The following is a 66,473-nucleotide window of genomic DNA, read 5'->3' as shown; positions in this document are numbered from 1 at the left end:
AAAATATTAAAACTTCTTTTTTGTTCTCCGTACCTTGGAAAATTGTTCAAGGTATCTTCATGGAACATAGTATATACATGTACTGACTGGAAGTGATTATCTAGAGAATGTAGGGTTCATGGGGTCAAAGGTCAGGGGTCAAAGGTCAAGCGCAACACTTCAAAATTTTACTATTTCCCTCATATTTATGCATTGCCAGCAGGGTTATTTTTTTTTTACACATGGTGTATGCATGTGTAACCTAATAGAAATTCTCTGGAAAGTTTTTTTTTCCTTCTTTTTTTGCATCAAAGGTCAAAAGGTCAAAGATCAATTGAAAGTGCTGAACTAACTTTTTCCTCCATATCTCGGAAGTGGCTCAAGTCATCTTGAGGGCAATTCGACGGTAACTCGCGTTACAAATAATGGGTACATTTTGGGGATAATGTGCCAATATCTTTGTAATTGGTAGGATCTACAAGTTACTTTTTTCATCATGGGTTAAGTAGACATACACCAACTAAATGAATCCAAAAAGAAAAATAAAGGACAAACATGTTGGGATTCTTGAATCATTTAATTTCGGTAACTCGCGTTACACAAAAAGGACATGGTCAATTCTATGAAGACCTCTTTTTGGAAAGTCTCCTCATACTAGACAATCTTGATAAAAGTTTTCCTACCTTGAATTGATAGTGGGTTAGGACTCATAAATTAACAATATCAAAGTTGAGTAACAATGACCTGGAAAAATGTAGGGAGCCTTTATGTCGGTAACTCGCGTTACGGTAACTCGCGTTACATTATGTCCACTAACACAGGGTGACACAAATTGATGACATACAATTGTTCTGATGGCACTGAATCTTGTGTTGAATAATCTGAGAGATGCTTATTTGTGTAGATAGTAAAACGAATATGTTAAACAAATGTTTTACTAATAAACCCAATAGAAGAGTGTGTTTAAGACTAATAAGAGCTTCACTCCTCATAGAGACCTTGAATATGTTTGAATATATACTAGATGATATAGGTGTATTATCACATTGTAAGTTTCAGAGTGTAAAGATGAAAAATGTTGAAAGTCTTTTTAAAACAAAACATAAAAGTATCAAACCCTATATACAAGTTTACGAAACAGCTTACAATCTTTCAAAAATTCAAATCCTATCTTTGTGAGGAGTGAAAACTAGTACATTTCTTTGCAACTGATTGACAAAAAGACCAGTTCGTAATTCCACTTTGTGCATGAACAAAAAAAGATCATTTGTACGAACAGGCATTATGGTTTGTAAATTCACTGACATAAGCATCTGTGATGCGATGATTATTCATGCGATCCTTATCTAAATGATGCTTGCCAGCACATCCACCTGACAGCAAGAATGGTATTTTGCAATATAAACGGAAATAAGCTGTTACTGCATTCAATACAAAACAATGAAATGGATGCCTGCTAAATTATAAACTGATGGGAGTATTCTGATCCCCTGATCTACAAAATGCAAGTTCATTCTTTTTTTGAACAGAAGTTCCATGAATTGTTATGTCATGCAAGCTTATGCATTATGCTGCTTTGAAAACAAGTGAAGTGCCGAACCAACTGAGAAAAAAGAAAGGTCATTTGTACCAATGTGTACATGAGCTACAGTGTATACGAACTGGCTTATTACCCTACATCGACGTAAATAAGCACTGAATTGATCAGTGTTTTAGTAGTAGCCATGATAAAAAAGTCATGGGCGTACATACATACTCAAGCAGTATTCAAACTTACGACCTCCTGATCACCGGACAGGTGTCATCTCCACTAGACCACCGTGCTTTCGCCCGACAGCAAGTGCTGGTTCTAATCCTTATAACATGCAGTGGGTACTGCGTAATTATTCAAATTCATGAAATTCTTCCGTTGAGATGTTTTCATTGCAACTGATTGACAAATTGCCCTACATCAACGTTAATAAGCTCACTGAATTGATCAGTGTTTTATTAGTAGCCATGATAAAAAAATCATGGGCATACATACTTGAGCAGGATTCGAACCCACAACCTCCTGATCTCCGGACAGGTGTCATCTTCAGTAGACCACCGAACAAGGATTAGAACCAACACTTGCTGTGCTTTATAGCATTCTGTAATAAAAATTCTGTAATACTGATGCAGGCAATTCAAAAGATAAATCTAATGGTCTCATTCACTGCTGGATACATGTACAGTATGCAGTGAAAGCCAGGCTAGACTCTTCAATGTGGCATGTGATCAGTGGCCTTGATGCTAATCACAGTTTATTAGGCTGCCCTCCTTTGTTTCAGTCCAGCATAGTGTGTATAGCACTGCATTTGATTGTTTTCACCACAATCTAGCTCAATTAAGTGCTAAAATTTGCTTATGTTGGGGGAAACTTGTGTTTATAGTTGGTAACTCGCGTTACATGCCGGTAACTCGCGTTACATGGTAACTCGCGTTACACTTTTCATTGACATTTTTTAATGTGATAACAGTGTTTATTCAAGTCAACATCCTGTGTACAGTATCAGGGTGTGATGAATTTAGAAAATTATGATTCCCAACAAATTACCTCCACTGCTTCCTTCAGAATGAATAATATTTCTTGTTTCGGTAACTCGCGTTACATGGCTCAAGGGCTGAACTTTCACATGTGGTGATTAGAATTTTCTGAAGGTGGCATAAAAATTTCCTCATGGGAGACTGAAGTAGAACCAATTTGCTTCTTTAAAATAAATTAATTGAAGTGCTAGTAGAATTTTTCTATTAAAAAAAAATTATATCAAGTTAAGCATGCATTTTAGCAATTCGGATGACTGAAAAATTGTCTTCAACATTTGTAGCTGTTTCTCGGGAAATATTTGACCGATTGATATAATTCTTTGAGTTTCTTTAACTTCAATATATGGGTAATACATAATGAGTAATTCTTTTGCAATATGATAAAGTTGAAATTTCAGTGCCATGTCCACATTCCCATGGAATTGCCCTTGAAACTTCGTACATATTATGCATGTTCTACCTGAAAGTGATTATCTTATGAATTTTAGGGTCAAGGGCCAGATGAAAATGGTAACAATTTACTATTCAATTCAGAAATTGCACTTTTTCTCCACACCTGTACCTTGAAAATTACTCAATGCCTAAATGTATGAATGGGTCAAAGTCAAGTTAAAGTCCTTAAATCCCTAGATACATGCTCTCCTATTCATCCAATTAAACCTAGGTCAAGGAAGGTGAACATTCAACACATTTGTGACAAACTTGTCATTTCAATATTTTGCCAATTTTGTGAAAATGTAATCACACATTGTCCACATGTGGGCAAGTCCAAGCTATTTTGCACCAGCAACGCGTGGGACATCACAAGAAGATTTAGCCCTATATTACACTGTTAAGATTGTAATTTCATATGTTGGGTTGCTTTTGATAGCTAGTAGGTATCTTCATTCAAAACAATAGAAATAATGAGAATCACACGTTCAGTATTTAATTTATGCAAATTTATTCTCCAGTAACGCGTGGGACCACAAAAATTGTCTTTTTTTTCTTCTTTTACTTTTATCTCAATTATTGTGAAAATACTTGGTATACTATAAAATCATTACAAACATCTTTTTCTACAATAATAACTGTACCTGAAATAAAACATTTCAGAAAAAATCATAAAACTGTTTTCTCTCAAGGTCAATTATAGAAAGATAGGTATAGTAACGCGTGGGACAAGTAACGCGTGGGACATTTTTGTCACTATGAATATTGTGATGTGAATTGCACATTTGCTCAGAGAAACTTTAATATGGGGCACTAATAATCTAAATAGATGTATTTCTAATAAATTCTTGCAAATTCAAATGATTTAGACCCACCAGAACAATAGATATAATGAAAAATATGAAATGCCTGTGTTATCCTTTATTTTTTGACATTTGACTTTGAATGTGACCTTGAAAATAGCATGCAATGATCTTTTGTGAATTATTTATCCAAAGTGGAACTTTTCACCAAATTTCAAGTCAGAATTCACAAAATTACAAAAAATCCCTCAATAATGTACACATTTCCCATAGAAGACTAAGATTTAGTACACTTCCATTGACTTGTACACAAATCGTCCCACGCGTTACTAAAATGTCCCACGCATTACTAAATTTAATTGAAAATTGCAAGTATGAGATTTATCAGACTAACTTTTTATCTCTTGGATATGATTAGGTCCATTGTGAATTTGGTCTTTTGAAAGTTTCAGGTCAATCAAATCATTAAATTTTATGTAAATGAGAAATAATGACCTAAAAAAGTAACGCGTGGGACATGCTACTTTTGGCCCATCCCTCATTTGCATATTTAATCAGCTGAGAAACTGAAAATCACAGTCATGATAACTTGTTAGTCAGACTTAAGGTCACCATACTTATTTTCATAAAAACTTGTGAAAATTAAAAGATACATTTTAAAATGCAGAATTTTTGAATGTCCCACGCATTACTCTAAATTTTAATTTATGCAGATTAATTTATTGCTGGTTATGCGGAAGGATCTTTACTTTTTCTTTTTGAAATTCATGTATTTTAACTTCTTAGCTTTCAAATGATACTAAGTTTGTGTAGATTGACCCATTTTAAATTTTCAGTCTTGTGTGATCAAATAGCTTGGACTTGCCCATGTACTATCCAGACCTATTGGGAAAATCATGCATTATGGCGGAGGCATACCAGTCGCCAAAGCGACATTTATAGTTACTGTTTAGATTAATTGTACAATGTAACTAAAATTTGCATTTCGATTCTTATAAATGGATGAGGATTTCAACCAGAAAGCTTTTAAACGTGACACTTGTTACCATAAACCTTTATAAACCTACAATGTAAATAAAAGTATTAATAATCTTGATAGTAATAATAATGTTAATAATATTTTATAACCCTAAATTGTTCCATTTACTGGGTTATCATCCACCCTCTCACTCCCTCTCTCTCTTTCTCTCCCTGTCATTTTTATGCCCCCGAATGAAGATCTCGGGGGCATATTGTTTTCATCCTGTCTGTCTGACTGTTTGTCTGTCTGTTGTCAACTTTAACCTTCACTATAACTTCGCTATAAGAGATAGAGACTTCATATTTGGCATGCATATTACTCTTATGAAACTCTTGCGATTATACCAAGGTCAATGACCTTGTGACCTTCACCGTGACCTTTGATCTCAATTTACTAAATCTTTTAATTTTCACCATAACTTTTCAACCGTGAGAGATAAAATATTCATATTGCATGTGAAATACTCTTATGAAGCTCTTACAATGTACGACTAACCAATGCCAATGACCTTGTGACCTTCACCGTGACTTTTGACCTCAATTTGCTAAATCTTGTTAATTTTCACCATAACTTTTGAACCATGAGAGATAGAGACTTCACATTTGTCACATATATTACTCTTATGAAGCTCTTATGACGAACACCAAGGCCAATGACCTTGTGACCTTCACCGTGACCTTTGACCTCAATTTACTAAATCGTTTAATTTTCACCATCGCTGCCCTGGGGGCATAGTGTTTCACAAACGCATCTTGTTTCTCCTTTTTTTTTTCTTTCTTGAATGAGGTTTTCTTTACTGCAATGTAAGAATGTGATGTGAAAGGGGTGAACCTACACCTTATTGTCCCCGCCGAACGAGTTCGAGCAGGGGACTATGAAACGGGCTCCGTACGTGTGTGTGTCCGTCCGTGTGTCCGTGTGTCCGTGTGTCCGTCCGTGTGTGCGTCCGTGTGTGATCAAAATGTTCAAAATGCTACTCCTTCGCCATTTCTAACCCAATTTTGATTCTGTTTGCTTTATATGATAGCACTACATGGGAGCTTTGAAACTTCTATACAGAATTTCAATTGTGACCTTTGACCTTGACCTTTGACCTATATTGTACATTTTGCTTCAAAATGCTACTCCTTCGCCATTTCTAACCCGATTTTGATTCCTTTTGCTTTATATGATGGCACTAGGTGAGGGCTTCAAAACTTCTACACAGAATTTTGACCTTTGACTTCTTTGACCTTTGACCTTGATTTTTGACCTATATTGTACATTTTGCTACAAAATGCTACTCCTTCGCCATTTGTAACCCGATTTCAATTCCGTTTGCTTTAAGTGATGGCACTAGGTGAGGGCTTCAAAACTTCTACACAGAATTTTGACCTTTGACTTCTTTGACCTTTGACCTTGATTTTTGACCTATATTGTACATTGGCTACAAAATGCTACTCCTTCGCCATTTCTAACCCGATTTTGATTCCGTTTGCTTTATGTGATGGCACTAGGTGAGGGCTTCAAAAACTTCTACACAGAATTTTGACCTTTGACTTCTTTGACCTTTGACCTTGATTTTTGACCTATATTGTACATTTTGCTACAAAATGCTACTCCTTTGCCATTTGTAACCCGATTTCAATTCCGTTTGCTTTAAGTGATGGCACTAGGTGAGGGCTTCAAAACTTCTACACAGAATTTTGACCTTTGACTTCTTTGACCTTTGACCTTGATTTTTTTACCTATATTGTACATTGGCTACAAGATGCTACTCCTTCGCCATTTCTAACCCGATTTCGATTCCGTTTGCTTTATGTGATGGCACTAGGTGAGGGCTTCAAAACTTCTACATAGAATTTTGACCTTTGACTTCTTTGACCTTTGACCTTCATCTTTTTACCTATATTGTACATTTTGCTACTAAATGCTACTTCCGGCGGGGACATATATTACGCACCGCGTAATTTCTACTTTTCCTTGTTTTTTGTAAATAACAGGAAGGATTCTATAGAATAAACCTACACTGAAAGACCATTGAATTTCTCTCTTGATCAATGTTTTCAACACTATTGTTTAATCAGGTCGATCTACGATGTCACCACAACACCAGGTACACCTCAACACTTGGGAAAGTGACTAAAAATACGTCTTGCCCTGCCTCAGCATTCATCGTACTCAAAAGATTCATGAAGCATTCCAGGTATGAATTGATTGATGCATAAAGGTGGCACGATTTTCTTTTCTACTTGACAATACATTACATGGGTTTGTTAATCGGATGATAGTAACTTTAGACGGCTCATTAGTCAGACATTTCAGATCCTTTGTTCGAAATCTTATGCTCGCCCTCTGCAGTTTGGATAAATTAATGATACCATATCAGTTGTAGAGCTGTAGTGTGAACAGGTCACTGTTATTGTTTGTACACATGTAACTGTAGTGTAAACAGGTCATTATATTTAGTGTGAAAAGGGTACTTAATCATTTTCCCATTCATTCTGTTTACTTACATTCATCTCTTAGTCATCACACTCCATCTCTTTCTTCCATCACCTTCATTACATTCTTTCTACATGCCAGATTCACTCTTCTATCCTTATCCTTTGTTCCTGCTCATGTTCACTCATACTTTAGTATAGCTATGTTCATTTTTCTATGATTGGTTAATCTTTGGAGCTAAGTTTATTAATATTCAGTAGAAATATATTTACATTCACAGAATCTTATCGTCGCTGGGACGACAAGACCTCATATTGTGTGCGAAATGTCAAATGTTCAGGAAGAGCAAAAAAAACATGGCGGCCAAAGCACTATAGCGAATGAGATAGCCTTTCCTGTGACATGCCATGGTGGCTTCATTTTTTGAGTAAGACTGTTTGGATTTGGACAGGACATCACTTAACCCATTATTTGTCTATTAATCCAAAAAAGTCATTTTCACCAAACTTGCAGATAGGCCTAAAAGGTCTTGTCACTCCAGCGACGTTATGTATCCATATTCATTTATTTCTTATGTACAATCTATATCATTTGAATGTCTATTATTTACCTGTGTTGTACGATGAATATGTAAATATGTATATGCAAAATAATAAACCCCTTAGAGATTTAAAGTGAGTGATCCCAGGGCAGTTCAACTCAGGAAATCATCAAGTGAGGGTGTAAGTCCTTGTATTCTCAGCAAGTTTTGAACCATGCCCTTTGGCTTTGCCTACCTGCTCAGGCCCCCCGACACCATGGTAGCAGACTGCCTTTAATATTTTGATTACACAGATCATGTAATTTTTTCTTTATATTTCATCTTTTAGGTCTAAGGATTCCCACCTTGAGGAAGGACTCTTGTTCATTGTGACTTTGAACTATGCACACAACCATCCCCTGTCTTGTGCAGATGCGTTGAGGAGGAACGATGTATCGGAAGCCACGAAGGAGAAGCTGAGAAGTCTCTTCGAGCATGGGCACTCACCAAGCTCCGCTCTGGACTTGTTGAAATATGATCTCCAGGAGGAACATGGAGACAATTACATCTACGCCTCTGCCGATAGGTCCATCTGCCCTGATATTCAGTTTTGTTACAGGTAAAATTACAATGGTTTTTAGGGTATATTGCCAATTCGTCTACTGCCAACTCATCCACTCATCATATTGTCTACCTTCATTTAGTCTAATGCCATTCTGTCCATCAACATTTCGCCTAACAACCGTTTGGTCCAATAACCACTTTGTCTCGTCTATGACCAGTTCGTCTATAAATAGTTCGTCTAATACCCATTTTCTTTTCATTCATTTCGCCCAATTAACACTTATTCCAATTAGACCAAACGACATATGGACTAAATGACTATTGGACCAACTGGTTATTAGACGAAATGGTGAAATGGCAGTTAGACCATGTGGATAGTGGACGAATTGATGATAGACGTAATGATAGTAGACGAGTCGGTAATTGGACGAATTTGCATTAGACCAATTGAAAACTGTTTTTAGCCGGAGGCATTATATTTTCGGGTCGTCCTTCCGTCCGTCTGTCCTGTCTTCGTTCTCACTCAAAAACTGTGCAACAGATCAACTTCAAACTTGATTCATGTATGCATATCGGAGTGACAATGAAGTGATAAGATTTTGGGGTCTCAAAGGTCAATTGTTAAGGTCATAGAGATCAATAAAATGCATTAAATTGATTTGTTCTCGCAATAACTGAAAAGTAATTTAAACAGATCAACTTCAAACTTGACTGCTGTATGCCTACATGAGTGATGATGAATTGACTGTATTTTGGGGTCTCAAGGTCAATGGTCAAGGTCACTGAGTTCAATACAATACATAAAAATAGCATTTTCTTGGAATAACTTGAGAACAGTTTGTTGGAAAAACTTCAGACTTTGCTCATATTTGCTATTAGGAGAGACAATGATCTGACTATATTTTGGAGTCAACAAGATCAAAGGTCAAGGTAAAATATGTAATGCTGTATATGGAAATAGAAAACTAGGCCATATATTTCTGGTCTGCCAATGGAGGAAAAATATTCGCATGAAGGAGGCATAGATTTCGACCGCATGTCGTCAAAGATTCATCATATTTTTTTTTTCCAAATCTAAATTCAAAATCTTCAATTTTAAGACTTGAAACCACTAACACAAAAAGCTTGAGAAATAGTTGATTTGTTAGATTAAATGACATTATTTTCTCTTTTTAAACAGCAATTAAAGAAATGCAATCTGTGCTCAACAGGCAGGGAATTTTTTGCCAAGAAAAATATACTGCTAAACATCATTAAAAAAAAAACAGGCAGACTGATAGGAGAAATTTCCAAGACACAGATTATTATACTTTTAGAACCTCAAACTTGTTTGTTACAGTTTTAAAGTCAAGAGTATATTGTAGTTTGTGCACTTGAAGTTACAGTATTTATTGTATCGTATTTGTTGCATTTCCTTACAGGTTGTATGCCAAAATCTTCAGGAAACAATATGGAGCAGCATCTGGCGATGAGATGTATGTTGACCTTGAAAGAAAGATACACGAATTCAACGAAGAACAGGGCCAGATATGCGCAAAACTTGAAGTGACACCCGAAAGTCAAACCATTGTTGCCATTTGTACCCCCCTTATGAAGAGGGTACATGAAAACTTCAAAAATAGTGGCGAGATGATTTTCGTTGATTCAAGTGGGAACTGTGACCATCACAACAGCCGCATCTTTGTAGTATTAACTCACTCATCTGCTGGAGGCTTGCCACTCGGAATGATCATAATGACGTCTGAATCAATGCCCACGATCCAAGCAGGATTCAGTCTCCTCCAATCTATCCTACCAGAGAGGGCATTCTTTGGAAGAGGTGCAATGGGGCCGCAAGTTGTCATGACGGATGACTTCAAAGCTCTTCGTCAAGGACTACATGCGGTCTATCCCCAGTCATCGTTGATCCTGTGCGTTTTTCACCTGATGCAGGCCCTCCGGAGATGGTTATGGGATGCACATAACCAAATCCGCAAGCAGGATCGCCCATACCTCCTCGACATCTTGAAGAGGCTCATTTATGCCGACAGCTCCTTGGAACTAGAAACCCGGTTTCAACAGATTCTGGAAGACGAAGTCGCTTCAAGGTATCAGAAATTCAAGGAGCACGTAGCAGATATCTTTGCGAGGCACGACGCTTGGGCACTATGTCTCCACCAAACTGCCAACTTGCCGCTGAGAGGAAACGTCACTAACAACTTTGTTGAGAGTGCGATGAAGGTGATCATGGAGGAGGAGTTCAACAGACTCAAACTTAAAGCCTTCAATGTTACCCAGTTGTTCCACTTCCTTGTCACCCGTTTTACTGCGTACTACAAGCGCAGGTTGGTAGATGTGTCAAACAATCGGTTGACGAACCCAGCTCAGTCAAAATACACAGGGAATGTCAGAGACGTCAACGTAGATGCCATTAAAAAGGTATGTTAAAAAGATAATTCACATTTTGTTGATCAAAAAATCATTAAAGGAAATAGAATAAACCCAGTTTTATCTGTTCTTGCCAAACGTGATGCAGGGCAACACAAGATTGATAAAATTACGTGACAGATGAAATACTAAAAAAAAGTAAGACAAGAGACATGCATGCACAAACTATCAGTTTCAAAGTACAGTGCACTCCCGTTATAACGAAATGCTCGGGACCGGCAGTTTTCTTTCGTTATAACCGAACAAATACAATATATAACAAAAACAAGGAAACCACGCATATATCATATTCTGTTTGTTGAATACTCATCTTACACTGTGCAGATATGTGAAACGGAATGGTACACTGTACATTTTAAATTTCGTTTGGATATTACATTAAAGAGAGCTTAAAATTGACAGAAACTGTGCGTGACACACGGAGCGAACACACCGTGATGTAAAGCGTTCACCCATGCTTGTTCCGCTACAAATTTTCGAAAACGATCCGCATTTCATTATAACGGAGCACATTTCTTTTGTTTTTCTTTGTCCGTGGGGCTTGGAAAAGACTTCGTTGTAACGAAAATTTCACTATAACCGTGTTCGTTATAAGCGAATTTTGTACCATAGATATTAATGTCGATAATTTTGGGACCAGAAGTTTTACTTCGTTATAACGAAATTTTGTTATAACCGAGTTCGTTAGTAACGGGAGTGCACTGTAATAAATCAGATTGAGAAGAAAAAATGGAGGGAGAATATTGTGGTACATGTGTCTTAAGTTTTTCTTACTTGCAAAATATCCAGTATTGCAATATCCAGTATTCCATTTCTTTTGGTATACACCTCATAAATAGTGTAAATATGAAGAAAAAAAAGGATTGGATTTTCGATGTTAATATAAACATAATCTAAACCTTTAAACTATGTTTTTTTACATGGCAATTTTTATACAATGACTGTTTCCATAGCATTCTAATATATTTTACATAAAAAGAAATATATACATCATAAGAGGGTACTATATCAAGTGGACTAAAAAAAAAATTGATTGAATACTTATGATATCTTAGATTATGATAGGTAAGCTATCAAACGTAAATGCATACATAAGGAAACAAATAGATACATTTTAATGAATAAATAAATAGACTGATTTATGACTCCATGTGAATTTGATATACACGTGCAAGCCAAAGAGACGCAACTTCCTTTGGCATTTGATGCATTAAATATGTTGATTACCAAAGTGATCGATGCGAATTTCACAGTAATCAGTTTGTAAGCATCAGGTGTGAGATTTGTTTTCAATTAACATATTTTCACAAAGTCTCACATCATAAAAAATTCAGGTAATAAATCATCTTGATTTTATTGGTATTAATATTACACTTTCTCCTTTTCTTATCTTTTCTGACTCCTTCATCTTCTTTATTCCTCTGCGCCTCAAAATTGTTACACTAGATCAATAATATGCATTACAAATGTTATATTTATTATTTTATTATTACTATTATTGTTGTTGTTATTATCATCATTATTGTTATTATTACCTTCATTATCAATGCTATCTTACATAGGAAACTGATTCAACTTACACTGTACCCAGTGCGCATTCAGAAGATGTATACCATGTCAACACCAACCTGCAGACCTGTACCTGTCCTAAGGGAGAGAGCGGTGGGCCCTGCAAGCATCAGTATGCAGTGGTGAAGAAGTTCAATGTGACTAACACGAACTTTCTGCCAACTACAACGCCGCATCTCAGGAAATTTTTGTATACAATCGCAACAGGTAATTATAATTTTGGAAAACAATCATTTTGAATAAAAGACACCCCTCAAAGGCTCAGTTTTTAAAAGAAATAATAAGTACTGCTTATTGAACAGCAAAATGCATACTAATGTATGTATATCATGATGATAATGATGATGATAATGATAATAATTAGAATAATGATAATGATGATGATGATAATAACAATGATAAAAGTAATAGTAATGATAATAATAATAATGCTGATAATGATAAAAATGATAATAATAAATAACATCATAATTTGTATGCCTCCGCCCACCAAAGGTGGTTGCCAGAGGCATTATGTTTTCATGTCGTCCGTCCATCCTTCCATCTGTCTGTCCTGTTTTTGTTCTTGTGATAACTCAAAAACCATTCAACGGATCAACTTCAAACTTGGCTCGAGGATACATATCAGGGTGACAATGACTGGATAAGTTTTGGGGTTCTCAAGGTCAAAGTTCAAGGTCTCAGAATTCAATAAAATACATAAAAATGGACCGTTCTCGTGATAACTCCAAATTCCTTCAACGGATCAACCTCAAACCTGGCTCATGTGTGCATATTATATACAAGTGACAATGATCTGATTAGATTTGGGGGTCTCAAGGTCAAAGGTCAAGTTTGCAGAATTCAATAAAATACATACAAATAGACCGTTCTTGTTCTAACTCCAAAACTCTGACAGATCAACCTCACATTACGCTTTGCACTCGTTTGATCCCAAACCCCACTTTTTATACAGCAAAGTGGGGTAAGTAACCCTATGTTTCCCTTTTCTCGTTTGAAAATTGGAGATGTCAGTTCCAAGCACTTCTCCCTTGTGAGATAAGATTTTATCCACGCTTGGCAAGCCTCAGGGTCAGTCCATGGCTTAATGACATCAACAGCTGTCATATTACGTAAGAAGCAGATCATTCAAAATGAACTAAATTACCTCATGTTTTTATTCAGTTGCTTTATGTATATTCTTTTTAAGAAATTAAATGGTCATCCGTTTTAAATTTCGAACGAAAAAAATCGACCCCAAAATAAGGAAAATACAGGGCTAATCAAGTGCTGGAAAGAGAGAGAGAGAGAGAGAGTGGAGAATAGTTCCGGTCACTGCAATCGGAGCGAGCCATATAGCTCTCAGTCTGTTGCACACATTTCGCACCAACACTGAATGTCTATACAGACACAGCAAGGAGGTAGTGGTACCTCTTTACACACACACACACACACACAGACATGCACAGTGCATGTGTACACTACACATTATGAGGAACCAAAACAATACCACCCCCTCTCATGTTCTCCCCTGCTGTGGTCATGGCTAGCTGTTTAGATTAGACCAGGGTCAATTAAAAGGGGTTTTGTATCTTGGCTTGAATAGCTACGATCCATTGTTCTCTGCGGGTTCACCTGCATCAAACGAGAGTCTTTCGTCATGAAATTTGGGTCATGTGTGCATGTTCAAGTGACAATGACTGACTTAGACTTTGAGATCACGAGATCAAAGTTCAAGGTAAAATGAAAATAGAAAACTAGGCCATATACATCTGGTCTGGCAATAGCGGAGGCATACATTTCGACCGCGCGCAGTCGAAGATTCATCTAGTTTGATATCACAGTGATAATTTCAATTCAAGATGTCCTTAACTTGATATCTGCAATAGAACATGCATAGAAATAGAATGATATTATGCATGATTATAAGACATTATTTGTTCCTCTTTTTCAGGTAGAGATGATGTACCCAATGAATGGTTTGCTAACCTTCACCCTGCCGAGCAAGCCAAGTTTCCTCCTGATGCTGACGAGATGATGGTTGCCTCTACATCACGTGATCCTCAGATCGAAAGGCTTGACTCTCTTTCTTTTCAGAGGGATCCTGATAATGATTTCCTTCACAGAGGAAAGAACACGCAGTCTAAGAGCCTTTCAATCAAGCTTGAGGATATGTTTCAAACCTTACGTTTCAAACTTCAAGAGGACGAGGAATCCTTCCACACTCCACTCACTAAGTTCGTTGAGCGGTTTGAACAAATCACTACAGACAGTGCTCTTGTATCTGCCTTGTCGACATTTGGCAAGTATAGCGGAGATTCCTTGTCGAAGAAAGCTAGACATTTCAGCCAGCAAGCGATGCTCACCTCAACAAAAATTGGTATCCACCCCACTGCAGTCAGCAGGAGAAAGACTGCAGTGGGTGGAAGACGGGCTCTGATTACTGGGCGCCCAGTAAAAGGAACCCAAAATGAACATGGTTATGCGAGACATAAGGGCTCCATCAAGAGGGGTGTACTTCCAAGGAGTCAGCGCCCAGCGCCACATTCCCTATCACAATGTGTAGAGTAGGAATGTGGCGCGTAAAAAATGCGCTTCATCCTAACAGGATAAAGTGTGTTTTTTTCCCTAATACACTCTAAAAAATGAAGTGCTGTTTTAGCACTTTCAAGGGCACGTATTGTAGGGCCTGCCCTTTTGATGCTGAATTTTTAGCACTTGAGGTGCTAACTGTAGCATGCCAATTGCTGTTTTAGCACCTCCAGTGCTAACTAAAAGTGCAGTCCCTGTACGTGCCCTTGAAAGTGCTAAAATAGCACTTCATTTTTTAGAATGTACCTCCTTGAATTTTGTCTTGTTCTGCTAAGCAGGCGAGACACATGCGCCTCTTCTCCGCAGCGGCGGCGGCGTTAACACAAATCTTAACCTGGAGGTTAAATCTTTGAAATGTCATCAGAATTTCAAAAGTATTTGGTTCCATTACATGAAACTTGGTCATAAGGATAATCAAGTATCTCTGATCATTCTATATGAATTTCAGATCACATCATTAAGGTCAAAGCTCACTCGAGGTCAATAAACTTAGAGTGTCTTGGGGCATCAACGTCAAAAACTTAACCAAAGGTTAAGAATTTTTTTTTTTCATTTTGATTTTTTTTGCAATAAGTTTCAAAGCATCGGTTCTTTTTCCTTATAACTTGGACATAATGGTTATGAGGTATTTCCAATCATGTGATGATAACTTCAGGTCACATGACCAAGGTCAAAGGTCATTTCAGGTCAATAAAATTTTAGAAAATTTGATAATTTGTCTTCATTGCAAAATTATTTTCAAAGTATTGCTTTTTTTTTCCATGTAACAAGCACATAATGGTTATGAGGTATTCCAATCATGTGACAAGACTGGGGTCACATGATCAAGGTCAAAGGTTATTAAGGTCTATAAACTTACAGAAAATTATATATTTTAGTCTTGATTATAAAATCATTTCATCAAATCCTAAGAAACTTGTCCAAGATAGTATTGAACTTGGACATAATTTATATGAGTAATAACCGATAATGTAATGAGAATTACAGTTCACATGATGAAGGTCAAAGGTCATTTGAGGTTATAAACTTACAGTTAATTATATTAGTCATAATTTTAAAGTTATTTGATAAATTCCTATGAAAGAAGATGGTTATCAGATATCACAATTGTGATGACATAATTTGCAGCATACCAAGTAAAGAACAAAGGCTAATTGCATATATTCTATGCACATGTTTATAAAGAAAGAATTCTGTGACATTTCAACTGTTTCTAAGTCAAGACAACTACTATTATATGAATTGTATAATGAAGGCGAGACTGCCAGAGGCCTTTCACTTGTTTTACTTCCACATTCAATTCCATAGCAATCATTCAGTAAATTAATACTTTTTCTAATTTCCAATAACAACAAAATTTACGAAGATGAAAAAACACATTTTTAACCCATAGAGGTACAGTGTTTCCTAAAGCACTTTTTCAGTTTCTATCAATCCTGTCTGGAAGCAAGTATAAATGATATATGATCAGAATCAGAAAAATGTACTGATCAATTTCATACCACTTTCAAATATGTTGTACCGTTTTCAAGTGAAAACGTTTAAATTCAGCTAATCATTATGTTCTATAAATTGGCAAGACCAATGAAAACATGTAATCACTATTATAAAATAAAAGTTGGCAATATTTTCTTGAAATTTCAAAAGAATAATGTGTTATAACTGGTGTAATATTCAACATTTATTTTTCAGACCATGTATGAGGGTAGAAAATTCTTGATTGTTGCTAGTTTGAGGTGTGAAAGCTGATTAAATTAAACCCATGAAAAGTCGTGTACTCTTATGGGTTAAAAGAGAACCGGTTGTGGATGACTTTTTCAAATTACGTAATTAAACAATGCCAAACAGACCTTTGCCAAGTAGTGCACTTAGTGACTGTGTAGTACAATTGCATTGTAAACAATATCTCACAAACAATAGTTACAGTTTATTGAAATACTGATAGAAATCTACACTCAGCATTTTTTAAAACTAATATACTGGAGTTAATGAATGAACTCATTACTGTTTGCTCGACAACTCCCCATTTGTGTGCCATTCGTGTGCTTTCCATGCAATTATACTTTAACCAAGAGTTGGTAACCTATTTTAACCGACAAAGTTTTTTTTATTCTCTGAGAGTGAATGAACTCCTCAGATATTAGTGGTAATTCTTACCCCTTTGACTTATAAGAGCTTATAATTCAATAATATCTAATTTCATGCATGCATTTTTTTTTTTTCAACAGAGTGTTCCTACCCTCTACTGGAGAGAGGTGTTAAAACGTACTGTACACAATGTAATTCTCAAAAGTTTATCCTCTGTATTATGTTCTATTGTTGATGTTGTTGCTCTTACATAATAATGTTAATCTGTGAATTTTCTTTTGCATCATGATTTATTGTGACTTGTTACCGTGCATGTAATTCATTACTTTGATGATCTGGGCTTATTTTTTCTGTTATGTATGTACTTGCCTGATTACCGTTTGCTTACAGAGTGATGATTGAATAAGATACATGTAAATAAGAGATGAAAGTGAAAAGGGGACGACATTAGTCCCGAGCAGTATGAATGCAGTTTACTTACAATCCATCACTCCATGTAAGATTTTCATACTGCCAACTTTAAAAAGTTCTCAGTTGAGATAAACAATTACAAACAGGGCATGTTGGCTCAGTGGTAGAGCGCTTGCCTCATGAACAGGAGGTCATGGTTCAATCCCCGGCTGAGTCATACCAAAGACTTACAAAAATGGGACCTTCTGCCATCTAGCTATATAGCACTCAGCATTTTAGATTTGAGAAGGGTAATAATAACATATCATGTTATGCAAGGCCCGCTGGGAGAGCTGAAGTGGCTACCCTTGGTAAATAAGACATTATTATCATTATTATTAAGTGATGTGAAGGGTCTCACTTTAAGATTTCTTTTTTCTTTCTTTTTGTTCATTTTTTTCCAATTGAGATTAGTGAGGAAAACAGATTAGGCCTATAGTGTAAATACCAACTACATGGATTATTTAAAAACATTGGCGGCTATGTTATGAGCATTTTGACATTACTTAACTTTTTACTTTCATATTTATCAGCTTTGACATTTTCATAGGCCTATGATTGCTTTAAACGCAAGCTTTAAAAAAGGAAACAACTTTGATTTTGGCAAAGACAACAGCATAAAATTTGTTAAATGAAAATATAAATCAAAGGGGCAGTACAATCTCAGAAAAAAATATTGGGTTGGTTAAAGTACGAACCTACCAATTGTTGGTTAAACCAAATTTGCATGTTAAACATGGAAATTCTTTTTAAACCAACAGTGTGTAGGTTCATATTTGAACCAACCTGATGATTTTTAACACTTTTTTTGAGTGTGTACTGGGGCAAAGCCTGACCCTCAACTTGCACATCGACTGTATTGAATTATGCCTGTAAGAACAAAAGGAAGAAAAGGTTAATTCCTGGAAGATTATGATCTCCATTGTCATGATTGTATTTCATAATATATTACAATTACACTGCATGCAAGTAGCAATGTCTTGTATGATATTTTCTGCTTGCTATTGCAAATGAACCTTTTGTATTTGGATATGAAAAATTGAACATCATATTTATAATTATGAGGAGATTAAAAAGTAATAACCTCAGAGTTTCACGTGACAAAGTTGCCTAGGTTGAGATCTGTGGCCGTGGTTTTGTCTGACTGTATTCCCCTATGTTGAGAAGAGAGAACTACAGATGTACTATAGCTGTTCCATTGCCATATTTGTGTTTAAAAAAAAAAAAGAAGTATTACAGCGAGATCGAGATCAGGGCTGACGGTAATGAGAGAGGTGCATGGAGGGAGGGGGAAAGGCGAGATAGGGTGGAAGAGAGGGAGAGAGAGGGGAGGGAGAGGAAGAGAGAGAGAGAGGAGGAGAGAGACAACGGAGATTGAAAAAGGGATGAGATAGAGGGAGAGAAGCAAGGGAGGGTCAAGGGAGATAGACATCAAGGTAATTGCCAATTCGTCGACTGCCAACTCGTCTACTCATCACATGGTCTACCTTTCATTAGTCTAATGGCTTTTCTTCCATCAACATTTCGCCCAATTAACACTTGGTCCAATTAGACCAACGTAGGCTTATATGGACTAACATGGCTATTGGACCAACTGGTTTATTAGACGAAATGGTGAGTGAACGAAATGGCAATTAGACCATGTGGATATTAGACGAACTGATGGTAGACCTAATGATAGTATAGGAGTTGGTAATTGGAGGAATTGGCGTTAGACCAATTGAAAATAAACCAACAACACCACCAGCATAATTGCAACAAGAAAAACAGTGTTCATAATCCGTTCAAGGCCACGCGCTTGTGCACTTCAGTCTTTCAGCTCACCATATGAATAATTCATATTATTATCTAAATAGAGCATTTTAGTGGTGCATTAAATACTGGTACGCGTATCTTGGTCTGCTCAATTTACTTGTTCAATATGAGACCATATTGAACAAAGCGGCAAAATCAAGGGGATTCCCCATAGACTCTGTGTACAATATTGCTGTTCCATATTATGCGGTATTCAACGGGCTACTGCGCATGCGTCAAGTATCCATCGCGTAAACTAAGGTTGCACTTGACAACTGCGCATCTCACGTATCCTTTCATTGTGATGTCACAAAGAAAAACACTACAATGTACTTGTGACGTCACAATAAGCACGAGAATGAAGAACTTTGCAAGCTCTAGCTTTGTGTCCTTCCAGACGGCAGACAATATCGTGATATCTGACTTCCCAGTTTATGCCTTCTGAATTATGTTCATTTAAGATAACAATAATTATATTGGATGGTTTTACTTCATGGAATACCAGATATATTCCATGAGTTAGGGCCTGTATTGCAGGAATCGAAGATGAGTGCAATATTGGCCTTACCGAGTTTCCACGTGATCATGTATGTACAGTATGCGAGTCCGTTCATTCGTGTACAAATTGGCAAAGCTATAGAATTTTAGCGAAGTCCACGCGCTTGCGCACTTCAGTCTTTCAGCTCAACTTATGAATAATTCATGTCCCATAGCGTTTCCATGTACGGAAAAACCAGTAGTTTGATTGATTTATTTTCCATACCATGTGCTGTTTTACTCAATTGATATTCTCTGATATTATGTAGCTGGCAATCATTTATCATGAGTACTATCGACTTTAATTATAAACCTTTAGCACACCATCACCAGTATGAGAATGCAGCATAACAAGTTTACAACTTACTACTACTTACTAGGGCCTAGTACAAGTTAGGTGAAGAACTTAAGAAATGGATGTTCAGGAAGCGCTGGCTGTAAATCATCTCTACGCTTCACTCTGGACTGTCAAGAATCCATCGTGCCATGGTCCGGAGGCAAAGAGAGAGCAACAGGTACTAAAAACTGCTTCCTTTTCTTTCATCAGTTCGTGATTGAATTAACCAAATCTGCAGTTCATTAATTGTCATTGAAAGTGCTTCTATCTGCTTCTGAGCTGTATACATCTACGAAAGCACAAGTAATAACTGTGTCTGTGATTGTGAATTCTCTGCATCATGCCATGTGATGTCATGCAATCCAGTTGTATTTAATTTTGCCCCATAGTGTACATATGAGATTGTCAAAATGCTTACAAACAGAAAGAGACCATCTGCAAGAAAAAAGTGCAGATCACAAGGCATCCACATGGAAGTTAATTTGTGAAATTCCAAATTATTCCAGAACTGTGTTGATGGTAGCATGTTGATCTGACTTTAAAATGTGCGATGAATCACTGCACTAGCTGCACTCTGCTTTTTCGTTACAGACTTACACTGACTGGATGAACAAGCAGCTCATTTCTGCTGTGGAGCAGCCACTGATTTACAACCTTGAAATGTCTCTTGCAGATGGTACAACATTGAGCAAGATCACTGATATTCTTGGTGAGTGTCATGCTTGAATGAGGCTGGCAAACTTTGTTTACCAAGGTTATCAAACATTTACCAACCTCTTGATACAACCAGCAAGATATGGAAACAAAAACAAAGACTGAAAATGATTGGTCATTTCAAGGATTCAGTTTGTAAATATTATATTTTTGTTGGACCAGTGACCTCATGTTATGGGTTTTGTGCATAATACATATTATTGTGAATGTGGTACCGGTAATCAAATTTTTGAAGCCCTAGTAACTTTCCTGGAAGTTTGAAATACACATTCAGTATTACGTGGGCTCGGATAATACCTCATCAGAAGAAATCATTGTTTAATTAGTTACAAATGCACAACAATTGGACATTTTATTTTTGTTTTGATGCATCAGTTATGATGTAAGTTAATTCAAAAGGAAGATCGTATTTTAACTGTTTAACCATACTTACATTCAAATGTCTTTCCATTTTGTTCTTCATGTTAAATTTTGTTCTTACTGTCAAACCTCCAGCCAATATGCTGCTTTCATTTGATTTACTTGCTCGTAAAAAGACCCATGTTTCTTTTGTTTTTTTCTCATGTTCCCTCATTTTATGCAGCGTGCCAGAAACTGGTCTGGCCACACCCCAGACCCGCACTCCTCCCTCATCGCCTTGACAACGTGAGGGCGTGTCTTGTGCACTTGTTGAGATTTGGCGTAGACTTGACAGGTGTACTAGCTGAAGGTTAGTTACAGCCTGTAGAAGGAGAAAGGGAATGTATACAGGTACTATGATAAAATTCACACTCACAGTCCATCGTAATGCCTGTTAATTAAAATATAACCATACATCTTGAGGCCCTGGATAGTGGAAGTCATTTCATATATCAGACCATAATTGTTTGGTGTTGTCAGAAGAATACTTGAATAACCATACAAAGCTGAATTGATCTGATTTGTGAGCATGAGATTGAAGGTCAAAGGACATGGTTTAGGGTCAAACAGCATAATTCAAGCAGTGGTCTAAGAGATCTACTGTGATATTCAAGTTTGAGTACCATGGTAAGCTGTAATGAACAAATATTGTGTTATATTGAAATACATGCAGATGTTGTGAAAGTTGCAGATCAATATGAATGAAAGGAGCTTTTACGTTGAATGAAGAAAGTTTTGCTGAAATTCAGTTAAAATTATGATATGTATTCAACAATCGCAAGATATCTTTTGAAAGAGTATAGATGTTCCCTTCAAAGTGTTCTTAAACTTAAATTCTGATAAGGGCACCACTACAGTTGTTGCGTAGTGCAAAAGGAGATGTTTAAGTCCTTTCATGAGTTCAGTGCTTTTCCATCCTTTAAATGATTATTAATTCCAAATCTATCTGGAGGGAAACAGATGATGTTCATATGTGACATCATTCTGAACTTTAGTAATCATGGAACGATCGCTGTAGAAGTCGCTCATGTCCAATCTCAAATAACTGTAGAGAAGCTGTGAGTATATAATTATACACACACTTGTCCTTCTAATGTTGTCTATCATCCTAACTTTCTGGCCTTTCAGACATTGTACATGGAGACCCAAAGACTGCCTTAGCTCTGAGTCGTGCCATTTACACAAGATTTCAAAGTAAGAGACATACATTCCTTTTAGAAAATCAATAAATCTTTTATGATCATTGTAATGTATAGCGATAGTTATCATGTTTTAACCCATTGAGGATGAGTCCCGAGTATACTCGGGCAAGTGTCTGTGGGAAATGCGTGTTGTGGCAAGATCAGCCCGTCCTCAACTGGTTAAGTATAGACCTTTCAGATGCTCAAATGTAAGAAATAGTTTGGTTTATTTGAGGATGCATGACCATGTTTGTGTTTTGTTTTTGTTTTTTGTTTTTTTTTTTTTTTACTTGTGTGCATTTGTGTTGGTGTTTGTTTCATCTGTAAAGGATCATTTGTGTGTGTTTTGTGAATAGTTTCACACTTAAATTGAAGTTTGATGTATAGCATGAATACACTGGCATGCTATGTAAATTGAAATGATGAATTGTAAGTAGTCTTTTTTTTGTCAATAAGCAAATAGATCATCACATTGTTACGACTCTGCATGACAAGTGGGTTTGCAAATGTTCCACAGCAAAAAAAAAAAAATCAGTGTGTTTCTTTCACTGTTTTAGTGATTACTTGTGAATAATACTTAGCTTCATGAACTTGGCTATGATTGTTCTGTTAATTACTCACATAGAATAGTTAAGTCAATGTTCCATTTCAACAATTTGTAGTATGTTTTGCTCAAACAGTCTTGTTTCCTCTCTTAATTTTCCCCAGGACATCCACAAATGACTTCTCCCAGGGTGCATCACAGCTCTTCACCAGTGCAACCACAGAGTGTTTCCAACTCACCGAGGCTGGGGGATTCCCAGTACCTCTCATCAAGTCTTGATTCATCCTCCTCTTTCTGGGCCAATCCCTCTCCTGTTCCCATGGCAACGGCGGACAGAGCCCACACATCGCAACTCTCTTCACACCCCATCAGGCCAGGGGATCAACATTATTTCTCCCCCAGTTTGAACTCTTCAGCCTCTTGGGCGACTGCATTAACTGTTCCCGTGGCAACCAAAGATGACATGGCTGTGTTTGGATGGGTTGAGAGACTTCTAAGAGTTCCTGTGACTAGATATGAACAGTAAGATGGCACTAAATGATAATGATACGGTATCTTTCTATAGAGTTGCTGCTATATACCCTACTGCAATTGGAAACTCATGTCTACTTGTTTTCTTTTTGCATTATAATTATATATCCATAAAACAAAAACAACATTAAAATGCATACATTATTAAAATATAATAGACTGTTGTAGAACATGCTCTTAGGATTATCTGAGAGATGATGTAAATGTCATGATTTGTTTGTCATTTAGTTGTTGCATCAGTACATCTGGAGGAATTAAGGACGAAATGAGATCAAAATATGACTCATGAAATCAAATATTGGTTACAAATGGGAAAGTGAAATTTTATGAGAAAGATCTTTCTAGACAAGTTTGGTCATAGATAAGGTATGGGTAGTAGCGTTGATAGCTGACATCAAATGGCCAAATTTTAGAGATTTTGATTTTGTTTTTGTCAATCAGCTAGGCACTGAATGATCTTAAAAGAGAGGAAATGAACACTTGTTTATGACCATTTGTTGTCTCCTGAGAGTCATGAAGTAATTACGGATGTTATTGGTTTGGCACATGCTAATTAGATAAAAACAAGATAACATATTACATGTGCAAAATGATATTTCTCGGTTCATTATGCCTGGTAAACATAGTAGCTTCTCAAAACCTGCAAAATTGTTGATAAGTTTGACAAAGATTTGATTGTTTTTTTTTTTCAGAAAAAGTTACTTCAGCAATATTTTGTTTGGTTTTGTGTTCCAGATTTCAGGATGGTATTATGTTATGTTCTCTTGTAAATCAACTCTGTCCAAGGAGCTTCACCCAACAGGTGGGCCATCTTCGTATAACAACACAACATTTAGATGATATTCACTTAAAAACAATATTCTATCTGAAAAATCTGATCTGCATTACATGGTCATATGTGCTATTAGTGTCACTGATATTGAGAAAAGATGGAAGCTGTGAAGAACATTACAATTGAAAATGATCAATAAATGCTGTCAGAAAAGAAAAAATCTCTGTGAGGGAAAGTATATTAGTGTTAGAAAAAAAAATATGGTTCTGTGAGCAACTTGTTAGAATGGTGAATTTGTCCATAGATATCTTCAAATAAAAAAAATAAAAGTATAAACTGCATAGATATTTTTATGGCTGTAGCGTTTGGAAAAAAAAAGTTCATTATGCAACTTCTTGGCATGGTGATAATTGTTCTGAGATATCTTGAAAGTGACTGCGTAATGTTTAAGCATTTGTATGCTTTTGCATTCTTTCATCTGGCAGTTTTTGACTTTAAAAAAATATTCAAGCCACCAGAACAGGTTTAAAAACAGTGTGTGTATCAACTGTATTATTTCCCCTGGCTTCCATATATTGCATACATAATTATGTGCATTTAGATCTCGTGGACTTGTTGAATTTGGGCTTTGAGAGAGAAGGGGAGTGGCTGTGGGGCGAGTGAATTAATGTGGGTGGTTTTTTTTTATATATAAGTGAATAGGACTAAAGTTTTTGATATGTCAGACTGTCGTGGAAGAAAAAGATTTGTAGTTTTTCCTCATATGAAATTTTTGTGACATGAATGTACTTGGTATTCTCATTTTAATATGATTTTGAGACATCTTCACCACAACTTGTGAATGACTGGTGTACAAAAAGTATGAAATCACATGCCTCTATTTATTCATATATATACATATACACATATTTACAAATTTATTTCCTTACAAAATTTATGGCATCCCTCTACAGCAAGTGTTGTCCAGCACTCCAATCCAGAGAATTGGTATGGCTGTTGCCGTGGCAAGCAGGTATCTCGGAGCGCCGAACAATGTTGACATCATGGTGATGACATCATCGCTTGGTTATGAGGAGATCAAGAGATACTTGACTGGGCTGAGACTGGCGCATGAACAATCATTTGTGGTGAGAGAAATACCCCCCCCCCCCCCCCCCCCCACCTTCACATCACCCTAATTTTTATGACTTGGTAATGACAATATATATGTACAGTGCACTCCCCTTCTAACGAAATGGTTATATCAAAATTCCGGTTACAACGAAATAAAAATTCAGGTGCAACATTACCAACTCTTTGTTTTTTATTGTTTATTTGTTCGGTTATAACAAAATTTCGATACAACGGAAGAAAAGTGCTGGTCCCGAGGACTTCGTTATAACAGGTGTCCACTGTATGGACATGAGCAGTCTTGGGATATCGGCCCATAATGTGCCCAACCTCCTCCCTCACTCTACCTCATCAATCTTTCTGTCCAAATTTTGGACGAATTATTTATCTATCCTCTTGCCAGAACTGTGACAAGTTTCTAGACTACTGAATATAGTACACATACTGCAAAGTTAATTGTTCGGTACAAGTCGCAGACAGTCTACATCAACGTTATGTTCTTTCGAAACTTTGCAAGATCTTAACATCCTCCATTGAACTCTGAATTTTCTGCACAACACTTACTGATGATGGTAATGATAATGACGATATTATTGTTACTTCTATGACTGCTGCTTGTGGTAATACTTCTACTCCCATCACTTCTATGACTAATATACTCTACCTTTTGCAAGGTATGGAAGTGCTTAATTGCAAGGAGAGATTAGAAAAATGGAATATATAATATACAAGTGAAGAAAGACTACCGCTGTAGCATAATACTGTATGTGCCATAATTTCAGCGAGTCTAATTTTTTGCACATCTGGACTTCACAACAATTTTGCAAGTGGTTGAATTCACAGTTGTAGAGTACAGCACTGAACTGAGAAATGTATGCGTGCATGTCACATTCATGTTGAGATCAGAGTTTATCATTTTCATGTGTTTTTAAATTCGCGAATAGCACCCAACTCATGAAATTCGTGAAAAATGAAACCTTCATGAAATATCTAGCATAATCCAGTTTTAAATGTTGGTTTATGCCTCGTTCTGCAGGTCAATGCATTTTTCATAATGCTTTTAGTCAAAATCAAGTAAAGAGAATGAAACAATGTAATGATAGTAGCCTTTTTATCCCTTGACTGTCTATTCCCTTCACCAGAGCCAACTTCATCATCAGTTTAGATGCAGCGGAAATGACCCAGCAACAGAAGGAACCAAGCATGACAAGAGCAGTGCAGAGCCCTCTGCTAGATAGCACTGACATTAAAGTCATCCCATATATGGCCATAAGTTTTATGATTATTAGTAATGCATATATTATGTGTTAATGTGTTTGTGTATGTGTGTTAATGTGTTCGTGTATGTGAGTTTGTGTGTGTGTTTGTGTGTTTGTATGCCTTTACAAGCAAGGACAGCACTTAACATGAAATTGTTGAGGACAATAGTTGTGTGAGTTGGCTGCATACTTGTTTTGAGAAGTTTGTGAGAACAATTTGTGAGCATCGTGCAACAGCAATTGAGGATGCCAGGATATGAATATGCCATGTGCCTTTGCAAAATAGTGAGCAGCTGGCTTGGAATGTTTTGCCATCAAGTCCAAAAATAAAGCATTTTAGTGGTTTCGTGCTGAATCTTCCAAGTATAATTTTTTTATTATTCATTGCTGTTCTATGATTGTCATAGAGTAATATGAAAACATCTCTTTTAGTTAATCTATAATTTGGACATATGCCATTGTTTATTTCAGTTGCTGAATAATCAAATTGTCTACATACAGTAGTTAGATTTATAAATGATCAATAAATTGGCAACATATTTCAAAGATTACAGTCAATGTTTCTGAAAATTAAAATTGGCAAACTTTTGTGTGTTTTCTGATTTATGTGCCGGTAAATGAATTCAATAGGCTTCATCTCATCTTTCTCAAACATCAGATGCACACTAATATTCAGACTTCCCAATTTCACAAAGACAAAATGATAGTTTCTGTGGCAAAATTCCTCAGGCACTTCACTTGATGAACTGATGGTGTTGCACATACCATGCGATGTCTAGGAACTGTGACTGTGGTCAATGATACTATGGTGGTCAGGTAGTGGGTAGTGGCATGTCATTGACATGTTTTGTATTGAAGTCACTGGTATGGTGATGATGAAGTTGATGATAATGATTTGCTGTATCATTGCTCTCAAAACTACTGCTATTTTCATAATTATTGTGATCATTATATTCTAGACTGGGTAATCTTGTATTTTTTATGCCTCCGCCACGAAGTGGTGCCGGAGGCATTATGTTTTCGGGTTGTCCGTCCGTCCGTCTGTCCGTCCGTCCGTCCTTCCGTCCGTCCGTCCTTCCGTCCGTCCGTCCGTCCTTCCGTCCGTCCGTCCTTCCGTCCGTCCGTAATGAATTTTGTGGACAGGGTAACTACCAAAACCTTTTGAGGTATCCTAATGAAACTTGGCATGTATGTGTATTAGGGGGTGAAGTTGTGCCTATCAACTTTTGGGTGCACATGCTCAAGGTCAAAGGTCAAAAGGTCAAGGTCAAATGCTTAAAATTTTACTATTTCCCCCATATCTATGCAATGCCAGAAGATGTTTTCTTGAAACTTAGTGTATACATGTACTACCCAATTAAGATTCTCTGGTGAAAGTTTGGGGTCATGAGGTCAAAAGGTCAAAGGTCAAAAGGTCAAGTAAAATGTTAAAATGTCACTTTTTTCTCTGTATCTTGGAAATTGTTCAAGGTATCTTCATGGAACATAGTGTATATGCATCTACTGTTTGGCAGTGGTTATCTAGGGAATTTAGGGTTCATGGGGTCAAAGGTCAGGGGTCAAAGGTCAAGGGCAATACTTCAAAATCTTACTATTTTCCTTATATTTTTGCAATGCCAGCAGGATATTTTTTTTTTTTTAACTTGATGTATGCATGTCTAACCCAATAGATTCTCTGGGATTTTTTTTTTTTGCCAAGAAGGTCAAAGGTCAAAAGGTCAAAGATCAAGTGAAAGTGCTGAACTTACTTTTTTCTCCATATCTCGGAAGTGGCTCAAGTTATCTTGAAACTTAGTACATGCTGAATTTATGTATGTTCTGCCTGACAGTGCTTCTTTTATAAATCAAAGGCCAGATGAAAATGATAACAATTTACTGTTCAATACAGAAATTGCGCTTTTTCTCCATACCTTGAAAATTACTCAGTGCATAAACTTATGAAATGGTCAAAGTCAAGTTAAAGTTCTTAAATCCCCAAATACATGCTCTCCTATTCATCCAATTAAACATAGGTCAAGGAAGGTAAACATTCAATACATTTGTGACAAACATGTCATTTTGATATTTTGCCAATTTTGTGAAAATGTAATCACACATTGTCCACATGTACTATTGACCTATTAGGAGAATCATGCATTATGGCGGAGGCATACCAGTCGCCATAGCGACATTTCTAGTATTTCATGCTTTCCATGTTTATACACTGGTCTTTACCAAAGATATTTCAACAAGTATCAAGGCAATTTTTATAGTTGGCTGCTTCTGAACAAAAGCGGTGTAGACAATTATGTAGTATTTGAGTCTTGTTATCTTTTTGTTTTGTTTTTCAGAGACTGAACTGAAGTACAAAGGAAATGTACTTATATATTCTTGTATACAGTTTATATGACATCAGAGTCAATATACAAATCTGATGTTGTTTATGAATGTCTTTATACTGCTTGTAGCCTCTGTGGGGCACTAATGAATAGACTGCCTTTGATGATACTTGTAGTTTATAAGAAAAGATGCATCTTTTTCATTCATTATTGAACAAAACTTAACCAAAAACGTATATCTGTCACAATTCGATAAGATGATGATTTATAAGTTTGTTTAGTTGGGTGCGTAAAAAACAAACAAACATATGGTGAAAGGTATGTTGCAATTCAGATTTGTTATTTTACTCTTGAGGTGTTATTGTATCATGTCATGATTTTCACATTTGTTCATACATAAAACAACAACAATGTTTTGCTTGGTAAATAATTAGCAATCACAACTTCCTCTATGATGTATCTCTACTTTTTTACTATAAATATATGTTGAATTATGAAAAAAACTGATTTTAAAAGCAATTGTGGTGATAAGTTGTGTGGAAGTCAGCAGAGACATGATTTTATGACATAATCAATTCATCTATTTTTCTATGTGATTGTCACCCATTTATTCATGAAGGTGAAATATATGAAACTGTATTATTAGGTGAGTTTTCTACATTTGTTGCATATTAAAATTCCTGGTTATCTATTTGATTTTAGTCTCTAAAGAGTCAACTTTATGAAGAGTCTCCTTCTTTTATTTTTAGCATTTTCCTGAAAGTGAGTGATAGTTTTAAGATTTGAATGCAGCAATGAGGACTAGAACACAGTATTAGTGTGATTTCTTTATTTGAATATTTTCCATAGTTTTGGCTATCATAGTGCTCACAGAGAGCAAAATGTAAACACACTAACGAAGAACAAACAACAACAACAACAATAACGTCAGGGTCTTCATGGTTTACACACCCATTGGTATCCATGACTGTCTGGAATTCTCCAAAGAGAAACCAGGGACACATCCAGTATATGATGATGGAAAAAAGAAGAGGCATCTTAATTAACTGTAACTGTCTGGTCAAAACTGTTTCGGATTCTGATTTCCTCTTTAGTTTAAGCACTGACAAAATCTGTGCCTCAAAATCAAAAGCCTTGTATCATTTTCTGGACAACCTTGTGCAGTGACTTAAAGTGCATGCATAATTAGCCAACTTACAGGCATAGTTACCCATCTCCATTTACAAGAAGCTGATATTAAATGCATCAAGGAAATGAAAATACTTCACATTCCTACACTGCATGTAGGACAGTCTTTCAACTTCAAACTAATGAAGCAAATACACTTGAACATTAAGTTCTAGTGCACAAATGAATATGAGCTTCTTCACAGTAATGTCTACAAAATTACATCAAAACTTTCACTTTCCATAGGAAGCTGGTCTCATGCTGATTTTATCTTTTTTTCTTCTTTTTTTTTTGGGGGGGGGTACAGATATGTATGTTATCACTAATATAATATGTGTACTCCTTATATCCATTTCCTATGGAGGATACTGTTGCACATAATGCAAAGTTTTGGTTTTGTTGCTTTAGCCGCACAAGGCTGTAATGTAGAAGTTTGACATGACCGCAGTTTTTGCTTCACACAGTTTTCTGAGAGAACTTGACAATCACTTTCTCTCACTTTCATGCCACTGAAATCTTTGAAGGGATGGTACAGTATTGATTCAGGTTAGAATGCAGCTTTAACCTTTTTTTTTTGCAAGATACTTAGAATCCACTTTATGAAATGTTAAGAGGAACTCATACACTCGATTCATTTGAATCTTAGGTGCACAATATGGCAACCAAAAAATAACTTTTCTGAAGTATTTTGGTTGATATATTTAGTGGCCTCGGGCTACTGCAAATATATAGCTGCATATCCTTTGGTTTGGGGGAAAATTGATACATTACAAAAACTGAACTTTTGGATGAAAAGTTGATTTGTTGAAACACGACTTTGTTACATAATTGTTCTTAATAATGTCAGTCTGCTGTTGACAACAAAGTCATGTATCTGAATTATGTTTACGAGTTGAATTTAATGTAAAACAATCATATTTTTTAATATAAAATCTTGTATAATGTGCACTTGTTTTAATCCCTCTCAATAAAGTTCACATACTCAAAAATCTGTACCAGAGATGATTTTGTGTGACAAAATACTGAATTGAAGTGTGAATTTTTGTTGATTTCAGGGAGTAAAACTGTTGGTGTATTGAGATAGATAGATAGATAGATAGATAGATAGATAGATAGATAGATAGATAGATAGATAGAGGGAGAGAGAGGGGGAGAGAGAGGAAGGGAGAGAATATCCTGTATGGGATCCACAATGACCAGAATGAGATCGTTCTGAATATACACCAATTTTCTTGTACATCATGTCCCTTGTAGCCAACCAATGGGTAAGCAAGAAATTTACCATGGAGAACAAGAAATGAAGAAAATTTAATGGTCAATAAACATTCAAATAATTATCCCCTCCCATTCATAAGTTTTGATTACATGAGAAACAAAAATGTATTGATCGATGTGCATGTGGTAAATAAGCAACCAAACTGCTAAATTACAAGTGACATTGGAAGAATGAGAAACAAATTGTGGCAACTCCTGTATCTGAATTTGACATGATATAGGTTAAGTTGTACTCTTCTTTTGTGTATGAACTATGTTGAAAATGCCACATATATATACTGATAATCTTATTGTTCATTAATAGCATTTCTGAAAAATCATCTTACATATGAAAAATGTCTTGTGACCATATTGATTTTAGTGTCGACTGATTTTTAGACTTCACTGTCTTTTTTGCTGATTTACTGAAAGGTAAATGACTGCAATTCTCCATCTTTTTTGTATTTCATGTCCAGTACGGTATGCGCTGAATATTTCACGAGGTTTTTATTTTCGTAGATTTCGCGAGTCAGATGCTATATGCAAAATTAAAGACGCATGAAAATATTGACTCTGATCCCGATGTGGATGTGACGTATGAATGTACATTTCTCTGTTCAGGACAGGACTGCACGATTGCGAATTTAACCACTCGCGAAATCGTTACAAATTCCCGATTCACGAAAATTCAGACTCGCGAAATATATGCCGCATACAGTATATTGATTTGATTCCTATTTTCAGAACCAGATCCCTAACAACTCCCAACATCGCATATTCACGTAATCATTAGAATTTTCTTCATTTCACCTCATTTCTATGGTAAGTACTTGTCATTGTGTTCCTGAGTCGCGGGGACAGCTAAATGCAGTATGCCTGCATTTGTGCAATAAAAGTTGGCTGTATAACTGTCAGAAGCACGACCTGTCAATGACATTGTGTTATTCAAGGGCATACCGTAGCTACTCGCCTCAAAATAAAAACATTGGCACACGTGTACAGTATGGAGGCGTTGTCCCAACTGGCCAATCACAAATAGCATTGTCAGAACCGTGTGGGCGTTGTCCTGTTTGGCCAATGAGACAGCATTCTGACATAAAAGCTGTCATTTAGGTTAGTGTAAATTTTCATACTATTTTGCTTCGGTAGCATGTTACCTATATTGTTTTTTATGACTTCCAAATCAAATAAAACAAGAAACATGTTTTTTGAGAAAATAAAGTGTCCAAATTATTGGATACTGTACTTCTTTTTAAGAAATTATGGATGATATTTGAAGGAAAAATATGATTTAAAAGAGAAAAGGATTCCGAGCAAAGCCTAAATGAGATGACGCAACAATCCGGTATACAAGACAAACTACAGTGTACGTGACTGCATGCACTACTTTAGTGAGCTATGGCATTATTGGTCGGCGGCGTGACCGGTGCGAACCGGTCTGGTCACACGTAAAAGCAAAAAGAACACGCACGTACGTAGCCTGGCTGCATATCATATCATCAACGAGCGAGCGCGAGCGGCCCGGTGCAGTGGCCTCAAATTCCAACAGTGCAGTTGTAGCCGGGAGCAAGATTCGCCGGGTTAGCTTATTTTGAGGAACAGCGTTGCTGTTGTTACGCCCGATATACTTCGTAACCCGCGACTGAAACTCGTCAAATTACGGAGTAAAATTCAGAATCCAATTTTGTTTCTTTTACCTCTTGCGCTGTATTTATTGATTTAGCGTCCAGACCAGAGAACAGCAGTGTGGGTCAGGTGTTCCGCCGCGTGCTTTCACGGGCAGAGGTCCATACCAGACGATCGGTCACCTCAGTGTCGGTAAGGAACAATTCTTCTGTTTTGTTGTTGATCTAGTTAGACTATCTCCTAGATTTAAATGTCCGCAAGCGTCTGCACTGTCACTGACACTGGCTTATCTGGCAACTGTTAATCGTAGAGAATTCCAAATAAATTTTGCTTCACGGGCGATTGATCGTCAACTAGACTATCTAACGTAAATACTAAAACAAAGATATGTTTGACCGAGAGGGATCGGTCTGTCTGTAGACCTCTATGTGGTCGTCCGGGATATGTTCCGCGGGGTACGTCTGGCTTCACGGTATCGCCTCCTATGTGAAGATTTTTAGAAAATAAAAAGAAAATAAGATAAGAAAATAATCTAATTAAAAGAAAATAAAAGACTCCTCCGGAAAGCGGATCTTTCTGTCTACAACTAACGTTAGATCTATGTGTGCTATGAAGATGCACTCCTCTTCCAGTCTTATTTATAGTCTTACTCTGAAGTAGTCTGAGGAGTCCTCGACAGAAAGATCCGTCTGTCCGCGACGTCCGCGGAGGAGTCGTTTTCATTTAATTTATTTTTTGACGTTATTGTTCTTCTCCGGAGGGATTTCATGAAGCCAGACGTAGTCTCTGCGTGCGGAACATAACATATCCCCGATCCGACGACCAGATACAGACCGATTCTTCGCTCTTGACTTCGGTCAAAAGGAGTCCTGGTCCTACAGAAGAAGTACTCAGAAGATTGCTTGTCTCTTTTTATCTTGCCCATTCCATTAACACTCACAGAAAAAAATCTGTGCAAGTATATCAGGTCGTTAAACAAAAAGACAAATTAATAGAGGTCTAACTCTAAACTTGTTTTTAGTAAGTATTATGATGCTGATGATGTCACTCATTTTGTACTCCACATGTAGGGTGGGACATCCAATTACCGGACGCTTTTTTTCGTGGCTTTGATTTCCGTACTCAGTGGATGAAATTTCGGCTAAAAATAACACCACTTATTCACAGACTCCTGGAAATTACGAATTCAGCCAACTTATGTCAATTCTTCGTTCCAGTTTTTAGAAAATATGCTTCAATCATGCCCCTCTAAAAATAGTTGTTTTTTGCGCGGTGCTAAATCGCATTGTATTACCGGACGCGATTTTCGTAATCGAATAATCAAAGTCTTTTGCACGTAGTCCTTGCACCAGAATCATAATTCATCCCACAAATCACCGTACACATTCTCACCGAGCGGATGACAAAGAAAAAATCGGCAAATGAGGCTCAAATTTCGTATTTTACGGTAAAATGTCTGTCTTGAACATTTCGAACAGTTCACGCAATAAAACCTTGTGAGAAATCGACAACTGGTTAGACTCTATACTTCTAGTTTACGTGCTTTGTCTATAGGAGCTGCACGCGTGGGTGATGAGCTGCGGGCCCCTTAGCGCACAACTATTCCGCATCGTTCGCGTTTGAGGACGATAGCTACAAATTTCCGATATCGATCAGTGAACTTTTGGTTTTATTGGAATCTTCAGCATTTTTCCTGTATCACATGTGAGTGGGATTTCATAGAATTTCAGTCGTGAAATGTGATTCAAACATGCATAAATATTAACTATGAAGAGGTGCGGGTCACTCAACTATAAATTTGAGGTAAAATGTGAATTTTTTCGTGTTTTTACATTTTTATGTGGCGTTTTTTGCGATTTCGGTCCACACAAAGTTCTGTGAGGCTAATCTACGAAGTCTCGCGCGTACAGAATGTCATTAGTACGCAAAAATGTGCGTGTCCGGTAATACCATGCTTGCCCCTACTCTTCTTACACATTAATCTACAATTTACAAACATGACCATCGTGATGACTTGCTAGATTATTCACAAGGAAATGAATTGCTTGTCCAGTAAATGTGTGTCATAGATAAGGGTTGGTGAACATGACTTCCTGTGTTGTTTGTCTTCCATTGAACAAATGAGGCTAATTTCATTTGATGAACAAATGAAGACTAATTTCCTGTGTTGGTTTCCTGTAACTGTCCTTCGATTGCAACTGATCATTTTCTTTTTGTACTGTCACTGTTCTATTATTGTTAATTAGTTACAGTGGAAGTCAAGTTGAATATTAGATTAAATGGAATGTTGAGGAGTATTTTGAAGAAGAAGAAGAAGAAGATTTTTTCCAGAGTTCTTTTTAGTGTGTGTTGGGTCTTTATAGCAACATTCTTTGTGGAGAAATGTCATCGAACATTACAATCTCTTAACCAAAAGTTGTCTCGATGATCATATTGAAATGCCCTTTTCCTAACTTGATGATTATTTTGTATCTGGGTGGTATCCATTTTCTAGGTCAAGAGGGGCCATGCAAGTAAAAGTGTTCTTGTCTACATAAATTACACAGCTCTGTCACTACACTGTACACAAGTGCATCGTACTGCATTTGGTCAGGCTATTAATCTACAAAGAATCATACTCCTGGACAAGATTTCAACACATGCCTTTGGAGTCTGAAATTCAAAGACCAGTCATCTATAGATATCTTGGTAAATTCACATGGCACATCACAGATAGTTGGCTTCTGATTTGTTTCTTAACTTTTTGTCAGGACTGTGTAGGAATTGGTTCCCAAGTTTGTCAGCTACTTGCGCAGGACGCCCTGGAGACTCAGCAGAAGATGCCCACAGAGATCATCGGTGGTCAGACCATGGAGGAAGAGAGCATGGAGAACATGAATGGGATGGGCAGCATGAAGTCGTCGACCAGCATGAACAGCGTCAGCACCGACGGCATCAGCAGCGACCTGGACGGTGACCTGGAGAAGGAGGTCAACATCGACATCAGCCAGATCAGCGAAGAGCACCAGCATGATCCCTTCTGCGACCCCGCCAACCCCATCCAGGTCAAATTCCAGGATGTCAGTGCTGCGGCGTACAAGATCAAAACAGGAATCATTAGGACCCCCTGTGCTGTAAGCAGAAGTGTTCTCCTTATTAAATAGATTATGTCTTTAACTCAATTCAATTCGTTTGTCTCTGTAAAAAAAAAAAGAAATGCATAGGACTTGTAGTATACATTGTGCAGATACACAAAACTTCCCATGGCGCATTGGCAATAATAAACCAGGAAATAACTGAATCGACCACTTAAAAAATGAGTGTCTAAGTCTGTGCCATACTGTAGCTGCCTGCCAGAAGCAGAAGAGAGATTATCTTAAATTCTAATTATCCCAGACGTTTTCTCTATTATAATGAACATATGATTATACACGCACCCACACAGTAAAACTTGAACTTGGATGCCAAAGACTCGACACAATAGCGTGGAATGATCACAAGTTATCGTCAAGCTTCTTTGAAAGCCTTTGAACAGCCTTTGTTGCTGCACAGGTATGGCCTTGCATTCTTCATCTGGGAGGCTGTTGGATGCCTTTGTCGCGTTTGTGCTGAGAATTCTTTCTGACATGCGTGAGTGATCAGTGCATTCAGATGGCACAGCACTTCAGGGCGAAGATATTTAAAAGGATTGACCTTCGATTCGATGAAAACACTATTGTGAGCTCCCCATTTTAATAGCAAACTAATTTAGGTCATGTGTCACAGCACAGGTTAATTGCTGGAGGTTGTGAACCCTATTTGAAACCACTCATAAAATGAGTGTCCCACCCTTACCCCCCATCCCACATACACGAAACACAAAACAAACCACAACAGCAACAAACCAAATAAAAAAGAAAGCATGTTCGTTACAAAATCTTTTACAGAAACATATCACCTCATTGTATGCTAAAAGAATAATCACATATTCCACAACCCTACCTTGACAATGGTTGTAGTTAAATTACTTAGAAACAGAGCCAACTATCAACTAAAATCTCGCACTTTCAAAGAATGAGGTACGGTAATCAAAGAAATCAGTGATTTAGTGATTAGAGTGAAGTACAGAATGGTACCAGATAGACAGTGAAAAACAGGCAAGTTACTTTTTTATTTTGTTTGTTGCTGTTGTGGTTTGTTATGTGCTTTGTGTATACCCATGTGGGGCGGGGGGGGGGGGGGGGGGGATGGAGGATAAGGATGGTACATACTCATTTCATGAGTGGTTTCAAAGGATTCACAACCTCCTGCAATTAGTCTGTGGTGTGACATGTGACCTAGATTAGTTTACTAGCTGGGGAGCTCACATATCACAAAAGTGTTTTTATCGTATGGAAGGTCAATCCTTAACATGTGCTTTTTTTTTGTCTCCACCCTGAAGTGCTGTGCCATCTGAATGCACTGATCACTCACACATAAGTGATATCAGAAAGAATTCTCAGCACAAAGGCATCCAACAGCCTCCCAGATGAAGAATGCAAGTAGCTCACACATTGGTACATGTGCAAATTACTTTTATAATTTCTGGGTTGGGTAGGCACTTTGCTTCGTTTTAAAAGTGTCATAATGCACAGGTTTGCCCGACATAACAATTTATGGTATACATGTTCAAACAAAGAATGAACTTGCATAGACCAGGTGACCAGAATGATCCATCGATTTCAAGCGTCAATTTCTTTGTTTTTTGTTGCATGCTTGAACAAACTTTTCTGTTAATCTTGCCAAAATACCAGGCCTGCTGTCAGGTTGATGCGCTGGCGAGCAGCATAACATACTATAAAAACGGAAATTTCTGTGCATATGTGCAACCAGAAACGAGCACGAAAATTAAAGCATGTGAATATTTTTGCTTGACATGCAATATATGTTACAGTAGTTGATGTCTTGATTCCGCAGAATTAAAAGCACACAAAATTCTTCTTGCCTGGCCAAGCGTGAAAAATTAGTTGCGTGAAAAGATCCACTTTTACAGTAAATAATCGTTGCATCACAGATGCTTAGTCAGTGTAATTAAAAACTATCATGCCTGTTGGTACAAATGGCCCTTTTTCTGCTCATGCACAAAAGTGGCTATGAACTGAATAATCAGTAATGAATCCAAGGCTTTGGAAGCTTGACAATACCTTGTGTGTTATTGTTGTTTTTTTAAGATATTCAGTTGAATGTTTTGGCATCGTCCATTACTGTATAGGTGCGTGTATTTATAATGTGCAATATTATAAAGAGAAAATGAAAACTTTAGATGTTAGAATTTCAGACAATCACACTTCTGGCAGGCAGCCAGATACATGTCAACTAAATAATTCTTCAGGCTGTCAATTCTGACTTTCCTGGTTTGGTATCATTTTACATGGTGCAATTACATTTCCATTTTCAGTTGTGGTTGACCTCCAACTAGTGCCCAGTTGCATGTAAAATGTTTGACCTGACAGAAACCCTTGAAAGAACTGAAACTCAGGTTGGTATGATGCTGCCATTGACTTTAACACAGGAAAAACTTTGTTAGAATTACATGTAACCTGAGTTTTTCTGAGGCAAAACAGGTTTTATGCATCAGGTCCCAGATGTTCATAATTGCCTATTCACAGGGAACTCATTCACTTGTCCAAGCCAAGAAATTTATGAAAAATATGATCCAATACAAAACCAGCAGCAATGTGGCATAAAGGAAAATGCTGAGATACAACAAGGTAACAATGGGACACCACCACCAACAACAACAACAACAGCAACTACTGTGAAACATTTATTTTTCGCGAATTGGTGCCGATGGCCTTTTTTGCGGCATGAAATTTTTGCGAACTGCCACCAGCATTCAATGCATGTAGTGTAGACAAGAACTTTTGCGTGCATTTTAATTTCGCGAATCTTGGCGCTCGCGAAATTCGCGAAATTAAAATGCACTCGAACATTCCTCGTTTTACAGTATCACCCTCCCAATGATGTGAATTTTGTAGTCATCAGACATGGTTGCAATGGCATGATGTAACAAGATTGTTCTATTGTTTGAATTTTAGAACTTGGTTGATTGCATTTATAAAAGAGACATGGATAATATGTTTGCAATAGACCAGTTCGTAATTCCACTTTGCGCATGAGCAGAAAAAGGTCATTTGTACCAACAGGCATTTTGGTTTGTAAATTCACTGAGATGAGCATCTGTGATGCGATGATTATTCATGTGATCCTTATCTAAATGGTGCTTGCCAGCACATCCACCTGACAACAAGAAAGGTATTTCGCAATTATAAACGGAAATAGGCTGTTATTGCATTCAATACAAAACAATGAAATGGGTGCCTGTTAAATTGTCAACTGATGGAGTACGCCAATCACCTGATCTAAACCCAAGTTCATTCTTTGTTTGAACATGAATTCCATAAATTGTTACTAGTACGTCGGGCAAGCTTTTGCATTATGCCGCTTTGAAAACGAGTGAAGTGCCTAATCGAGAAAAAAGAAAGGTCATTTGTACCAATGTGTACACATGAGCTAATTACGAACTGGCTTATTGTCTGAAGATACATCTACAGGGCCTACTAAATACTATCATGAGATTGTTAAAAGTATAAGATATGCTATTGGTATCATTTTCAGTATCAGCTTCGAGTGACGAGGAAGTTATTCCATTGTCCATTGCCTGTGATGAACACAAGAAGTTTCTGAGCTCATAAGGCCAAAAGCCCAAGAGATGGCGCAGTATCCACTTGAAATCTGTTATCTGTGTCCTGATACATCACACCTACATCTTACCTACATCTTAAAGCCCCCGTTTCCACTACAGACATGCAGCACTGCCCTGATATCAAGGGAGGCTCCATGAAAAATCAACAGTTTCCTCATGCCCTGACAAATTAACCCTTGCATTTGTATATATAGCCCAAGGGGGGGCACATTGTGCCCCCCCTACCAGATTTTCGTTTGCCACTCCTTCACCCTAGATCCGATTTCAACCAAATTTGGTGACTTTTCCTAAAATCTTATTGCGAACATTTTGATATATAATTTAGCTATATTTGATGTTGTTGGTTGCCATGGCAACCATAAACTGACAACTATGTCAGTCAGATTTTGCATCTTTTTTGTGTTCCCACTTCATTTAACAGCATTACAGTGTATGAAATGAGTGTTTTTTGGCTGAAATTTGTTGAAGGAGCAAAATTTGAAGTAATTATGGTCCTGGAAAGTTTTTCTTATTATTTCCTTTGTTTTTATGTGACAAAGGCATAAAACAATAGATGTAATAGAGATAATTGAAAACAATAATATTTTCTAGAGATTGCCCGTATATTTTGAGTTATTTTGATTCCTTCACCCAAATTATGCCTCTAATATCATTAGTTTATCATATTATCAGTTTGCAATCTCAAAATTCCAGTATTATGCAAATTTGAAATGTCATAACTATACATGTACCCATCCCAAACATTTCATCTCAGGTCTCATAATGTATCACTATGTTGATATGAATAGCGCCCCCATGTGGTGACCTTGAGAAATTTCAACCATAACAACTAATAAAATTCTACTTGCTTATCATTTGTGGCATATGAAAATTATTGGTCTATAATAAGACATATTGTATATAATGGGGATAAAGAAATACAGAAAAATCATGTTTTCAGCATATTTCCTATGTATTTCTTTATATTTTGGTAAATAGCGCCCTCCATGGGTGACTTTGTGAAAATTCAAATGTACGGTCATGTAGAGTATGAGTTACTCTACTCACGTGCCCAATATGACGATGATACATCAAATAATAAAAAAGTTATATAGGGGGGGGGGGCACAATGTGCCCCCCCCCCCCCCCTTGGGCCTGCGAGGGGTCAAAATAGCTTTGGCTTAATAGGGTTAATGGACAAGTCCACCTTCATATTTATAGTACTGTATGGATTGAGTGAATGCAGCAATATCAATAGACCACATCAGTAAAAGTTTGAGGAAAGTCATACTATTTGTTCAAAAGTTATGAAATTTTTGAAGTTTCTGCACAGTTGCTGCTGAATGAGAAGACTACTATACATTGTATGATGTCACAGGCATATAATGATATTTAAGGAAAATATAAAGAGAATTGCACAAAAATTAACTTTTTTGGAAAAAGTGCACATTCCATCTACTCATTTCTGACATGTACATTGTAAAGGATAATATTCCCCCCCCCCTACCTTCTGAAAGAGGATAGTCAAGTGCTCAATAATTTTTTATTATTTTGCAAGAAAAGTGAAAATGATGTTGAATTTTCTTTATACAGTACTTTCCTTACATCATTTTACGCATGTGACATCACCAGCTGTAGAGGTGTTCTCATCCGGCGATGGCGGCACTGAAACTTGAAAAATTCATAACTTTTGAACAGATTATCCAATTTTCCTCAAACTTTCACTGATGTGTTCTGATTCAATATTGCTGCATTCTCTCAATCCTTATGATAGAAGTGGATTTTTTCTTTAATTAATACAACCTGTAGTTTTCCAGATTCAAGGATTGTCATTTAAACCAATCCAATTGAGGTGCATACACTGTACACTGTATGTATCTAAACACACTTGAGTATCTCCCTTATTATAGCTCTTTGTGATCTGTCTGATTTTTGAAGTGTAAATGTTGGCAATCTGCCAACATCATATTTTGCGAAGACATTGTTCTGAGAGAAATGTGAATTTTCTGTGTTGCCATAGAATAGCAAAATGAATGATGGATAAAAAAGTTTTACAAACTAGAGATGAAGTAAATAAACCAAAATGGGGGGGGGGGGGGGGGGGGGAGTAAATGAGAGACAGTGTAGGTATAGTTAGTTGTAATTGTATTTTTTGTGGGTACACAGACATTGCTTAAATTGGTAGACTTCAGTGATCCCCTAACCAGCCATTGTGCCCCAGTGATTATGCCTGTACCATACAAGCCTCTTTTCAGGGCTGTCTATACAGTATGTGACAGGTAATGCTTGAGCAGTCTTTGACTGGAATGCTTTTGATGTTTTTGAAAGGAGCGTTGCACTCAGCTGACTGCAGTCTTTTGGAAAGCAGTTTACTGGAACTCTGCCTCAGATAGCATGGAACATCTACCTGAACTTCTGGCATTATTAATTTTGTTCTCTTCTGGCTGAGTGAGGGTTTGGGGGGGGGGGGGGGGGGAGGAGGGGCAGTCACTGTTCCTTTAACAGTTTTGTGAGAACTAGAGTGTGCTTTGGCAGTTGGAGTGTGCAAATACATTCTCTTCCCAGTAGTTCAATCACATGTTGGAGGAGGAAACACAAATAGAATGATTTGTGTAGCTTGATATGATTTCTTCATTCCTATACCACTGTTATCTTAAGATGATTTTTTTTTTTTTTGATGTAGTTGAATGTTTCCTTCTTTTTTTTAATTCATGTTCACATAAATTGGTAAATTCATGTCTGAGAGGGCATGAAAAAAAAAATTGATGACAGATGAGAAGAATACCGGTAAGTACCATTACAATATAGGTGCCATGACCATTTGCTAAATATTCCATGTGATTATACCCATAAAAAGTTCAAGATTTAGGCCCTGCCAAATGAGAGTCATGTAGAGATTTGCCTGTGATCACATGTTTGTTTTTTTCTCTTTGTCTCTGTTATTCCCTCCCAGAAATCCAATCTGTCTTCAATGCTTGGAATGGATTTATATTTCAAGAAGGATTACCTGCAAACCACAGGAAGGTAAAATTACAGGATAGTGCCAAGCTACTGTATGTCCCACAGGGTTTTTCCATTTGTATGAATTTTGTGAGTCGGATGCTGATTGAGAATTTAACAACGCATGAAAAAGTTGTCTCTGATCCTGGCACAAATGCAACATACAGACATTTATTTCTCTATTCATTACTGCACTCCACAACTGCTTAATTGAATCACTCACAAAATTGTCAGAAAGTCTCATTTCAAGAAATATCAGACTCAATTGGCGTATAGTATGTTGCACTCATGCTGCAGCATCATGTATATTATTACTGCATCAGACCATTGTGGCTTGATTATATTTCTTCTGTGCGTTCTGCATCTCTTTGACAAATGTTACAATTGAGATCTTTCCCTGGATTGTTTCTGGGACTCAAGGTCAATTTTAAATGCCAAAAAAAAAGATGATTTTCAAAAGTAATTAAAAAAAAAAAGATGTTGTTCATGTGGTTTTAATCATGCTTATTGGCCAAATTTATTGTGACATCTAACAAATAATGATCCATCCTTGCATTGCATGACAATTTTTATGTTTAATCAAGGTACGCATAGAGTAGCCCATTTACGACTGTATGTAATTGTGGGTATCTGTATTAAAAACATGACAATCTTTATCATTGTATGCATTACCTGGTCCATGTATGTACATTGTATAGGATGTCACCTTAGGGAGACACTACTGTACATGCTTTATCACTACATAAAGGAGACACTATAAGGAGACAGATTTGTGTCTCCTGAATACTATCAACTGTATCATATCCCATTCAACCCATGCTTTACTGCTAACAATCCTTGATACACATTTTCCATACACTGTCTCCTTTAAGCTGGATCCAGAGTTATCAAGCTATCATGAAACCACAGTTTCCACCAGCTTTTAGTTTTTAATAGGAAATGCAATAAAGTTTGTAAGCTACTTCAGACTTAGAAATGATGTGCACAGCTATGTCCCTTCCTAATGTTTGCCCTTTTCTGCCCTTTTCTGCCCTTCCAGCTTCAAGGAACGTGGAGCACGCAACACTCTTCTCATGCTTCCAGAGGTATGGATTCCATTGTTTGTGTTTGCGTCTGATGTAGAATGTGTGTATGTGTCCTGATTTAGAATGTGTTTGTGTGTGATACATGTGTGTGGGTGATATAGGCATCATTCTGGTAGCGTTTTCTATTCTGTCATCACTATCAATGCTGTACTAGCATTGTGCCCAAACAAAGATTTTTACGTAGTAAGGTTTATAAATGCCTAAAATTATGCAAAGGTTTATGAATGCCTAAAATTATGCAAACTTGGCTCCGTTTTGTCCCGTACTCTCAACCAGGAACAATTTGCATTCTGTGTTTAGAAATAAACTATAATGCCTTTGTTCTCTTGTCATATCTTTTTCTTTTATTGTTAATAACAATAGGCTTACTGACAGTGGTCCATATGTTAGTGATATTTGATAACAGCATTGCCAGCATTTTTTTTTTTGACAGAAAACAGACAACAGATGTGTGATAAGAGTTACGTGGCAAATGACTAGAAGACAGATGATGTTGTTTTAAAAAGTGCCTTTGTTTGTAAACAAAATGAATATGACACATATATAGGGACCACCGTGCCGGCTTGTGCCATCAATATCGTTGAGGTTTTCTCACGCATGTTTTGCTGGCGACAGATTTGTCACAGCTGAGTGATGGCATTAGGCAGTTGCTGATGATGTAATACTTTGTCATGTGCAGCACAAACCACAAACAGCATTTTGTGCAGGTTGATGATGACTCTTTGTATGAGTCTTAGCAATTCAAGGCATCCCTCCGTATATAGAGCGAGCATTTCGTAGTCACACACTGCGCATGTGACCTTGCATCATAAAACCAACAAAGTTGCAAGACATGGATTTTTAGTTAAAGGCATATTCTGAAAGAGCAGACTTTAAGCTGTGAAATGATGTATTTATTCAAATGGACTCTCCTAACCTATCCTAACTATTGGAAAGAATGCACACACTCTGGAAAAGTGTGCAGTAAGAAAAAGCTATGTTTTTAGCTGTGGTCTATCGAGTACTTAATCTTACCAATTCGCACTCTGTTTAATGAACGGAACAAAGAAAGAAAGAAAGATATAAATTCCTTAGCGACAACAATGAAGGAATTATCGGATTAAGCTTATTAGCATGCTTTATTAACACATTCCATTGATGACTAGTACCAATTTCCAAAACAGCAACACTATCCTTTCAAAAGTTATTGAGTTGGAAGTGAAGAGAGTGTTTAAGAAGTGAAAAGGGGCCTCCAAGACATACCTAATCACACTATTCTAAAAGAGTGTTTCAGAAAAACTGCTAAAACACAATTTCCCATCTCTTTTATGATTCCAAACTTCAGAATAATGAGTCGTAGAATTTCTCTTACAGAAAATATGAAAAACTGAATGACTAGGATGACCAGTTCACCTAGATTTTGAGTCCTCACTGAAAATCAGGGTTACAACTTTTTGTTCAACCTGTTGTGATACATGGTTAAATATACCTCAGTTGAACTTATCTTCATTAAAATTCAAGCAAATTTTAGTAGAAACAACTCATTCATAACAGTGATGATGGTGATAATGAAAATGATGATAACGATAACAGTGATAATAATAATTGAAATAAAATTATGATAATAGTAATAATGATACTCATGATGATAAAAAAATCTCAATTTCTGTATGATACCAGTAGTCCCACTCACTTGGGTTATCCACACTTGTGCTTTTCCCAGGAGTACAAGCAGAGGGGTGTCATCGCAGCTTCGGCGGGGAACCACGCCCTGGCCATGGCATACCACGGCAAGAGTCTCGGGATACCGGTCTTTGTGGTGATGCCCAAGATTGCCCCCATCATGAAGGTGAACCGGTGTAAGCAGCACGGCGCCACCGTCATCATCCGGGGAGAGGACATTGGAGAGGTTAGTGGCTCATTTTATCCACGCTTCTAATTCTGACGTATGGTGATTCATTATAGGCCTTGTTCACATTGGTAAAATAGATGTGCTCCTACTCATCACTAAATTCAAGAGAGTGTTATAGTGAAGTATTTATCATTCATACTCAAATTCATAGCCTTCTTCTTCATCAAAGCTAGAGGAGGAAGACAGATTGTTCCTCTAGCAACCTTTGCAGACTTCCATCTTGAACAGCAAGAGGGATATTACTCCATCTTGAAAAGCAAGTTTGCAATTCTAGGGGTTTCCCCCCCCCCCCCCCTTCAGAATTGTCCCCTATATTGTAGGTCAACCATGCTGAGTCTGTTCACACTGTGTGAGTCTGAATGGGGTCATAGTGATAAATTGTGTTGTTGTTGTTGTTGTTGTTGTTGTTTTTCTAAAGAAAGGAGAGGAAGAGAGAAAAATTGGGGCCCTATACATCAAATAATTTGCCCCACAAATTGTGCTTCTGCAGCGTTGACTGGCTATGTTGACCAAATGTACAACCTGACAATTTTAATTTGCTGGTACTGCATTGGTCAAGGCAATATTTTTCAGCCTAGTCAAGTTGAGTGTATAAATTGGTGAGCATCAAAAAGCGTGAATGATTTTTAGTGTCAATTCTTGTTCTAATGAGTGAGGTATGTGAAAATGAAGAATCATGCAGTGTGGTATTAATTAATTTTCTTAAAAGTAAGAACAAAGAATCAGTTGAGCTTCCTTTAAAAAAAAAAAAAAATGAAAGAAGTGTTCTACAGTACCAGCCACATTGCATTTGATATTCTGCACATGTGTGTGCATGTTTTATATGCAGTTGTTTCAGGGTTTTGTACAGTAAAAATATGCCAAAATTTATTGTTGGTTTTTTCTTTTCTGCCATCTGCAGTCCAAGAAACTTGCTTTGTACTTGGCAAAGAAGAGGGGATATTTCTATGTCAATGGGTAAGTATTTGCATGAATTTAAACTTTGACTGAATCCAGATGGTAGTTTGCAGCATTTCGTCCTTTCCTTCAGAAAAAGGAATAATTCACATGCGTATTCCAACTCTCTTACCTGTTTACAAATTAGAATTTGTGGGTTTTACTCAGTATTTCTCTCACAGAACATATTGTGCAGTTGGCATTGTCGGATAAAGTTCATGTGATTCCATCAAAGTTTCATTCCCTTTTTTAGTTTTTTTTTTAATTTCTTTATTATTATTTTTTTATAGTGCCATAGATGCCTTCTCATCTGGCATTCAATAAAAGATATCACCTTTTTTTTTTCATTTTGATGCCGTATGCAGACCATAAATCAGACAAGCTGACATGAAGGCTACTGTTTTTTAGATGCTTTGACTCTTTTTCAGGGCAAAGTTCTGATTCTCATAACAATCATTCAAAGTATTCTCCCCCATATCAAGACCCAAACTCCCCTTATATGATTGCATTCTGTTTCCTCTTCCCCCCCCCCCCCAACGTAGCTATGACAACCCTCACATCATCGCTGGCCAGGGCAGCATGGGATTGGAGATCATGGAGCAGGTGCCAGACGTCGACGCCGTGGTGATACCCGTGGGTGGGGCAGGGATGATTGCCGGCGTGGCCCTGGCAATCAAGAGCCTCAACCCTTCCATACAAGTCATCGTAAGTCAGCCAGAGGAGGGACAATGTCAAAACTATCACACTATTCTCACTGCAAATAGTTTCAGTGACTGCTTACCCTTTCAGTGTCCTTTATAGTTGTAACTTCAAGCACTGTTTTTAGATCATCAGCATTCAGTGAAATCCTCCAAGCTTGACCTCATTGTAAGTTACACAGCTCACTGAGATACAACAATTGGTCGTGGTCCAATGGGGAGGCCATGGTGACACGATAGGGTTCAAGGGGATTTGGTTGGTCTCTATTCAGTGGCAATGAGTTTCCAGTCATCTGTGCTAATCAGCTAGGAAAGCACTCCAGTGGACATGCAAGTGTGCAAGCAAGGAATAAAAGACTGGAATAATTGAAGCATGGTAGTAGGTAGCATCACATGGATGCAGTTACATCAATCTCAGCAAAAAATGTAGAAAATGAGAAATTCTGTGATGACTGGATGCAAGGACGTTCACCACCTCTATTAAAAGGTGTAATGTTCAGCAATGGCTTTGAGCATTGTTGAAAATTACCACAACCACCATAGCAAAGACATTGCAGTAGTTGTCCCATGTAAGCACCTACAAACTAAAAGTATTAAAAAAAAAACAACTACAGGGTCCACTTGATGAAAATCTGCTGAGCCATACTGAACTAATTGTGAAGATTGTGGCAAGGGGCAGCAAACCATTTGCTACACGTATATGGGAACTTAAGCATATAATTTGTAAGCTGAGAGTCAGTAGTGGATGATTAGAATTCTGTTTGTAATATGCTCTGATTCTTGTAACAGTATCTGAAAAGCAAACAGCAGCTTTTATCTTTGGTAGCTTTATTTTTCTCTCCAATTGTTGCTTATAGTATATTCCAGATTCCTTACAACAAAAGTCTGTTGATTTTTATCAGAGCAACCTTTTTCTCTTCAAGAATATAATGTTGTAACTTGTTTGAATGACAAGCTGGTCTTTAGCAGGACAATAAGCCTCCTAGTCTTCTGTTCAGAATTTTTGGTGATGTTCTCACAAATGAGGCTTCCATCTGACACATCCTCCTCTTCACTTTTCAGGGCGTCGAATCCGAGTTAACAAGGAGCTTCTCTGCAGCTATGGAGGCTGGAAAACCAGAATATTTCAAAGTTGGACCAACTCTAGCTGATGGTGAGATCTAAGTTCCATCTCTAACCGACTGAACATGTGTACTGTTGCAACTTCAATTTGCATGTCATGTCATCGTAACATTTTGCTTGGTTATTATCGAAAAATGAAGAGTCCATGTTTTTGTTAAACCCCTTGGCTTCCCACCAGTCTTGGATCATATTTTTTAAATATTTACATGTGGAGTATTAAACATGGTTTGACATGCGGGGTAGTCCAAGACATGTGAATGAAGTACTGTAAAACGAGGAATATTTGTGTGCATTTTAATTGCGGGAATTTTGCGAGAGTGAAGATTTATGAAATTAAAATGCACACAAAGTTCTTGCCTACACTGTATGCTTTGAATGTTAGAGGCTACTTTCAAATGTTTTGTGCCACAAAATATCTTGTTTTACAGTATATGTATAAGTGAAGAATGTTTTTGCATTATTCAGAGATAAGTCTTTTCCAAAATTGATTGCACAATGTTTTACTGACTGCATTCTTTTTCATTCCTTTTCACCATTTTTGCCCCTCAGGCAGTTGTTTTTGTTTAAAAGCAAAGACAAAAACATGAGTATATGTGACTTACAAAAAAATATATACCGAAAGTTGTTACGTCAAGAAAACAATCGATGTCATGAATGACAGACTCACATCACTGCATCACAATCAAGTTTACCTGTGGTAGTCATTTCATGAGGTTACAGTATTATAAGGGTGGTTTAATACTATAGCCATTTTTAAACAAATACTTGTACAGATTTTGTGATTTTTAAATTTTCATTATTTTACAACAACATGAGTGTATGTGACTTACTTTAAACATGCTCCCTTTTTTCTCCCAGGACTGGCTGTACCAGTGGTTGGAGTAAATGCATTTGCTACAGCACAGAGTCTAGTGGACAAGATGATTACAGTCAGGTGTGTTCTTTGTGATGTCAATGCTCAGTCAAAGGAATAAATGGCATAGATGGTTTAGGCACTAGTAGTTGGATATTCTTTTTCTTCAAGAAACATAAAAGTTCATATACGATAGGGACATAGAAACAATTGTACGAAGTGCGTACCGTGGTCCTTTTTTTTTTTTTTTTGTGCATGGAACCAATCACCTGTGATAAGTCTCCATACTGTTCAATGTTAAATTGAATGCACAAGCTACTACATTGAAGTGTATGTTTAATGTAAGTTACTGATAATCAAAACTAGAATTAACAATATCGGTGTACTGTTGAATAGTGAAAGAATATACTTCTCCTCAAGGCTACTTAATTTTTTTTTTTTTTCTAAAGTTATATTCTGAAAAAGATTGGAATTGTGTGTTAGACATGCACATACAGTAGATTGGTGAACCCTTTGTGTACTTCTGAGTGCTGACTGGCACAGAATACCCCATAGCATTGTACACATTGTGTACAGTCCCAAGCAGAGAGAGGGTTAAAGCCCAAACAAAGTTCTGGTACGCCTGCAAAAGTTGTCAAATTTCGCTCTCAAATGTGAACGTATGCTTAGGAAATGTGCAGGATAACGATGTTATGACAAGATATTCGATGGGTAACGACGAAAATGCGAAATATTAACCAAAAAGGTTCAGTCTCAGAACTTACCCAAAAGGGGTCAGGCTAAACTCGGACTCGGTGATAACTCGGCTTCTCTTTGACGGCGGAATGAATTGTAATGGTTGTCCCTCTATTGTACAGTGTTGTCCTATGGGAGCGGCCTGTATACTAGTAAACTAGCGCTTTGTGTTCTGGCTTCTCGCAGTTAAATGGTCCGAGTTGTTACAACGCGCACATCAAAAACCTCTTTTGCGCGCGTGCAAAATTAGTGTGCGCCTATCAAGCGCCTCTAAAACAATCAAAGGCGCTTGATAAACAACAACAAAAACTCCAAAGACCGCGCGTCTCACAAACTGAGGACCGTGTGCTGTCATTTTTGTTTTGTTTGTATACAGGATTACGTTAGCACGCACTTTCCTGTCCATTCAGTTAGGCCTCATTTGGTATTATGCAGTGGCCAGTAGAATGTGGCGATCACGAACTGCGTGTGAATTGTCTGAAGTAGGGTCGAATTTTTCCCGAGACCGAGTTAGTCTGGAGCCTTCTGGAATAAAAGTCGGTTTTCCTACTATTATTATTTTTCTCAAAATACTCCAAACTGACTCATCATTCCGGCAAACCGCATCAGCCAGGTAAGTTTCTTAGTGGACTCTTTCGATATATTGCAAGAAAAAATGAAATGGTGCTAGACGGGTTCTCAAGCACTTACCGAAACTTAGTTTTCACTTAAAGTCCAATAAAATAGCTCCAAACATTCTGGGCAGGTGCCAAGGTATTCAACAATTTTCATTCAACACTCGATCCCTTTGTCTTGTGTTGTGTTCCCCTTCAGTGAAGATAATATAGCCCTATCCATCCTGAGGTTGATTGAGGTAGAGAAGGCAGTGGTGGAAGGAGCAGGAGCAACCGGTTTAGCAGCGCTCATTGGGGGAAAGCTGCCAGAACTTCAGGGAAAGAGGTGAGGTCATTGAGCAACAACTAATGTAATCACGTATCTACAAAAGTAATTGTTTATTAGTTGTGCATACATTTGTCATATCATGTCCTTGCTGTTCTGCCATCTTTTATTCTTTATAACTGTCATCTCTCTCTTTGTGTCATTTTCTTTGTAGAATTTATTATTTGATTGATTTTCTTTTCTTTTCTTTTTTTTTCTTTTTTTTGGGGGGGGGTCTCTTTCAGTCATATGATTTGAATTCAGATCAGAATTTTAAGACAACAGGTATGATAGTCTGTCCAATCAAAGTAGAATTGCTGTAGGCCTATGCTTTCCTGTAGAAATCGGCTTGGTCCAAATAAATCCCGAAATTTGCAAAAATAAAACTCTCACAAAAACAGCATTTACAGTATATGTTCTATGTGATTTGTGTGCGGAAAACTACAGCAGTGTCACCTTTTTCATGGTGCTGCTAGTGTCTTTTAAATCCTCTCCACAATTCTTCTAATGACTTCCTTCTCTATTTTGATGCCTCTCTGCAGGGTGGTTGTACCGCTCTGTGGCGGCAACATTGACACCACAGTGTTGGGAAGAGTGCTGGAGAGAGGACTGGCAGCCGACAGCCGATTGGTCAGGTTTATAGTGACCGTCAGTGACCGGCCAGGGGGCATTGCCGAACTGACCAAGCTGATCAAGGAGCTAGGAATCAGGTAAGTTCTTGGCTAGAGCAGTTTTTGCTTATTTGTGCCAAGTATATCAAAGTTAGATTCAAAAGTGCCATCAGGGAACGTTGTCTGTATGCTCAAAAACGGCATTTTGTGCAAACTTTCTCAAATTTCACGAACTGTTGTGTACAGCCAAAAGATCAAACTGCCCAAAGGTAAAACAGTGTGAGAAAATAAAATAGAATGACAATTAATTCTCTCAATCAGATGTCGGACAAAAAGTTTCAGTACGTGTTTCAGATGCCTGTACACTGAAATGTAGAAACCAGAATGTAATTGCTGAATATTGAATGTGAATCGTGTAAGAGAGAGATAGCGTGACCCTTCACTGAAGTTTCCGTATTACACCTTGATAAAGTGTGTGGAGTCATTGTGAAATGTGGCAGTACCTTGGCATGTGCCAGATGGTATTATGCATTAGGGTACTTACAAGTTCATGTACCTAGTATATCATTGCCCAAATGGAAATAGATATCCCCCTCCCCCCATATAGCTGGTATCTATCGCATGCAAAGAGTTGTTTCATGACTGTTGGGGTATAATACTGTGAAACTCAAAATATGAATGTGTCAAATGGTTTTGAATATACTCTCATACTGTCCACTGTTTCATGTCTTCACTTCTCCAGCATTAAGGACATTTTCCATGAAAGAGCCTTTCTGAAGAGTGCAATATTCCACGTACAGGTACGTTCTTTTCTCTCCAGGCTTGTAAATGTGACTTTCACATCAGTGACTTGTACTGGACCTGGGGAAGATTGTCACCATGATATGTCTTTACTGGTTCTACGTAGGATACACCATCAAAATTTAGATGTTCTGTCAAATTTAGGTGCTTGATTTTGATTCAGTGTGCCATACCCCTGTATTGATGCAGAGCTATCATACTACGTTGATAGAGTCCTGGTTGGCGTATGCTGTACTGTGTTGTACCATCAGATCGAAGGAGTGGAATGATTTGCACACTTCTCATGTTGTGCATGTCATATGACTATGATACTTTGTTGAAAAAAACACACGAAAAAAAAAAAGAAAAGTAAAGAAAAAAAAAGGGAAATAAACACACACACACACACACACACACACACACACACACAATCAACTTTTAGAGAGAAACAAGTATTTAGAATTGAGATATCAAATATTAATCTCAACATGATCACTGTAGGATCCATGAAATCCAGACCTGATACTGCTTTTATACATACATACATACATACATACATTTCCTTTGCTATCAAAAGATGTGTAAGTTGTTTTTCCTTCATTTCAGAGTGATAAATTTTGACGGTTGGATGCTAGGCAAGCAGAGTAGCTTTAAGTAGATTGAGACTACCTCTATAAACACATTCAGCCTTGTATTAAAGGTGTGTAATCTGGGATGTGTAGCTAATCGTTTGCTTCAAATTTCTCGTTGCAGGTGAAGTGTGTGGTGGAGACAATGGACCAGGCCCACGCGGACAAACTGCATAGCGCCCTCAAAGAGAACTACTCCAACGTCATCTGGGGCCCCAATGTCATGTAAGGAGGGTGTGCAGCCGCAGGTCTTTGCCAGGCATGACTCTTGAGAGTCTTGCACTTTTTACCCTAAGGAAAACAGCAGAGAAATAAGCACTGGTTATATAGTCAGTGCTATAGAGTACATGGACTTTTTTCATTGGTATATTTTTGTTTCTTGTTTTGTTTGTTCTTTTTTTTTTTTTTTTGTTCATGGCAGACAACCTACTTTTCTTTCAATGTTAACTAAGACTGAGGACAAAAGCATCCCGTCTGTTCTCGATCATCCAGAGGAGTTGAAGATGAATGTGGGAAAAAGTTTCAAGAAGTTTCAAGCATGGAAAAGAGAACAATAGTGTGTGGTGGACTACACAAGTCTTCAATGTACCTGCCCGCAGACTTCACAAAGTGGAATTTTGTAGAGTGAGTGCACACTTGAGTAATCTCAAGTGCTTGTGCTTGTTATTTTTTTACCTTTTTCCCCCTTTTTTGAATGTTTTATTACAAATGAGATTATTTTATGCTACTTTGGAGCCATAAACACGTAACTGACCTGTTATTTAACTGTGTTATGACACAATATCCATTACAGCTATGCAGTGAATGTGTGTGATGGATCTTTAGTATGATATGGGTGAGCTTACCATTGGATGCTATAACAGAGAATGCATGACTATTATTGTACTTAAACGTGTTATCACTTTGAGACGATGACTCCATGCGTTGTCTTTGGATGGGCAGAGCCAATGCATTGCATTGGATATATATTTAGGTGACACTGTGTGTCTACAGCTTTGCTGATCTGTTTTTTGCTTGCTTTTTTTAAAGATTTACAACAAAGGCAATATATGTATATTTTGTTACAAAATCAGTTATTTAGGAAAAGAACAACGTAATATTTTCATGTTTAGAGAAATTGTATTTCTACTATTGCATAATAAGCAACATTTCTGAAATTAATGGTGAAGGAGTGTAGAATGTAAGTCACACTGTTACGAATGTTATTATTCTATACCCTACTATTAGGAATTTGATATGGTATAACTGAAAATTTTACTCAGAATTTTTTTTTTTAATGTGATGACACTGTCGGTGGATACACATTGCGCGCATTAGCATAATCATGCAACTGCGATGAATGTGTATACAGCGCATTATTCAGTCTTTTTTTTTTGGGGGGGGGGCTTAATGTATGTGTTATCTGTGTATACTGATGAGAAAAGATCAGAACATACATATCATCACTGGGGCAACAAGGCCTCGTATCTACAAAATGACAAATGTTCAGGAGAACAAAAAGACAGGGCAGCCAAAGCACTATATCAAATTGGAGAGCCTTCCCTTTGACATGCTGTGTTAGCCCATTTTTGAGGGTAAGAGAGCTAGGATTTGGACAGGACAACATTTACCTGATTATCTGACCATTTATCCAAAAAAAGTCATTTTCACCAAAATTTCAGATACGGGGTCTTGTTGCCCCAGCGACGATATGAGTATGTGTATTTGATACATCTATGGAAGGCTGATGGGTTTCTATTAGGGATTGGATTATTAAAAGAGTAATATGAAAGCCAATGTTGTTCGCTAGTTTGGCAAAGTCTTTCAGCCAATCACGTATTGCACCTTGTCCATTGACTTATATGTTGACTGCAGTTTGTGATTGTTAGAGATTCTATTATAGTTTTTTAAACACCCTTGTCTTTAAGAGCAAGACATGTATCATTTACTCTCAATACTGACGAAAGTTCTAGAATATTAAAAGCTTTTTTCTTTTCTCTTGCCCTGAATTATTCAGTTTTTATCTATATGTGTATATGAACAACCTAATAACTCTTTAAAAAAGACAGAAATCTCATCCATTTGAGAAATGAGAAATGAAAAGAGTTTCTAGAATATAGGAAATTGTACTTCCTTTTCCCATGCTGCATGATAAACTGTAACATGAAGATGATCGTCCCACTAGCTCAAAAACATTTACAATGGTTCTGGAAGTTCTACACATCCATTTCTGTTATTGCTCCATGCTAACTTCAAATTGCTAGTATGTATTATTCAACTACTTATCAATTATTTATACACGTGTAGATCCTTGTCATTTGATTGGTAATTTGATATTGATCACTTGTTCCATTTTACTATTACATCATCATTCATGCAATTGTGGCTACATTTACTGCGCAATCTTGGATCCATACGATTTGCTCTGAGAGCCCGGCACACCACATATGTAAAACCCTTGCATTTGCAGTATGTAACAATGCGCTAGCGTATAATGCTTAGTGAGCACTCTCTCAATCTCAGATCTCTATCTTACACATTTTCTCATTGTTTCTAAATTCATAAAACATCAAGTGACAAGGATCTATTTTAGGTGTTATATAAAAATGATAAATGTTTTTCATTTGTGCAACAGACAGAATATTTCATTCGGTGAAAGATTAAATTATTCTTCCATTCAACGAGGTGCAGCCTCGTTGAATGGATCATTCATCTTTCACCTCATGAATTATTCTGTCTATTGCACTCATAGACATTCATTATTTGTATACCAAATAACAATAAGAGATGTTACTTGACAATAAGAGATGTTACTTGAACCAGAGATAGCCTTGTTACCTTAGCTATAAAAAAAATAGTGCTTGGAATGGAGATGTATATTGAGGCAAAGCCTCCATTTTTCCCCCACTTTCCTCTTTTTCTTGCTCAAAATTCCACAGTCACGAGTGGACTGAATATACACCAGCCATTTGCCTTACAACACTACAAGCATGAATTTTAGTTTGTAGGACTAGATGAAATACTTCACAGGCAGGACAAATTATTTAGCCTTACCTATCTTTGTCCATGTGGTAGTTGTGAATGTATTTGTTTGGTTTGTTGTTGTTTTTCAACCCTAATCGGGCTGGGCTTTTTTGGCTATGCTATATCTGGGGGGGGGGGGCGGATTCCGCCCCCCCCTTAAGATCTCGCCTGTGGAACGCGCGATCGCGCCGAAAATCGGCACATGCGACGCCTGCGACGTATTCTATCAAAATGTACAGTTGCTTTCTCCGAAAAATTTTTCTTATATTTTATATTAATTAATTATTGTAATTTATGCATAAAATCAGTTTTGGGCTCTAAATCACTTATTAATGCTCCAATCAAGCTAATTTCTTTTTAAAAATGTTTCTTGTATCATTCTTCTGAGACATAGGATAAAAAAAAATCTGTATCGAAATTAATTTCTTATGTATTTTATTGTTTTTTGAATTTCTTATGTATTTCTTTGTTTTTTGACCTTTTGTTTTTGTTTGTTTTTTGGAAATTTGTCACAGACATCTTTCGAAGCATTATCATGCTAAAATAAATTAATTTCGGTCATTCTAAGTGAAGATAGGAATTTTTATGTGAATTAATTGAAAAAACACAATTTGCATTGAATTTGTACACAAAATCACGTTTTGGAGCAATTTTGGGGTTGACAAATTTTTTTCGAACGGGCGTCGCATCCCCCCCTCCAGATCTCGGCCGTCGACGCGCGATTGCGACGAAAATTGGCGCACACATTGCCTATGACGTAATCTAAAATACCTGGAAGTTAATTTTTCAAAAAATTATCATTTATGCTAAACTATGCTAATTTATGCATAATGATGCATGAAATCAGACTATTTGGTATAAGTCACAAAATAAAGCTCAAAACAGGCACATTTTTTGTGTAAATATTCTTTTTAGTGTCCTTAGCAAATGTAATTAACAAAAATTTTGACATCAGAAAAAATTCTTTAAGTATTTTATTGTTTTTTTGAATTTCTTATGTATTTCCTTGTTTTTTCGACTTTATGTTTTTCATTGTTTTTTCAATGAAATTTGTCCGCGACATCGCTCCGAACAAGAAAATATGTTATTCATTGGTTTTAATCAATAAAACACCAAAATAATCATGCTTTTATGAAATTTGCCTGTAAGCACAGTTTGCATTGAAATTGTACACGAATTCACGTTTTGAGCAATTTTTGGTCTGACATGCATGTACATATTCATGCGTAACTTCGGAACCATGCGCCCGGGCGTCACAAATTTCGTGTCAAAAGATGCGGGAGACTCGAAAGAAAAAAGTCGTGAAACGTCGCGGCGATAGCTTTTTGCGATTGCGATACATCGCACGGAACGTCGAGGGGGGGGGCCTCGGAGGCCCCCCCCCCCGGCCTAGTTAGGGTTAAGATAAATCTATGTATGTAAGAATGACTCTTCCATTTTGTTTGTGTTCCTAGCCCTTTTATGCATGAAGTTATAATGAAATCATTATATTTCTGATCAAATAAGGTTGCAGTTATTTACAAATATGTGATACCAGTCTTGCTCTGATAGTTGTAGCAATCTTTCACCTTGCCTCATAAAATTCTGACTCCTTTGCCATCTTGAAGTTATCTCATTCTGGGAATGTACGTCTAGTTAGGGCATTTTAGAAAATTTCTGGACCATCTGTGAAAAAATTGCTTACCAATAGCTTTCTTTACCATTGTGTTCATAAAGGTGTCTACTAACACCTCTCAATTAGTTCCAACCCAAATCCTTGTGGAAAATTCTTGGGAGCCAATCAAAGTTGGGCATCCGTAGGGGGGCGTGGCAAAAATGGAAAAAAATTGTTTTTTCCAATACAAGGTTGTGAGATGTCTAACTAGGGGTTTCTGGGGGTGCTGAATCGATTCCAATCATTAGTTTTGAGTAAAAACAACTATTTGACCGTAAAATAGGCCATGCCTCCTTTTTTAGCCACGCCAAAATAGGTAAATATTAGTATTTTTACGTATCTCATTGGGTTTATATAGTGGGTTTTTAGGGTGCACTGAAAACATTTGTGTGCGATACACCAAATCTAATCCTATCACTGCTGTACATACTTATTAAATGTTTGATTCTCAATAAATTCGAACCAACATCCTTGTGGACAAAAAACAACAACTGGGGAGCCAGTTAAACCTAGGCAACAAAGGGGGGGGGGGGGGCAAACAATGGGAAAATTATTTTTCCAGTACTAGCGTGTGAGATGACTAATTAGGGGTTTCTTGGGTGCTGAATGGATTCGAAACATTAGTTTTGAGTAAAAAACTATTACCTGACCATTTAAATAGGCCACGCCTACTTTTTGTACCAGCCGAATCATGTGTCATTGGTAGTTTATACGTATCTCAGTGGGCTTATACAGTGAGTATTTTTTTTCAGAATGCTGAGTTAAGTTCTATCATTGAATTTGAGCTATACCCACTCTAAAAACATTGTGCAAAACACTGCAACATTACTGCAACAACAGAAATGTATCTCGATATCAAAACATTGTTACATTACCCTACTCCCCGACAGCTCCCTCGTTGCTCTCATCAGCTGTTTGGTTGATGTTCAGGCAAGAGTTACCATGACATTTGCCGCAAGCAGAAATACACTTGACTCCTTGCTTTTTACAACAGCACCTAAGCGTGCTACAGTCCCCCTCACAGTTGCAGCTGACAAACTTCAGAAGATAGTCCGGTGCTATGGGGTCTGTTGAAGGGACCGGTGCGTATCCTTGGTCACCGAGCTTCCATCCGTACTCCAAGACATCCAATGATGGAGTTTGCAAAAGTAGCCAATCTCTGGTTTGGAGATAAGCTCGTAGAGAATGCTGCGCTGCAGCTTCTGTTGTCGGGGGCAGTTTCTCAGGTTTGATGCTCCCAGCAGCAGCCCGCTTGCTGAAGATGTCAAATCTCAAGTCCCCCAAGTCTTTGGGCGGTTTTCCATGGAACATGAGCTTGAATAATTCACAGCCGGCTTTGATGATATCATCTTTCTTAGCTCGGATGTCCAGAAACACATCCATGGCCCTTTCCGCCTTGTCAGTCTCGCAGAGCTTGTTCACCAAAGTTGATTTGCTGAACCCAGAAATCGCTGACACTGTATCGCAGCCGGAGAAGCTGTGCAAGAAGATCAAATACCTCCGGTATCTCTCTGGCAGGGCCTCCCTGATCTTTGTGACATCATAAGATGTTTCTTTGGCTGTTGTGAGGAAGATGGGATGGTCTGAAGCATGATGAATCAGCAAAACCATGATGTCGGTGTCCTCAGCCCTCACCTCAACAGGAGAATCTTTTGACTCATCTAGAGCTGCCCGAACTATAGCAGTGTCTGCATCATCATGGCATTGCTGTACACTGATCCCATTTCTACTGAATGTCTCTGCGAGCAGGAGAATGAGCTGGGCCTTGTTGCTCTTGTTGTCGAGAAACTTTTCTCTTGGAACGAGGCTTTTGATGTCTGGGCGAATCAGAATGTCGCAGCATGCATTCTTTGTTCGTCGCAGGTGATCATGGTCCTTAGTGGAACTGCCGTATCCATCAAAGACCACAGTGATTTGGAGAAACTGACTCCCCATGGACTTCACAAACTGGAGGTAGCTCTCAGCAATGCCCTTCCAGGTGAGGTTAGCCTCCCACTTGACGTTGTGCAGGAGCCACCCACCATCAATCACCAGACTCTTGCAGGGGGTTTGTTCAACGGGTTCCACAAATGCCTTCAGAAATCTTCCCAGGGCAGCCTTGACTGGCTTTCGCAACTTCTGGTCTTTGTCAAATAGAGACATTGGTGTTGGCGTCAACTCAAATCGCAGAGCATCTTTGGTCTTGACTTCACGCTCACTGATGATGATTAGACGGTTGAAGAGCTTGAGTGAGTCAATAACCAGCTTCTTTCCATTGACTGTAGGTCCACTTCTGAGGCTCTCTAATGACTTCACCTTGTGCTTAGTTTCCATTGAATCAAGAACCGTTCGTCCATTCATTTTGGCCTGCATGGCTCTGCCAACCTCCTCTGCCTGATCAGCGTTGACTGGGTCCTCTGGAGTGCTACTGAATCCTGTTGAAAAGGATACTAGGGTCTTCTTGTCCCGTGTTGCATCGAAGGGGTTGACCTCCTCCAACCATTCGACAATGGCGTCGACAGCATCTTCGTCATTCTTCATCTGAGCTCTTGTAACGTCTGTGTGGTCAGGTACGCCACGCTTGTTCATACCTTGTTCAAGTTCCTGGTGAATGCATGAGAAGTGGTTTAGCGTCTGAACCCAACACCTGTGAGCAGATTCATTCCGGAAGCGTCCTCTGTTTAGACCACCTGAGGACTTGGCCTCACGCATGAGTGTGGTTTCTATCGTGATGTCAGTCCATGTACCTGACCACTCATGGTCTGAGAACCTGACTGCATGGTTTCCATACACGGTGAATTTGGCAAGAGTTTCCTGGAACACTGGACTGTCCTGTCGCTGGTGCATTAGCTGTACATACAGCCTTGCTCCCTTGGCGTACTGATGGTGGCCGGCTGCTGCGAAGGTGTTGAGCATTGCAACGATGCAGCTGAGGTGACCTGCGTGATCCGGGATACGCTCACACCTGATAAACATCTTGACGAGGTTGATTCTGCGATGGTACCAGACCCAGAGTGCAGGTGTCCTTCCTCCTTCAGCCAATGTCTTCAACCTCTCTTCCATCCTCTCCTTGAACAGAGTGACAATCCTTGGTGGGTGTGTTGTACCTGTTGGGGAATGAACGTTTTACGTTGTTAATAATAATAAAGATCATTCAGCTTGACAATATGAATATTCAGAGACAGTTACAGATTTACAGATCGGAAAGATTGCAATTACCTGTTTTGTCATCTTTTGCATGCTTGATAAAGTCCTCCATGTCTTTGAACTCCTGCTCGCTGAAAACAACTTCTCTCAGCACAAACTTTGTAATTGCAGCAGATGCAAGAAGGTGAAACCGGATGGACTTAGCATAAGCACCACCTGATAGGATGTGTTCTGCAGTGCTGCTGCCAGGGTAAACCAGCTGTATCAACTCGTGCAGCCCTGAGTCTGCCATGATTGTCCCGATGGACCCCAGGAAGCTTCTCAGGAGGTGAAACCCGCCTAACCTTGTGATGATTGGCAGCTCTGACTGAAGGACTATCTGAGTTGCTTTCAACCATATTGGCAGATCGAACGTGATGACAGCAGGAGACTGACCAATACGTAGGCACTCCATTAGAGTAGTGTAGATGGTGCTATAGTCATTCGGGTCACCCTCGACGATTGGAAGAAACTCAATGAGTGACTTCTCCTTGCATCCAGGTCGGTGGATTGACTTCATGAAGCCATTCCAGTTTGAATGTTCAAACGCAGGGTTGTGATTCTTAATAGCCCATCCTGCCGCCCAAGCGATGTCTCCTGGCAGCAAGGTTGGAGGGTCTTGGCCGAGATCTGCTACGGGAACAAACTGAACATCTGCCAACCCTATTTTCTTTTTTGGAGTAAAGGGCAGAATTTTCACCTCTGTTGCTTTGAGAATGGCTGCTTTCTCCTGAGTGGTTATATTCCTTCTTGGGATAGTCGCGAGAAGCTCATCTGGTCTTTCCCGCGGAGCTGGACAAGTTGCCTTGACCATGCCCATGGCATGGAATGATGTGTTCCCATTCAGTGACACAATGTTCAGATCTATATTATCACCAACAAATTGATGAACTGTGCTCTCCTCTGGAACAAAATGTGCAGATGTTTGGGGATCCTCATCCATCTTTTCATCACTACTCTCCCCCTGGTCTTCTGAGGATAGAACTGCGTCTATTTCGGTTTCCTCCATCTCCACGTCACCTGCTTCATCGTCATCTGTGATGTTGGTATCCTGATTCATGCTACCAAGTTCATGTTTCACACTCAAGTAACAATACTTGTAGTGATGGAGCTCAGCATACGACTCGCAGTATCCCAGGCGATGACAACGTTCAATCAACCACTTAGACCCAAACTTGTGGTCTAGCTGAACCGTGAGTCCAAGGTGAAAGGGCATCACTCCTGACCGAGGGCGGTATGCTTTCAGCAGGTTTTGCCCCCAGACTGCCACCTTTTCATCAGTTCTTACGATCGGCTTCAGTAACTGCTGTACGCTGTCAGGAATTAGAGCTAGCTGGCTCTCTGTGTTGGTCATGCTTTCCACTGAAGGATATTGCTTTCGGGCAAATGGAACTCTTGCCATGTCTCCACAGATCAGTTTAATGGCAGCTGAAATCGTGAGCTCTTTCAGTTTAGCATTGTCAAGGGTGTGCAAAGGGTTGATGACATGTTGACGGTAGTCTCGAAGGATTGCATTTGTCATGTCTTTCATGCACACAATGTCCTCTCTTCTCTCTTCCGACGTGAAGTAGAGAGACTCCTTGTACTCTTCCTGAAGCTTTGTTTTCAGATATCGTCGGCCATATGCCAGACTTTTGTCCTCGGTTGGATCAAGCTCTACCATCTTCATGTGGATATCTGAGAGAGTTGTCACACCGTGTTCCACTCCTTCATCCATCCATTCACACAGTTTGTCAAACAGCAATTGTCTCTCTTCGTCAAGAGGCCGTCCGACCTGAGGAAAACGATAAAATTTTGAATTAAAATGACTGCAATTTATTGTTTATACCCCTAACATTGCTCTCAGTGGAGTAATTGACCATTGATCTTTAAAGAAATCGGAGATCCAAAGGGGTCATTAATTTGTTTAACAGTCTTTACCTTAGACTTTTGAACTGGGTGCTCGAAGAGGGTCCTGCACTTAAGATGGTACAGTGCTTCTTCTGCAACCAAATCTATGATCCCAGACAGGCGACCAGCGACTTCATTTCCCCAGGCATCTCCTCGGCTCAGTGCTGTCTCCATGAGGCTCCTTTTTAATCGATCCATGTAGCGATTGTCAGGTGCACGATACAACTTCCGGGCTCTTTCTGGAAGAATAGGAAGGTTTCACAATACTAGTAGCCACATATATAGGATCAGGTAAGTGATAGTAAATGATTCGACTTTGAGTGGTAGTAAATTAAAAGGCGATAATATTCTAGTTCAACCATTTCTGCGACTTGAACTTGAGCTACTTCTATTTGCCCTAACCCTAGCCCTAATCATAACCCTAACATTTACCCTAATCCTAATTCTTACCCTAACCCTAATCATAACTATAACGAGCCTGACCAAATTTGTCCGCAAGTGAACTAGAATACTTTTGTTACAACAAGAAGCAAGAAAAATTGATTTCTCAAAATATTCATGGAAACTTTTATAGGACCCTACTTATGACAGGCAACCTACCAGGGTTTCTGGCCAATGCTCCAACATTGATGCCTTGGTTACAGAGTATACAAACTTCACGGTACACAAGGTGTGCTGCTGGGGTTTCGGACTTGGAGCTACCGGCAATTGACGTGCCTGACCCAGAGAGTACCCGGCGTCTTTTCATCCTGTCATTCCATTGGTTCTTCTCATCTTGTCCTGGGGAACGCATTGTGTAGAAAGGTAGTTTTGGTCACTTTTTTCATTTTTTTAAAGCATTAAAACGTCTGACAGATAATTAACGAAATATATGCAAGTAGTACATCTGATGAATGGAGAAACTTACCCTCAGCAGTTGCAGTGGATGCACTTTTGACATGATTGAACAACTCGGTTTTGCAATCCATATGGTATCTCAATTTTGGGTCGTCTCCATTGTTCCAGTCTTCATTCAGTCTCCTGCTAAGCGAAGCATCGTCCACGCACTCAGAATATGATAACATCAGTGGGTAGCCCTTTCTAGTAACTTTTGATAACTTCTTCACTTCAGTTTCTGGACCATCACAGATGAAACACCTGACGCCATGGCCAGGTGCCGTTATTACATCTGCTTCCATACTGTTCTTAGATTCGTAATGCAAGATATCTTGAAGGAATCCCAGAAATTCGACAAATGGAATGGACAATCAGCGGACTGCTGATCATGGACAGGCACAAAGGGAAAGGAATGAGAATCAAACAGTCCCAGTATGTACAGCTGCAGTGATAATTTGGTGTAATGGATATAAGAAAATGGGAACGACTACTTCCCATGTTTCAGTGCAACCCGCAAAATGGTAAAACCCATTATATAAACCCAATGAGATACATATAAAAATACCAATATTAACATATTTTGGCGGTGCAAAAAAGGAGGCGTGGCCTATTTTATGGTCAGGTACAAGTTTTTGCTCAAATCTAATGGTTGGAATCAATTCAGCACCCCGGATACCCCAAGTTGGACATAATTATCACATGCTAATACTGGAAAAAAAATATTTTTCCATTTTTGATCCCCCCCCCCCCCCCCCTTGTTGCCTCAGTTTAACTTGCTCCCCAGAAATTTCCACAAGGACTTGGGTTAATAACTAATTGAGAATCAAACATTTAATAAGTATGTACAACAATAATAGGATTGTATGTGGTGTAATAGAAATAAGAGAAATGGGAACGACTACTTCCAATCGTACACAAATGTTTTCAGTGCACCCTAAAAACCTACTGTATAAATCCAATGAGATACGTAAAAATACCGATATTTACGTATTTTGGCGGGGTAAAAAGGAGGCGTGGCCTATTTTACGGTCAAATAGTTGTTTTTACTCAAAACTAATGGTTGGAATCGATTCAGCACCCCCAGAAACCCTTATTTAGACATCTCACACCCTTATATTGGAAAAAAACATTTTTTTTCCATTTTTACCCCGCCCCCCTCTGTATGCTCAACTTTGATTGGCTCCCAAGAATTTTCCACAAGGATTTGGGTTGGAACTAATTGAGAGGTGTTAGTAGACACCTTTATGAACACAATGGTAAAGAAAGCTATTGGTAAGCAATTTTTTCACAGATGGTCCAGAAATTTTCTAAAATGCCCTAACTAGTCTGCTATTTACTTCAGTAGTAAATACTACTTTTTAATACAATATGTTTGTACAAATGCAAAGTGTAAATACAAAGATATCTATTGCTCTCCCAAGTTACATACACGTAATTGTACACTGTTAAATTATGCCTAATATCTCATGCTAGGTGTGCTATTATTGTAGGCATGCTGTGTGAAGGGGAGTTGGTTGTGGCATAGCTTACTTGGTAGTTGATGCAAATAAAAAAAAGAACAGAAAGGGACAATTTGTCTTCTTTGTTTCTTGTTTTCTTAAAATGGTATGTACTGTACTGTTCTAAAACCTTGACTGCCTGTGCTTTTAACCCAACATATTCAGAGTATAATTTTGTTCTGACATATAAGCAAATTCTGGTTTGTACATTATAGCTTTAACCACATCTCTCTTCAAATATTAGTCCATGGGCCAGGCCAGATATTGGTACCACCTGAGGTGGCAAAACCTTTTTGGTGTCATTTTGTTTGTCGGGCATAGATATGCTTATCAAGCTATGATAGCATTTCCAAATGAGTAGCTTAGTCATAATGAATGAATTTTTAACCAATTTGGTCTCGTTGTTATATCCCTATACTTCTTAATCGAGACTAACCGCTATACAAAGAAAAACACTGTCTTCTGTATGTTCACAGGTGTTCTGTTGTAAACGCGATGCGCTTAGCCTTTATTCAAGGCAGCGAAGGGAATATCCAAAGATTATGATATCGAAAGCGCTTAGTCTTTATTCAAGACGGCGAAGGGAATATCCAAAGCTTATGATACAGTGTATATCCCTTTATCTAAAAACAACAACAACAAAAAAGCAATTCCTGGTGAATTTTACCGTATTTTTAGCTCACCTGAGCCAAAGGCTCAAGTGAGCTATTGCGATCGCCCTTCGTCCGGCGTCCGTCGTGCGTCGTGCGTCGTCCGTCGTGCGTCGTGCGTAAACTTTTTACATTTTCATCTTCTTCTTGAAAACCCCAAGACTGATTTTCATCAAACTTGGCAGGTAGCATCCCTAGGGGGTTAGGAACTCAATTTGTTAAAATGGGCACCATGCCCCACCCAGGGGGCCCCCAGGGGGGCCCAAACCCACCAAAATTAAGGAATCTGTAAAAATCTTCTTCTCTAGAACCAGAAGTGATAGAGCTAAGTTAATACTATGAGTTAGTACATTGATGACTGTAGTTTCAAGTTTGTTCATGGCAGAATCAGGGGTGCCCCCCTTGGGACCCAGGGGAGGGGGGATGGGGAAGGGTTCTAATGGGGCCTAAATTGTACATTTTCATCTTCTTCTTGAGAACTCCATGACCCATTTTCACCAAACTTGGCAGGTAGCATCCCTAGGGGGTTAGGAACTCCATTTGTTAAAATGGGCACCATGACCCACCCAGGGGGCCCAAACTCCCCAAAATTAAGGAATCCGCAAAAATCTTCTCTAGAACCAGAAGTGATAGAGCTAGGTTAATACTATGAGTTAGCACATTGATGACTGTAGTTTCAAGTTTGTTCATGGCAGAATCAGGGGTGCCCCCCTTGGGACCCAGGGGGGGGGGGGGTGTGAGGAGGGGTCCTAATGGGGCCTAAATTGTACATTTTTATCTTCTTCTTGAGAACCCCATGACCCATTTTCACCAAACTTGGCAGGTAGCATCCCTAGG

General features: G+C 38.0%; 3 protein-coding genes across 3 annotated transcripts; all 3 read left to right on the top strand.

Annotated features, from left to right (window-relative positions):
* The first annotated feature begins 6,874 nt into the window (after positions 1-6,874).
* Positions 6,875-14,857, top strand: LOC139733677 (uncharacterized). The gene is made up of 5 exons (XM_071644490.1): positions 6,875-6,988; positions 8,097-8,366; positions 9,733-10,729; positions 12,301-12,514; positions 14,241-14,857. Exons 1-5 carry the CDS (start codon positions 6,975-6,977, stop codon positions 14,855-14,857), a joined length of 2,112 nt encoding a protein of 703 aa, XP_071500591.1. The 5' UTR covers positions 6,875-6,974.
* A 5,272-nt stretch (positions 14,858-20,129) lies between these two features.
* Positions 20,130-23,448, top strand: LOC139733676 (uncharacterized). The gene is made up of 5 exons (XM_071644489.1): positions 20,130-20,262; positions 20,676-20,793; positions 21,382-21,507; positions 22,326-22,391; positions 23,087-23,448. Exons 1-5 carry the CDS (start codon positions 20,161-20,163, stop codon positions 23,446-23,448), a joined length of 774 nt encoding a protein of 257 aa, XP_071500590.1. The 5' UTR covers positions 20,130-20,160.
* Positions 23,449-32,911: 9,463 nt separating this feature from the next.
* Positions 32,912-53,832, top strand: LOC139733701 (L-threonine ammonia-lyase-like). The gene is made up of 13 exons (XM_071644515.1): positions 32,912-33,151; positions 35,710-36,072; positions 42,595-42,665; positions 43,681-43,726; positions 45,429-45,614; positions 46,519-46,574; positions 47,096-47,258; positions 48,314-48,404; positions 49,232-49,307; positions 50,775-50,900; positions 51,422-51,589; positions 52,233-52,290; positions 53,024-53,832. Exons 2-13 carry the CDS (start codon positions 35,779-35,781, stop codon positions 53,126-53,128), a joined length of 1,440 nt encoding a protein of 479 aa, XP_071500616.1. The 5' UTR covers positions 32,912-33,151; positions 35,710-35,778; the 3' UTR covers positions 53,129-53,832.
* Positions 53,833-66,473: the final 12,641 nt, after the last annotated feature.

The sequence above is a fragment of the Diadema antillarum genome, unplaced genomic scaffold (genome assembly GCF_040938485.1).
Source record: "Diadema antillarum isolate AM-2024a unplaced genomic scaffold, OU_Dant_1.0 seq00000486_RagTag, whole genome shotgun sequence".
Classification (NCBI taxonomy): domain Eukaryota; kingdom Metazoa; phylum Echinodermata; class Echinoidea; order Diadematoida; family Diadematidae; genus Diadema; species Diadema antillarum.
Note: the sequence above shows the minus strand (reverse complement) of the source record. Positions and strands in the feature narration are given on the sequence as shown.

Excerpts from the sequence above, each read along its gene's own strand:
- LOC139733677 (XM_071644490.1), top strand. Across the intron at positions 8,367-9,732 it reads GATATTCAGTTTTGTTACAG|GTTGTATGCCAAAATCTTCA; the intron begins GTAAAATTACAA and ends ATTTCCTTACAG. Across the intron at positions 10,730-12,300 it reads ACGTAGATGCCATTAAAAAG|GAAACTGATTCAACTTACAC; the intron begins GTATGTTAAAAA and ends TATCTTACATAG.
- LOC139733676 (XM_071644489.1), top strand. The coding sequence starts at position 20,161 with ATGGATGTTCAGGAAGCGCTGGCTGTAAATCATCTCTACGCTTCACTC. Across the intron at positions 20,794-21,381 it reads CAAGATCACTGATATTCTTG|CGTGCCAGAAACTGGTCTGG; the intron begins GTGAGTGTCATG and ends CATTTTATGCAG. Across the intron at positions 21,508-22,325 it reads GACAGGTGTACTAGCTGAAG|ACATTGTACATGGAGACCCA; the intron begins GTTAGTTACAGC and ends CTGGCCTTTCAG.
- LOC139733701 (XM_071644515.1), top strand. The coding sequence starts at position 35,779 with ATGCCCACAGAGATCATCGGTGGTCAGACCATGGAGGAAGAGAGCATG. Across the intron at positions 42,666-43,680 it reads TACCTGCAAACCACAGGAAG|CTTCAAGGAACGTGGAGCAC; the intron begins GTAAAATTACAG and ends CTGCCCTTCCAG. Across the intron at positions 51,590-52,232 it reads ATCAAGGAGCTAGGAATCAG|CATTAAGGACATTTTCCATG; the intron begins GTAAGTTCTTGG and ends TCACTTCTCCAG.